General features: G+C 68.7%; 5 protein-coding genes across 8 annotated transcripts in view; 4 read left to right on the top strand and 1 right to left on the bottom strand.

Moving 5' to 3' along the window:
• Positions 1–5,606: 5,606 nt before the first annotated feature.
• Positions 5,607–10,675, bottom strand: LOC142819508 (interferon-inducible GTPase 5-like). Its single transcript, XM_075907224.1, has 2 exons — positions 10,400–10,675; positions 5,607–8,587 (listed from the first exon to the last, which is right to left on the bottom strand). The coding sequence occupies exons 1-2, from the start codon at positions 10,645–10,647 to the stop codon at positions 7,351–7,353; spliced, it is 1,485 nt and encodes a 494-aa protein (XP_075763339.1). The 5' UTR covers positions 10,648–10,675; the 3' UTR covers positions 5,607–7,350.
• Positions 10,676–13,675: 3,000 nt separating this feature from the next.
• On the top strand, positions 13,676–22,800 carry LOC112544112 (heat shock cognate 71 kDa protein-like). 3 transcript variants are annotated; one of them, XM_075907081.1, is made up of 9 exons: positions 13,676–13,810; positions 16,990–17,199; positions 17,451–17,656; positions 18,068–18,220; positions 19,550–20,105; positions 20,732–20,934; positions 21,245–21,443; positions 21,591–21,823; positions 22,397–22,800. In XM_075907081.1, exons 2-9 carry the CDS (start codon positions 16,995–16,997, stop codon positions 22,577–22,579), a joined length of 1,938 nt encoding a protein of 645 aa, XP_075763196.1. In that variant the 5' UTR covers positions 13,676–13,810; positions 16,990–16,994; the 3' UTR covers positions 22,580–22,800. The 3 variants fall into 3 exon arrangements, with proteins under 3 accessions (XP_075763196.1, XP_075763197.1, XP_075763198.1); XM_075907082.1 differs by lacking the exon at positions 13,676–13,810 and adding an exon at positions 15,398–15,667; XM_075907083.1 differs by lacking the exon at positions 13,676–13,810 and adding an exon at positions 16,078–16,098.
• Positions 22,801–25,860: 3,060 nt separating this feature from the next.
• Positions 25,861–40,366, top strand: LOC142819543 (urokinase plasminogen activator surface receptor-like). Its single transcript, XM_075907450.1, has 7 exons — positions 25,861–26,017; positions 30,249–30,365; positions 32,227–32,370; positions 33,431–33,574; positions 34,163–34,297; positions 37,019–37,171; positions 38,357–40,366. The coding sequence occupies exons 1-7, from the start codon at positions 25,969–25,971 to the stop codon at positions 39,172–39,174; spliced, it is 1,560 nt and encodes a 519-aa protein (XP_075763565.1). The 5' UTR covers positions 25,861–25,968; the 3' UTR covers positions 39,175–40,366.
• A 5,397-nt stretch (positions 40,367–45,763) lies between these two features.
• On the top strand, positions 45,764–51,522 carry PLAUR (plasminogen activator, urokinase receptor). Of its 2 annotated transcripts, none has more exons than XM_075907424.1 (7): positions 45,764–46,589; positions 47,982–48,092; positions 48,865–49,011; positions 49,092–49,241; positions 49,539–49,676; positions 50,039–50,185; positions 50,937–51,522. In XM_075907424.1, exons 1-7 carry the CDS (start codon positions 46,562–46,564, stop codon positions 51,185–51,187), a joined length of 972 nt encoding a protein of 323 aa, XP_075763539.1. In that variant the 5' UTR covers positions 45,764–46,561; the 3' UTR covers positions 51,188–51,522. The 2 variants fall into 2 exon arrangements, with proteins under 2 accessions (XP_075763539.1, XP_075763538.1); XM_075907423.1 differs by lacking the exon at positions 45,764–46,589 and adding an exon at positions 47,149–47,305.
• Positions 51,523–60,625: 9,103 nt separating this feature from the next.
• The window catches only part of LOC142819548 (uncharacterized), a 5,912-nt gene continuing 753 nt past the window's right edge, over positions 60,626–65,784 (top strand). Inside the window, exons 1-5 of the mRNA XM_075907480.1 lie at positions 60,626–61,042; positions 62,433–62,582; positions 62,946–63,122; positions 63,349–63,480; positions 65,350–65,784. The exon at positions 65,350–65,784 is cut by the window's right edge and continues 753 nt beyond it. Coding sequence (XP_075763595.1) covers positions 60,964–61,042; positions 62,433–62,582; positions 62,946–63,122; positions 63,349–63,480; positions 65,350–65,784 — 973 coding nt within the window. The 5' untranslated portion in view covers positions 60,626–60,963. The remainder of the gene's footprint in view (positions 61,043–62,432; positions 62,583–62,945; positions 63,123–63,348; positions 63,481–65,349) is intronic.

Raw genomic sequence — 65,784 nt, 5'->3', positions numbered from 1 at the left:
TTTTGCGCAAAAAAGCCCTGATGGTGAAAATGGCGATCGGGGCTTTCTTGCGCAAAACCACGTCTAGATTGGCACGGATGCTTTTCCGCAAAATTGCTTTTGTGGAAAAGCGTCCATGCCAATCTCGACGCTCTTTTCTGCAAATGCTTTTAACAGAAAAACTTTTCCATTAAAAGCATTTGCGGAAAATCATGCCAGTCTAGACGTAGCCATAGACAGACAGATGGGGGGTTCTCTGATGGATGGAGGCTAGCACAGGATAGACAGACAGATGGGGTGTTTGGGAAGGGATGAAGGTCGGGATTGGGTGGATGAGGTGGGGAAAGGGGTGGACAGATGGCTGTGTGTGGAGATGGATAGACAGACAGATGGGGTCCATGATGGATAGAAGATAGGATAGGATGGATGGACGGATGGATGGATGGGGAGTCTGGGAAGGGAGGGGAGGATGAGGATGTTGGGGGATGGGAAGATGAGGTAAGGGGTGGACAGACAGACGTGCATAGAGATGGATGGATAGACAGACAGATGGGGCTCTAGGGAGGGGCAGACAGCTGGACAGCTGGAAGACAGGGCACACGGGGCACATAACAAAATCCTCTTCCAGCCCTTCCCAAGCAGGGGCTGTGATATTTTCCAGTAGCTCTGTGGTGCCTGGACTCCACCCTGCCTCATCGCCTGCCCCTGGCACCATCAGCTCGGTGGGCCGGTTAATGATTGCCGGCTCCTGCGTGTACGGGGAGCCGTGCCCACTGAGACAGGCACCCCCAGCTCCCTCTACGTCCCCCCCCCCACTCTAACCCAATGCCTGGGTCCCGGAGCTGTCACCACCACCACGCGCTTCTCCCTTCAGGCGCTGGGGCGTGTGCACAGAGCGGACGGCGGTGAGCAGGTGCCGGGGTGCGTGTGCAGAGCAGTCCGGGTGCACGGCTCAGAACTAGCAAGAGCCGCATTTCTTTAAGCAAAGAGCCACATGCGGCTCGAGAGCAGCGGGTTGGCCTCCCCTGCTCTAAGCCAAAGGGCTGCCACTTCTCCAGCCTCGCCCTCTGGCAAGATTTACTACCCTTGATCCTTCTCATCGTGCTTTTTGCCCCTTCCCCCGGCCTGGCCACCCCTTCTTGTCAGCCCCTGATGTCTGCCGTGGAATCCGCAGGGGGGTTTCCATGGGGCGTCAGACCAACGTCCCCTTGCCAAGATGCCCTCAGCAGGCACGGGCCCTTGTGCCCTTCACGCCAAGGTGAGAAGCCCGTCAGCGATGTTTCCAGCCAAACCACAGGGAGGCTGCACAATCGACAAAGATCAGCACTAGACGCCCCACCGAGCCCGGTGACACCCGCAGCTCCAAACCGACCCAGGCTGGCTGGGGGGAGCCAGCATCTTTTATAGTGTCACTCCCCCGTGCAAAGAGAGCGGGGCTCAGCTGGGCTGGGGGGGCAGAGAGGTGGCGTGTGGCTCAGCTGGGCTGGAAGGAGCTAGGAATCCGGATGGGAGGGCAGGGCAGGGGGTGGGGCTGGCAGCAAGCGGGCCAGAAATGTCCTCCCTTGGTCTAGCAAAATCCCTCGTCTGGGACTAGTCGGGTCCTGAGAGTGCCGGACCAGGGAGGTCCAGCCTGTACCGGAATTTCCACTGGCTCCGGCAGACCGAGGTCCGTGGCCCCCCAGGGGTCTGGCCCCACTGATGCTCTTTGCTCGTGACACGCTCCGAGACTCCCAGGCCACAGTGTCCTCCCAGGGGAGCCAAAGGGCCGGGTGCTGCAATTGTCGAGGCAGCTTCTTTTACAGTTTAACTTTTATGGTCCCTGGGCTCCAGCCGGTATTGTTTTAAAGGCCATTGTTCCCGGCTGGGAAGGATCAATATTTGCCCAGGTTTCCAAATGAGTCCAAGGTCCGGGCCTGTTTTCCTTTCCTTTTCCACACAACTGCAGGGCGTGGGGGTGGACCCCCGGGCCTTTCTGCCACTAGGGGTCAGGACTCCCTGGGCTCAGGAGGGCATGGGGCGCCCTCGGGTACAGCATGGGGCTGGGAGCCGGGACTCCTGGGTTCTTATTCCCAGCCCTGGGGAAAGCAGTGGGCTTTGAGGGTTGGGGGGCAGGCTGGGAGCCAGGACTCCCAGGTTCTATTTCCAGCCCTGGAAGGGGAGTAGGGCCTAGGAGTTAGAGCAGAAATGCAGCCGTGGGAGCTGACCATGGCACACAACTCTCCCCTCGGCACAAAGAAAAGCCCCGTCGGCTAAGGAGCAGGCCTGGGCTTCGCATGTTTGTTCAGCCCCAATTCCTGGGGCTCCAGGAGGGAGTGGGCCTGTTCCAGAGCAGGTGGGCCCCACCATGGCTCTTCCGGCCTGTGCAGCTGCGAGTCTTGGAGGACTGGCAGGTGCGGCAGCTTTGCCCGACTCACAGGCTGGGAAAGGGGCGTCCGTGTGCCTAACCCCCCTGTACGTGGCATAGAGCAGCCTGTTCTGTCCTCCGGCTCTGTGGCCAGGTTTGTCTCCAAGCCCCCTGCGCCCCGGTGGGAAACGGAGCCCGGAAAGGGGACACGACCAGCCGGGCTGTGGCAGGGAACCCAGGAGTCCTGCGACCCTGGCGAGCACAGGGCCCCTAAACCCCATTCACCCCTAAACCCCATTCACCCCCTAGTTTGGGAGAAGCCGTTTCACCCTGTGGCGCGGCCGGCGAGGTGGGGCCAGGTCCCAGGCTGACACCCGCCGTGCCCAGAAGCCAATGCTCAGCAAGGGCCCCAGGGCCCGCGGGGGCCAGGTCAGGGGATGGGGATACAATTGCCCAAGCGGGAATTGTAGCCTCAGGCCAGTTTGCAAACCCCTGGGAACTGGGGGGTCCGTCTCCCACTGTCCCGTGGAGTCCCAGTGCCCTCTGGTGGCCAGCTGGCATGCAGCGGGCCCAGTGCGCCGAGCGTCCCATGCCCACCCACGGCCGGTCTGCTCCCGGGCCTGGCTCCGGAGAGCTAACCTCCCCAGGCCCGTGTGCGGCCACCCCGTCTGACCGCCAGGGCAGCGTGGGCCCGAGACCTGCCCCACAGGCCTTCCCAGTGCAGATCTGCCAACCGTGGGGGGCTAGCCCCCCGGCATCCCCTTCGACCCGCGTCCCCCCCTTCCAGCCTCCTCGCCCCCAGCTGTGCTGAGCCACCAGCTGGTCTGACCCCTCGGTCACCCATGCTGAGTGCCCACCCAGCCCCCAGGCCGAGCCCTGTCACTTTTGGGGGGAGAGTGCAAGGGCAGGGCCTTGGGGCACGGGAGGCAGCTGCCTCAGAGCCTGGCGATGTAAAGATCCCGGGGTTCCTGGCCGCCACCCCTTTAAATCACCTCCGGAGCCCCAGGCAGTGCTGAGAGCTGGGGTGGGGCTGGGGGCACCTGCCCCACCCATCTGCCCAAAGCCCCTTCCCACCAGGGCCGGGCGAAGTCTGGCAGCCGCCCTGCTCTGGGCAGGCGAGGGTAGCAGAGGCTGAGCCCCCGTCTCTTCCCCCTACTGTGGAGACCCGCCGCTCCTGATTCTACAGATGCATCCGGCCCGCACTGATCCAGCCTCCGCTCCCAGCCACTGGTCGGGGCCGCGTCTCCTGGGCGAGGCTGAAGTTCTGTTCCCCGCACAGACCCCGGGGGGCTCAGGCTCCCCCACGGCTCCCCCGAGGGCCAGAGCCCGGGCACCCCTCGCTCGCAGACGGGATTCGCCTGCTTCCGGCTCCCCTGGGAGCCCCCCGATGGGCTCAGGGGCCGTTCGCGCTGCATGTGGCCCCGCTGGGGCCCGCCAGCCCCAAGCTACTGCAAAGGGCTCCGAGAAGAGCGAGCGGAGCGACCTGCGCTCCCGCCTGGCAGGGAGTGGCCAGAGGAGCTGGACCGGCCAGAGCCGATCACAAGCCGAGCGGGAGCCAAGGGGGGAAGCGGCTGCCACAGAGGCTGCTGTGGCTCTGGCTGGCACCGGGAGGGGCACGGGTCAGACACGGGGGTCGCTCACTGGCTCTGGGCACCGACAGGCCCCAGCTGGAGAACTGGCCCTGTTCTGGGGGCTGCACTTTAGGGGCAACCGGGATGTAGCCACCCAGGGATCCGCCCAGGGATCCACCCACCTCCCTCCTACCTCTGCTCCCGCCCAGACCCAGGGGCTAGCCCCAGCCAGGCAGAGGAGTAGGGCCGGGGGTCACCCTGCTCTGCTCCCCTGGTGTTCCTGCCACCAAGCAGAGTTGGGGGTTGCAAGCCCCTGCTCTGACCCGCTCCCCGGCAGGCGCGCCGGGCAGGCAGGGCTTGGGGGCGAGTCCCTGATCCTGCTTTGTGGCTGGGGCACTGGAGACGGGGCAACCCTCAGCACCCCAACCCCCTCAGAGCAGGAGGGTGGGATGGAGCAGGGCAGACCCCCAGGTGCCAGGTGGGGAATGCAGAACCACAGCTATTTATGGACCCCTCTTTTTACACGGCCCCTGGCCAGCCTATCTCCCCTCCCTTCCCCATGGCCGGCTGGAGGGGACGAGGGGACCTCCTCATTGCTGCCTACCTGAAGTCAGGGCCCACTCGCGTGGCCCATCCTGGCCAGGGCCCTGGGAGAGGGGCGCAGGGCGGGGGGTCCCACGGACAGCGAGAAACGATAGAACCCAGCGTGAGAGGAGACGCTGAGATGGAGGCCAGGTCGGTGCAGGGAAGAGACCCAGGGGCCCTGAGAGCAGGCTGCAGGGAAGGGGTTGCTCCCCACGGGGGCTGCTGAAAGCAGGACAACAGCCAGGGGCTTGAGCTGCAGCGAGGGAGCGGGGGCTGGTTGCAGAAAACTGCCGTGGCAGTGCCCGGATCGATACAAAACCTGGAAATGCAGGGCAGGCAGGGCCCTCGCAGGCCCCTGGCAACGGAGCTGCTCTAACTCCGGGTGTCCTGTTGGATCAGCCACTCTGACGCCCTGCACAGCACAGACCCCAGCCCAGCCCAGCCCCACCTCCCGGATTAGCCCAAAGATCAGTCTGTCGTGGCCACGGGCACGGACCAGGAGGTGTCACCAAAGCTCGAGACAGAGGAGCCCAGCAGATGGTCCCCAGAACATGCTACTGGGATGGGGAATTTGCCCCCTGTCCATCCAGGGTCTCTGCCAAACTGCAGCCGGGGAGGGGGGGGATTCCTTCCCAAGGAAGGGGTGTGAGCATGGAGTCACTGGTCCAGCTCAGCTCAGAGCGCCACTCAATGCCCCTTCTCCCACTCTGGCCGATCTCTGATGCTGCAGAGGAAGGAAGAGGGGGAAAAACTCCAGAATACATAGCGGGGGGAGGATTTCCTTCCTGACCACAAAAAGCAGATGCCCTGAAGCATGAGGATAGGAACACAAGGCACGGCCCGTTCCAGCCTGCCGTCATCACAGGCCCACCCTGTCACACTACCCCACGCATAAATTTATCAAGCGCTGTCTTAAAACTAAATAAGTTCCTTGTCCAGAACCTTTCACATCATGTGGCGGTGAGTTCCACAGGCCAGTCACACTGACAAGCATTCCCTTGGCTTTGGTTTGCATTCTCTGCCTTATCGCTTGGAAAATCGGGCGGTTTTGCAGGCCTGCCATTCTGGATCCTGTGTGGCACAGCAAAGTCAGCAGTGTCTGAGAAAAATGGGGGCCTCGAGAAACATCTGGAAAAAGTAGAGGCTTTATTTAATAAACGTCCTTGCTTCACAAAAATAAGGGGCTATTTTGTAAGTCCTGTCCGGCTAACGTAACAAGAGAGCTCCAGGGGTTAACTGTGCTACGACTCTGAATTTGGGCTCTGACATCTGGATTAGGGATGCAAGTCATATCACATGTTGGAAGATGTCCCCAATTCTCAGCCCAGTGAGAGGGACGCGGCCTTTGTGTAGGTCTCCCTCTGGTGTCTCTGAGTCCATGGCCAAGACTGCTTCCTTAACAGAACCTGCCCAAAGTCAGAATTTCTGCTCCATGGGAAATACGGACGTTTTGAAATTTGGTGCTGTTCTGAAACAGGGTGCAAACCAAAAGTCAATTCTAAAATTTCCCCAGGAAGCAAAATTGTTGAGTAATGAAAATAAAACCCAATATCATCAATGGGTATAAAATAAAATCGGATAAAATCCAATACAAATCCAAATGTTTCTTTCTGATTTTGACTTTAACAACATTTTAAAAAGTTAATATAATAAAAAGTGCAATAAGATAAAATCCAGTTCTTTCCCTCTGATATTGCTATTTTTAAATTAAAAGAAAAAAGCAAAAAATATCCTGCACCATGCAAACGTTGCCTTCCAAAATTATCTGTTTAACGTGTAACAAATCCAGAGAAATAAAACGAAATAAATAATGAAATCTAAAGCTTGCTTTCCAACACTGACTTTTTTTTTAAATCAAAACCCACAAAAATGAAAAAAAATCCAATAGAATAAAATTCGGCCAAACCAAAACATTTCCTTCCAATTTTGACCATCTACAAATTGTTACAAATTTAAAAACTATTAACTGAGAGACAAATTTCCAAACCAAAGAGCCAAATGTTCGTATTCCCCCCTCCCCCGCGTGGTTTAGCCTGAAGCACAATCGTATCGCAGTTTCCTGCTGACTGTTCCGATTCTGACAAAAGACCTTTCTCCACGAGGACGCTCAGCTGGGACATTCCCGACCAGCTCTGCCTCCTGGACTCTCCTTCACCTGCCCTTCCACACTGGGCCATGGCTACCCCATGGCGCCCTCACGTCACCACTGTAGCTCTGCCGGCCTAGCCCTGGCACGCAGACACCACCACCAGCAATGGAAGAGGCTGGCCATCGCCATGGGAACGCCACTCCCCGCGTCAGCCCGCGGGCATCTCCACTGGGTGTCTGTCGGCCGAGGCCCAGGGCCCAGGGAAGTGGGTTCTTCCCGGCCCCCAGTGGTGCGTCTGCATTGGCCAAAATGTGACTTGTAGACCAGGTCCTGGTTTGCCCAATCCCAGGCGGCAGCTGGAGGGAGACACCCACCCACCCACCCACCCAGAGCTCTTCATGAGGAACACGTGGTGCCTGTCCTGTCAACGCAAGACAGCCGCCCCCCCATGCTTCCTATCCCCACGCCACCCTGGCCCCCCTCCTCCCTCAACACTCTGCTGGCGCCCAGCCATGGTCGAGAGCCAGCATGCACCTCATCCAGACTACCCACAATGCACCTGGCTCTCCAGGAGGACGAGGGGCCCGGGAGCTATCTGGCCCCACCGGTGTCCTTCCAGCCCCAGGCACCCCACAGAGCTGGCGTGGGGACGGGGGTGTTATCGCTCTGCTAACGGAGCCCCGTGGGTCCGGGCGAATGGACACAGATGGATGCAAAGTGGGGATCGAGGGGGCAGGGCACGAACGCCCCTGCAGCCCCCCTCCCACGGCAGGGTCCCTCTCTCAGTCATAGAAGAACCCAGGCTCAGGGGGGTCCCACGGCCCCCCCTCCTCCCACGTCCCATAGGCGGCCTCCAGTACCCGCTGGGCGTCGCTGGCAAAGCCCTCCAGGGCGCTGTGCAGCAGGGCGTAGGCGGCCACAAAGGAGATCCCGCCGGCCACCAGGTTCTCCAGCAGCGGCAGGCGGGCGCAGGCCAGCCGGGCGGCCGCCTGCCCACACAGCGCAGCCTGGCTCAGCACGTTCCGCACGGCCGCCGGGGACATCTCCCGGCCCAGCGCCGAGCGCACCTGGGCCTGCAGCTGCTGGGGGGAGGCGGCGCCCGCCCGGGCCAGCACCCCCAGCGACTCCTCGTCCAGGCCGAAGCTGCGGCGATAGGAGCCCAGCGTCTCCATCAGCATGGGCACGTTGAGCTGCAGCGGGAGCCCGGGCAACGCCGACACCAAGGCCGCCAGCAGGGCCTTCTTCCAGGCCTGGCGCTGCAGCGCCTCCTTCCTGCGCCGCACGGCCTCGCCCGAGAGGGCGGGCAGGGCCAGCAGCAGCGCGTGGCGCTTGTGCCCGTCCAGCTCCTCCGCCAGCGTGGCCTGCAGCCGCGGGAAGTCGTAGCGATGCAGCTGGAAGCCGGAGAGCAGGAAAACCCGGGGGGCAGCCGCCCCGTCCTTCTCCAGCTGGCGGGCGCAGTCCGCACGGATCTCGGCCAGCACCCGCTCCTCCTGGAAGCGGGCCGGCCGGCGGCGCTGGGACGCCTGCAGGTCCTGGTCCACCTTGGTGCGGATGAAGTAGAAGCGCCTGCCTGCAGCAGCCAGGGCCTGGGCCAGCTGGGCGTGGCTCTCGCGGAACCGCTCCGAAGCCACCAGCAGGAAGAAATCGTACTGCTCCAGCCCCACCTGCTCCAGGTACCGCTCGGCCCGGAAGCTGGGGGTGCCGGTGCCGGGGAGGTCCCAGAGCCGGACGCTGGGGAGGCCGGGGTGGGCGTAGGGGGTGGGCTGGCCGGTGGTTTCGACGACGCCGGTAGGGGCTGCGTGGGGGTCCGAGTCGCTCAGGCCCCGCAGGGCGTTGACCAAGGTGGATTTGCCGGCGCCAGATTCGCCCGTCACGGCGATGTCCAAGGGGGCAGAGTCCAGCGAGTCCAGCAGGGATTGGAGCTGGCTGGAAACCTCCAGAACTACGCGGGATTGGACCAGGGAGCTCATCTCAGCCAGGTCCTGCTCCCGCAGCTCCAAGCTCTGCATGGCGGAGGAGCTGGAAAACAGGGAGGGCTGAAGGGTTTTCCCCTTCGGCTCCCACCAGTGCCCACACCCTTCCTGGATCCAGGGAAACAATCCAGGAGTCCTGGCTCCCAGCCCCCCAGCTCTAACCGCTAGCCCCCACTCCCCTCCTGGATCCAGGGACAGACCCCAGGAGTCTCGGCTCCCAGCCCCCCGCTCTAACCGCTCGCCCCCACTTCCCTTCTGGATCCAGGGAAACAACCTACGAGTCCTGGCTACCAGCCCCCCCGCTCTAATCACTAGCCCCCACTCCCCTCCTGGATCCAGGGACGGACCCCCAGGAGTCCCTGCCCCCCCGCTCTAACCGCTCGCCCCCACTCCCCTCCTGGATCCAGGGAAACAACCTACTAGTCCCGGCTCCCTGCCCCCCCCCCCCAGCTCTAACCCCTAGCCCCCACTCCCCTTCTGGATCCAGGGAAACAACCTACGAGTCCCGGCTCCCAGCCCCCCAGCTCTAACCGCTCGCCCCCACTCCCCTCCTGGATCCAGGGAAACAACCTACTAGTCCCGGCTCCCTGCCCCCCCGCTCTAACCGCTCGCCCCCACTCCCCTCCTGGATCGAGGGAGAGACCCCAGGAGTCCCGGCTCCCAGCCCCCCTGCTCTAACCACTAGTCCCCACTCCCCTCCTGGACCCAGGGACAGACCCCATGAGTCCCAGCTCCCAACCCCCCCCCCTCTAACCACTAGTCCCCACTCCCCTCCTGGACCCAGGGACAGACCCCAGGAGTCCCGGCTCCCAACCCCCCCCCTCCCCCGCTGTAATCACTAGTCTCCACTCCCCTCCTGGATCCAGGGAGAGACCCCAGGAGTCCCGGCTCCCAGCCCCCCCGCTCTAACCGCTCGGCCCCACTTCCTTCCTGGATCCAGGGACAGACCCCAGGAGTCCCGGCTCCCAGCCGCCCGCTCTAACCGCTCGGCCCCACTTCCTTCCTGGATCCAGGGACAGACCCCAGGAGTCCTGGCTCCCAGCCCCCCGCTCTAACCACTAGTCCCCACTTCCTTCCTGGATCCAGGGAGAGACCCCAGGAGTCCCGGCTCCCAGTCCCCCTGCTCTAACCGCTCGGCCCCACTTCCTTCCTGGATCCAGGGACAGACCCCAGGAGTCCCGGCTCCCAGCCCCCCTCTCTAACCGCTCGGCCCCACTCCCCTCCTGGACCCAGGGACAGACCCCAGGAGTCCCGGCTCCCAGCCCCCCCGCTCTAACCGCTCGGCCCCACTTCCTTCCTGGATCCAGGGACAGACCCCAGGAGTCCCGGCTCCCAGCCCCCCCGCTCTAACCGCTCGGCCCCACTCCCCTCCTGGACCCAGGGACAGACCCCAGGAGTCCCGGCTCCCAGCCCCCCCGCTCTAACCGCTCGGCCCCACTTCCTTCCTGGATCCAGGGACAGACCCCAGGAGTCCCGGCTCCCAGCCCCCCCGCTCTAACCGCTCAGCCCCACTCCCCTCCTGGACCCAGGGACAGACCCCAGGAGTCCCGGCTCCCAGCCCCCCCGCTCTAACCGCTCGGCCCCACTTCCTTCCTGGATCCAGGGACAGACCCCAGGAGTCCCGGCTCCCAGCCCCCCCGCTCTAACCGCTCGGCCCCACTCCCCTCCTGGACCCAGGGACAGACCCCAGGAGTCCTGGCTCCCAGCCCCCCCGCTCTAACCGCTCGGCCCCACTTCCTTCCTGGATCCAGGGACAGACCCCAGGAGTCCCGGCTCCCAGCCCCCCCGCTCTAACCGCTCGGCCCCACTCCCCTCCTGGACCCAGGGACGGACCCCAGGGGACCCGCTCCCCACTCACAGCATCTTGCCAGGAGCCCCGGAGCTCGGGGCCGCGTCGCTCCCGGGCGGCAGAAACCGAAAGGCCCCGCAGCCGGGGAGGAGCCCAGGCGGGGCTAAGAGCAGCCAGGGGGGCACCGCGCCCGGCCCCCGCCCCCCGGCTCTGCGGGGCTGGCTGGGGCTGGGGGCAGAGCCTGGGGCAGGGCTGCGACTGCAGCTCAGGAGTGAGGGGCACTGGCAGGGCTGGGGGCTACTCGCTCCCCATGTCATGAGTACCACGGGGGGGGGGGGGCGAGGAGGAGGATGCCAGGCAAACGGATGTGATGGACCCAGCATGTCGGGGCTGGGGGGGGGCAGCTCCCATCCCATTGGCTGAGCTCTTCCAAAGGTGCCTCTGATTGGCCGGGGGAGGGGTGTGAGCCAACCTGGGGGTGGAGCTGCCTGGGAGACCCCGGCTGAGCCCCTCCCCATCTGGTCACCATCCGGGGGCTCCCTGGCTGGGGAGGGAAGTCCCTGGGGGTTCCCTGGCTGCGTGTGTATCTGACGGGGGAGGTGGGTCCCCCGGGGTTCCCTGGCTGGGGGAGTCGGTCCCTAGCTGGGTTGGAGGGGATCCTGGCTGGGGAGGGGGTCCCTGGCGGCTGGGGAGGGTTAAGGCAGCACCCCACAGAGCCAGGATACTACAGACCAGTCTGACCTTCCATGCTGGGGAGCTGCTCGCAGCAGAGTGGGACAGTCAGCGTGGGGGTCCCTGGGGACGGAGGCTGCCCCCCAGCAGGGAGTTACTAGGAGCCGAACCTGCCGACCCAGCCGGATCCCCTCCTTGCAGGGCCGGGTTGGGGGCACACGGGGGCTAACGCTGCAGCAGCCGAGTGTCTGACCCCGCCCCACGCGGCCACAGTGAACATTGTGTCTGAGCTTTTCCAGTCCAAGTCAGGGCCCGGGCACGAAACAAACGCAGGCGGAAGGAGCCCTGACCTGAGCCTATCGCTACCAAAAATACCCCGGGGGGCGGGGCCGACTGGGACCTACCGACCACCAGCCGCTGCTCCAGCCCGGGGCTCCTGGTGGGGCTGACTGCTGCTCCCCCATAGGTGGCGGGTTTCCTGGGGCCTGTGCGCCACCATTCAGGAACCTGGGCCCAGCCCCTCCAATGCTTGGCCTGGGGGATCCTGGCACCGGCAGGAAGGAGTGACCCAGCCCCAGTGCAGCCTGCTCTGCCCTCCCCTAGTCCTCCCCCCTGGCCTGCCCCGTCCCACCCACGCTCCCTTTCCCCCAGGTGACACTGGGGGCCAGCTCACTGCTGCCGGCACCAGGCCCCCACGAACTGCTCAGACCACCCTGAATCCCACATCCTCCTGATGCACAGAGCCCCCCAAAGCAATCTGGGCACCACCCAAAACCCCGAACCTGGTGCCCACACCACAGCGGCAGACTGAAGCCGCACACACCGATTCTGTGGCCTCTGGCGAGGGAAAAGCCACAACGTGGGTACGGACCCGGTTACCCAGCCGCAACCAGCCAGGATGTGCCCGGGGGAAAGGGGGCTTTGCAGGGACATCCCGTGTGGGCTCCGCTCGGCTCCGCTGCTGCATGAGTGGGGTGGCTGCAGGGCCAGGGAGCCGCTGAGCCGGCATAGCAGGGCCAGGGAGCCGGGTGGGTCCCAGCCTGGACAGCAGGGGGCGACGCAGGAGCCAGTGTGGCTGCCAGCTGCACAGATGCAAGCACCAATTGGCGCAGGCCACGGGCAGGCGGGCCCCGCTGTGCCGCGCTGGCTGGGCCGTTTGGGTCCCCGCCGCAGCGCAAGGAGGCCGAGAACCCGGAGAGGCCCCAGCGGCACGTGCCAAGGCCCGGCAAATGGGAAGGGGGGAGCTCCCTTTGGAAAGGCGGCAACTGTGGGGGGACAGGGCTGCGGTTCAGGCGCCTGCCAGGTGCCCGCAAACGGAGGGAGGGAGAGAGGCTGCTTTCTCCCGCCTGAGAGGGCAGGACAAGGGGCGCGGGGCTCACACGCCGCTGGGGTGAAATCTCAGGACAGCTCCCTGCCAGGAGAAACGCAGGCCACCCGGCCCTTAGCTGTCTCCGATGGGTCAGAGCCCGCAAATCCCTCCGGGCAGGGCTTGGCCTGGACCGGCCTTGCGTCTCCTCTCACCATGGGGCTCTGTGGTGCTGTGATTCCATGGGGGGCCAGGGGTGCTGGTATGCGGGGGGGCACACTGGCTGGGGAGGGGTATTTGGCCAGGAGCCCTGGGGGTGGGGCATGGGGGGCACACTGGTTGGGAGGGGTATTTGGCCAGGGGATCTGGGGGGCTGGGGTGCAGTGGGACACACTGGCTGGGGAGGGGTATTTGGCCAGGGGCTCTGGGGGTGGGGCATGGGGGGCACACTGGTTGGGAGGGGTATTTGGCCAGGAGCCCTGGGGGTGGGGCATGGGGGGCACACTGGTTGGGAGGGGTATTTGGCCAGGGGATCTGGGGGGCTGGGGTGCAGTGGGACACACTGGCTGGGAAGGGGCATTTAGCCAGGGGCTCTGGGGGTGGGGCATGGGGGGCACACTGGTTGGGAGGGGTATTTGGCCAGGGGATCTGGGGGGCTGGGGTGCAGTGGGACACACTGGTTGGGAGGGGTATTTGGCCAGGGGATCTGGGGGGCTGGGGTGCAGTGGGACACACTGGCTGGGAAGAGGTATTTGGCCAGGGGCTCTGGGGGTGGGGCATGGGGGGCACACTGGTTGGGAGGGGTATTTGGCCAGGGGATCTGGGGGGCTGGGGTGCAGTGGGACACACTGGTTGGGAGGGGTATTTGGCCAGGGGATCTGGGGGGCTGGGGTGCAGTGGGACACACTGGCTGGGAAGAGGTATTTGGCCAGGGGCTCTGGGGGTGGGGCATGGGGGGCACACTGGTTGGGAGGGGTATTTGGCCAGGGGATCTGGGGGGCTGGGGTGCAGTGGGACACACTGGCTGGGAAGAGGTATTTGGCCAGGGGCTCTGAGGGAGTTGGGGGTATGGGGGGCACATGAGCTGGGAAGGGGGCTCCTTTCTCCTGGGGGGCACCCGAGCCCTCCCTCCCCACGAGCCACCCCCACACCAAAGCGGGGGGAGCTGTCTCCCTCTCCCCCGTGGGACACCTGCCTAGTCCCGAAATAGCCCTGGCGGGCTGCGGGGCGGGGGGCTCAGGCCAGGACCCCGCGCAACGCGCCCAGCCCGATGCCAATTCCGGCAGCTGCCCCCCCCCCCCCCCCCGGGCGGTGACGGCGCGGCCCGGCCCGGCCCCGATTGGCCCAGGCAGGCGGCCAAGTCCAGAAGCTTCTGCAAGGGGCGGCGGCGGGGGGGGGGCGGACCCGTATATAGCGGGGGGGGGGGCGCCGGGGGCCGGGGCGCAGCGCAGTCACCGCGGGGCGCACGGAGTCTGCAGCGCGCACGGAGCCGCCGCGCAAAGGTAGCGGGAGCCCGGGCATGTCTCCTCCTTCCTCCCGGGCGGGGGGGGGGGGGACGCTGCAGCCTGGCTCGCTCCGGCTCTGCTGCGAAATAGTTGGGGGGAGCCCCTGCCGTGCCTCAGTTTCCCTGTCCCAACAGGGCTAATGACTTGCCTGCCGGGGGCAAGGAAGGGGGCCCCAGTGGGAGCCTGGCCATATATGGGACTGTAGCGTCACCCCCATAAATAGCCGCTGGCTGGCAGCCCCTGGCACAGCTCCCGGTCCCCTGGCAGTCCCTGTCTGGTGGGGGGGCTCTGCTCCCCCTTAAGGCCAGCCAGCCCCTGGCTCTCCCCTGCCCACCCTTCTTGGGGTGCGGCCTGCACATGCCTCTGGAGTTGTAACCCTTGGGGTGCTGCAGTCTGAGGGGTCCTAGTAAATAGGAGTTACCCCTGCCCCCCCCCAGCCTTGTAGATAAACTAACTTCCTCCCCTCTTGGGGAGAGGTTGAGGATGGGGGGGGCTCTGGTTTCAGGGGCAGGAGGCAGCCTGCACGAGAGCTGCCCCTATTGTGCAAAGACCTGGGGTGCAGGGGGCATTTGGGGTGTAGTTGGGGAATCTGCCTCATCTGAGCATTTCAGAGGCTGCAGAGCAAGACCTGCAGATCCGGGGGGGGGCTGCCATGGGGGTGCCCTGTCGACAGAGCCCCTGGGCCAAACTGCTTCAAACTTCCCCCCCACCAGCCTCCCCCGCTCCCCAGATCCAATCCGCCTCTCCTTGCCGGGTAGCAAAGAGTCCCTGGGCTGGCGCAGCAGCTAACGCAGCCTGGGCGCTGGCAGGGCGGTCCCGCTGGGGGGCAGGTTTGGGGCCCAGCTCAGCACCCCGCTGGGAGCAGGCCGGTCCGGGCGGTGTCTCTGGCTGTAACGGTCCAGCGAAGCAAAACTCAGCACCACAAACATCCGCCCTGGCTTATCTGCGCGCCAGTCGCGCCAGCCCTGTCTGGGGCGGAGGCTGTAAATAGGATCCAGCCATGTGGGCCCCCCCACATGCTGCTCAGCTTGCTGCATTGCAAGCACCCCCTCCCCAGAGCTGGGGGGAGAACCCAGGAGTCCTGGCTGCCAGCGCTCCCCTGCTCTAACCTCTGCACCCCACTCTCCTGAGCTGGGCTGTGTTAGGGCTTCTGTGCCTGGTTTGCATGGGGAAGAGGGGTCTAGTGGTTAGAACAGGGCAGACGTGGAGCCAGGACTGCGGGGGTCACACTGGATCTGTTTGGACATTGGGGGCTACGTTCTGCACTGCCCGTGCCTGGCACTCCCCAGAGCCAGCGCCTGAGGACGGCCAAGGGCATGGCTGGGGCGGGGCTGTGAGCCGGGACCCCAGAGCTGTTAGCGCTCTGCCCTGGGCGCAGGAGGGTCCTAACTCCGGCGGCGAGTGGCAAGCAAGCGGCTCCTCTAGTGACCGGCCGGCCCTGCGTGTGGGGCCGGGGCCTGGCCGGGGCCTGGCGGGGGCACAGTTTTAATTCAATTGTGTAAAGTTCTGTGGCAGTTGATCTGCGGGAGGGGGTCAGCTAGAGCCAGGGCTCCGGGGTCCCTGGGAGGGAAGCGGGGACTAGTGGCTAGAGCAGAGGGGGCAGGCAGGCCTGGCTGAGCTTTGGGGAGGGGCTGTACCTGGGACCTGCAAGGCCCCCCAGGGAAGTGGGGGTGTACCCCCCTAGCCTGAGCTTGGAGGGCTCTGAGCCCTGTTGTGTAAACGCCCTGTCCCCCTGCCAGCTGGCAGCGCTGCCCCATGGCTGGGCTGGGGGGGCAGGCCCTGCGATTGGCTGGGCACTGAGGCGGCCGCCCCTCGGGCAAGGGGCCAGCGAGGGCCGTGTTTCTAGAAGGCCCGGTGAGGGCGCGGGCTGGGGAAGGGTCCACAGCTGCTGGCCGGGGCTGTCGCTCCAGACAGACGGACACCCGGAGCTCAGCCCCTCTCCAGGCGTGGAGGAAGGGGGGGCTGCCTATGTGAGGTCCCCCACTGCAGGGAATTGGGGGCAGGGCCTCTGGATACTCGGGGCTTGGGCTGGGACCCTGTTACCCGCCTGCTCTGTCACTCCTGTTCTCTGGCCCCGGGGGGCGAGACGTTAACTGTTTCACTGCCGCTGCGGAGACTCGGCTCCTGTCCCCGGGCATTTCTCGGGCAGCGGGGCTGGCGTTGGGCAGTCACTCCGGCAGCACGAGAGCCTGGCCCAGGGGGGTTGTGTGCGGGCCAGAAAACTGACGTCGGAGGGTTCCGTATCTCCCCCAGCCAAGGCTCTGGGGAGGGAGTGGGGTCTAGAGGTTAGAGCAGTGGGGGCTGGGAGCCAGGACTCCTTGGTTCTTCTCTGGCTCCGGGGAGGGAGTGGGGTCTAGAGGTTAGAGCAGCGGGGGCTGGGAGCCAGGACTCCTTGGTTTTATCTCTGGCTCCGGGGAGGGAGTGGGGTCTAGTGGTTAGAGCAGTGGGGGATGGGAGCCAGGACTCCTTGGTTCGTGTCTGGCTCTGGGGAGGGAGTGGGGTCTAGTGGTTAGAGCAGCAGGGGCTGGGAGCCAGGACTCCTTGGTTCTTCTCTGGCTCCGGGGAGGGAGTGGGGTCTAGTGGTTAGAGCAGCAGGGGCTGGGAGCCAGGACTCCTTGGTTCTATCTCTGGCTCTGGGGAGGGAGTGGGGTCTAGTGGTTAGAGCAGTGGGGGATGGGAGCCAGGACTCCTTGGTTCGTCTCTGGCTCTGGGGAGGGAGTGGGGTCTAGTGGTTAGAACAGCAGGGGCTGGGAGCCAGGACTCCTTGGTTCTATCTCTGGTTCTGGGGAGGGAGTGGGGTCCAGTGGTTAGAGCAGCGGGGGCTGGGAGCCAGGACTCCTTGGTTCTTCTCTGGCTCTGGGGAGGGAGTGGGGTCTAGTGGTTAGAGCAGCGGGGGCTGGGAGCCAGGACTCCTTGGTTCTTCTCTGGCTCTGGGGAGGGAGTGGGGTCCAGTGGTTAGAGCAGCGGGGGCTGGGAGCCAGGACTCCTTGGTTCTTCTCTGGCTCTGGGGAGGGAGTGGGGTCCAGTGGTTAGAGCAGCAGGGGCTGGGAGCCAGGACTCCTTGGTTTTATCTCTGGCTCTGGGGAGGGAGTGGGGTCTAGTGGTTAGAGCAGTGGGGGATGGGAGCCAGGACTCCTGGGTCCTGTTTGACGCCCTCCCCGCCCCTCCCTTTGCAGCCAAGATGTCGAAGGGCCAAGCCGTGGGCATCGACCTGGGCACCACCTACTCCTGCGTGGGCGTGTTCCAGCATGGCAAGGTGGAGATCATCGCCAACGACCAGGGCAACCGCACCACGCCCAGCTACGTGGCCTTCACCGACACCGAGCGCCTCATCGGCGACGCCGCCAAGAACCAGGTGGCCATGAACCCCACCAACACCGTCTTTGGTGAGCGCGGGGCCTGGCCTGCAGGGGGCGCTGCTCCGGGCCTTCCCCCTCCGTCCCTGTGTGGAACGAGTTGACGGGGTCTCATCCGGCAGGGTGGGTCCCTCTGCAGAAACCGCTCTGTTGGGGGCCCGTCAGGGAGGAGCGTGGAGCCCCGGGAAGGGGGCAGAGGGGAGGACCCTGGGGGGCAGAGGTAGCCTGTCCCCACCTGTCTCCCACTGACCCCCCTCCCCGTGTGCCCGTTCACCCCCCAGATGCCAAGCGTCTGATTGGCCGGCGCTTCGACGACCCGGTGGTGCAGTCGGACATGAAGCACTGGCCCTTCCAGGTGATCAACGACGGGGGCCGGCCCAAGGTGCAGGTGGAGTACAAGGGCGAGACCAAGACCTTCTACGCCGAGGAGATCTCCTCCATGGTGCTCACCAAGATGAAGGAGATCGCCGAGGCCTACCTGGGCAAGGTGAGCGCTGGGGGGCCCAGGTGAGCCGGTGGATCTGGGGGGCGGGGCCAGGCGAGCGAGGGGGGCGGGGCCACATGAACTGGGGAGGGGCAGGGCCAGGAGGTGGAAGGGTTGAGCAAGTCAAAGTGGGGGGGCGGAGGGGGCTGGGAGCCAGGATTCCTGGGTTCTATCCCCAGTTCCAGGAGGGAAGTGGGGTCTAGTGGTTAGAGCAGTGTCCAGTGCCCACATGCAGGGGCCTGCTGACCAGTTACCTCGCAGGCCAGGCTGTCCCTGAAGCCGGGGCTCCATTAGCCACCAGCAGTAGTGGATCGTTACCCTCCGGAGCAGCAGGGCTACAAAGGGAGCTTCTCCCCCGCACACCCTTGGGGGAGGGGCGCCCCAGCCTGCTCTGACCTTCCCCTCCCCCCACAGACGGTCACCAACGCCGTCATCACGGTGCCGGCCTATTTCAATGACTCCCAGCGCCAGGCCACCAAGGACGCCGGCACCATCGCCGGCCTCAACGTGCTGCGCATCATCAACGAGCCCACGGCTGCCGCCATCGCCTACGGGCTGGACAAGAAGGTGGGCGGGGAGCAGGGGCCTCCAGGGGGCGCCCAGCGCGGGTTCCCCTGGGAGGGGGGGATGGGATAAGGGGACCTTGCCCCTCCAGGGGGCGCCCAGCGTGGGTTCCCCTGGGAGGGGGGATGGGATACGGGGACCTTGCCCCTCCAGGGGGCGCCCAGCGCGGGTTCCCCTGGGAGGGGGGGATGGGATAAGGCGACCTTGCCCCTCCAGGGGGCGCCCAGCGCGGGTTCCCCTGGGAGGGGGGGATGGGATACGGGGACCTTGCCCCTCCAGGGGGCGCCCAGCGCGGGTTCCCCTGGGAGGGAGGGATGGGATACGGTGACCTTGCCCCTCCAGGGGGCGCCCAGCGCGGGTTCCCCTGGGAGGGGGGATGGGATACGGGGACCTTGCCCCTCCAGGGGGCGCCCAGCGTGGGTTCCCCTGGGAGGGGGGATGGGATACGGGGACCTTGCCCCTCCAGGGGGCGCCCAGCGTGGGTTCCCCTGGGAGGGGGGATGGGATACGGGGACCTTGCCCCTCCAGGGGGCGCCCAGCGCGGGTTCCCCTGGGAGGGGGGGATGGGATAAGGCGACCTTGCCCCTCCAGGGGGCGCCCAGTGCGGGTTCCCCTGGGAGGGGGGGATGGGATACGGGGACCTTGCCCCTCCAGGGGGCGCCCAGCGCGGGTTCCCCTGGGAGGGAGGGATGGGATACGGTGACCTTGCCCCTCCAGGGGGCGCCCAGCGCGGGTTCCCCTGGGAGGGGGGAGATGGGATACGGTGACCTTGCCCCTCCAGGGGGCGCCCAGCGCGGGTTCCCCTGGGAGGGGGGGATGGGATACGGTGACCTTGCCCCTCCAGGGGGCGCCCAGCGCGGGTTCCCCTGGGAGGGGGGAGATGGGATACGGTGACCTTGCCCCTCCAGGGGGCGCCCAGCGCGGGTTCCCCTGGGAGGGGGGAGATGGGATAAGGGGACCTTGCCCCTCCAGGGGGCGCCCAGCGCGGGTTCCCCTGGGAGGGGGGGGGATGGGATAAGGGGACCTTGCCCCTCCAGGGGGCGCCCATCCAGGACTGGCTCCCCTGGGATGTGGTGGTTGGGATATGGGGACCTTGCCCCACAGGGAATGCTGATCCAGGACCAGCTGGCCACAGGGGAAAGATGGGGGGGGAGCAGGAAGGAACCTGGGGGGCGGAGCCTGGCTGTGGGGCGTGGGGAGGAGAATCTGGCAGGCTAGCTCGGGGGAGGAGGGGGAGAGCCAAGGCCTTGCCCTAGCTCTGGTAGGGGAGGGCCAGCCGGGGGTCCCTGCCCCTCTGCCACGCTCCATCTCCCGCCCCTTCCTCCCCCACAGGTGGGCGGGGAGCGCAACGTGCTGATCTTCGACCTGGGCGGCGGCACCTTCGACGTCTCCATCCTGACCATCGAGGACGGGATCTTCGAGGTGAAGTCCACGGCGGGCGACACCCACCTGGGGGGCGAGGACTTCGACAACCGCATGGTCAACCACCTGGTGGCGGAGTTCAAGCGCAAGCACAAGAAGGACGTGACGGGCAGCAAGCGGGCGGTGCGGCGCCTGCGCACGGCCTGCGAGCGGGCCAAGCGCACCCTCAGCTCCTCCACCCAGGCCTCCATCGAGATCGACTCGCTCTACGAGGGCGTGGACTTCTACACGGCCATCACGCGGGCCCGCTTCGAGGAGCTCAACGCCGACCTGTTCCGCGGCACGCTGGAGCCGGTGGAGAAGGCGCTGCGCGACGCCAAGCTGGACAAGGCCCAGGTGCACGACGTGGTGCTGGTCGGCGGCTCCACCCGCATCCCCAAGATCCAGAAGCTGCTGCAGGATTTCTTCAACGGGCGGGAGCTGAACAAGAGCATCAACCCGGACGAGGCCGTGGCCTACGGCGCCGGTGAGGGGGAGCAGTGGAGGGAAGGGTCAGACGGCGGCTACGGGCTCGGGGCCGGGGAGAGGAAGGGCCCAATGATATGAGGTGTGGCGGGGGCATCGACGGGGTGGGGGTGCATGAGGGATTAGTTGGGGGAGGGGTCTCGGAGGAGCAGTGACCGGGCAGGGTCAGAGGGGCAGGTGTGCAGTGGGGTGATGGGGCCGGCTCTGGGGAGGCAGTGGGGTGATGGGGCCGGCTCTGGTGATGGGGCCGGGAGAGGGGCTGGCTCCCAGCTCTAGAGGAGGGATCCCCTTCCGCAGAGGGTGAGGCGACCCCCAATTTCAGGCCCCTTCTCCCCGCCCTGGGGCACAGGCCATGGGGCGGGCGGCTTCGGTGCAGGATTCAGAGTGTCCGGGGTCTGTGCGCAGTGAGGCGGGGCAGTTCTGTGAGTGGACCCCCCCCATCATAAATTATGCAAATAAGGTGGCTTGTGCATAAATTATGCAAGCAACGTGGGCGCATATATTAGCCAAACAAGGCCCTGGCTCGCTTGCCTGTACCCAGCCACGCAGGGCTGGCATGAGGGACACCGGGGGTGCGGCTGGCCCGGGTTGGGGGTTCCCGGTGCCTAGCTGACCCCCTCCCCCCAGCCGTCCAGGCAGCCATCCTGTCGGGCGACAAGTCGGAGAACGTGCAGGACCTGCTGCTGCTGGACGTGACCCCGCTGTCGCTGGGCATCGAGACGGCCGGCGGCGTCATGACGGCCCTGATCAAACGCAACACCACCATCCCCACCAAGCAGACCCAGACCTTCACCACCTACTCCGACAACCAGCCCGGCGTGCTCATCCAGGTGGGGGCAGGCTGGGGGGCGCAGGCCGGGGGCCCTGGGGAAAGGTGCAGACTGGGGCACACGGCCGAGCGGTGCCCAGCTGCGTTCAGAGGGGTGGGGATGGGGCACTGCAGCAAGGGGGTACCGAGCTGTGGGGCCGGGGTGCTCAGAGATGAGCCCATGGTGATACCAAGGAGGGACCCCCCAGTGAGGGGGGGCTGGGCATGGCCAGGAGACGGGGAACCCCAGGGACACACGCCTCCCCTCCCCCTCCCCACCCACCGGCTGGTGCCCCTGGTTCCCTGCCAACCCCAGCCTGGCGCCCCCGCAGGTCTTCGAGGGCGAGCGCGCCATGACCAAAGACAACAACCTGCTGGGCAAGTTTGAGCTGACGGGCATCCCGCCCGCCCCCCGCGGGGTGCCCCAGATCGAGGTGACCTTCGACATCGACGCCAACGGCATCCTCAACGTCTCGGCCGTGGACAAGAGCACGGGCAAGGAGAACAAAATCACCATCACCAACGACAAGGGTAAGAAACCCGCCCCCGGCCGGCTCTGACCACTAGACCCCAGAGCCAGTCCTGGCTCCCAGCTCCACCCACTAGCCCCCGCTCCCCGAGCCGGCGGGAGAAGCCAGGCGTGCGGGGCCGCGTGCTGAGCCGCTCTCTGCCCGCCAGGCCGGCTGAGCAAGGAGGAGATCGAGCGCATGGTGCAGGAGGCGGAGCAGTACAAGGCGGAGGACGAGGTGCAGCGGGAGAAGATCGCGGCCAAGAACTCGCTGGAGTCGCTGGCCTTCAACATGAAGAGCACGGCCGAGGACGAGAAGCTGAGGGACAAGCTGGCGCCCGAGGACAAGCAGAAGATCCTGGACAAGTGCAATGAGGTCATCAACTGGCTGGACCGGAACCAGGTGAGGGGGGGCTGGAATGGGGGGCGGGGAGGAGTGGGGGGCCAGGCGTGGCTGGAGGTACATGGTGTGGGAGGGGGGAACCAGAACTTGGGCAGAGAACCCAGCAGTCCTGGGTGCCAGCTCCCCCTGCTCTAACCACTAGACCCCACTGCCCTGGCAGAGTTGGGGGTAGAATTGGGGGTCCCCCACAGTTATCCTGGGGGCGGGGCCCTCCCTCCTGCAGCAGCTGGGAAGGCCTGTGCCTGCACCTGGGCGCCTCTCCCAGCAGGGGGCGGCAGAGAGCTGGGCCTGGCTCCAGCCACTGCAGGGACCTTACAGGGATGGGGGGGGGGGGGCAAACAGGGCCTGGGAGCCCTCAGCAGCTCCCCTGGCTCCTTGCAGTCTCCTCCCTGGGGGGCAGAGGAGAGGAGCTGGGGCCCCCCACCCTTGGAGCGATGCCCAGCCCCACCCACTTTGAGGGGCCCCAGGGAGCAATGGTTGAGGGGTGCCCCCCTCTGTGGAGCCTGGGTGGCTGCCCGCCAGAGGGGGGCAGAGCTGGCATACAAGGTGTTAATAGTCCCCCCCCCCCCCCAGACGGCGGAGAAGGAGGAATACGAGCACCAGCAGAAGGAGCTGCAGAACCTCTGCAACCCCATCATCACCAAGCTGTACCAGGGCGCCGGCGGCGGGATGCCCGGGGGGATGCCCGGGGGGTTCCCTGGGGCCGGCGGGGCAGGGGGCGGCTCCTCCGGACCCACCATCGAGGAGGTGGATTGAGACCCGCCACGGAGCCCCCCCTCCCCTCCCAGGTCCCCACACAGCGCACATCCACGGGGAAGGGGCTGGCTTCCCCACGGCTTTCCCATGAGCCTCTGCTCCGGCGGGGACCCCCCCCCCCAGCCAGCCCTTGCTTGGAGGGGGGCTCTGACCCCTCCCCTGCCACTGCCCTGAGAATCCGGCTCTCGGCTCAGAATAAATTATTGTGAACGTTTAATGGGCGGGGCGGCCCTGCCTCGTTATTGGGGGGACCCCGGGGGGGCTGGGAGCTGAGAGCGGGGGACAGCAGGGGGGACGTGTAAATGAGGGTTCAAGTAACCGGCAGAGTAACTTGCCCCGGGACAAGTCGCGGGCTGGGAGGGTTCTCCAGTGCTAGCCACATGGAAATCCCCAGCTCTCTCCCCCTCTGCTCCCCGCCCGTCTGCCTTCTCAGCCCGTAACCCGGCCCGGAGAGCTCCCACCCTTGTGCCCGGGGCAGGAGCGAGTTCTCTGGGCCAGGCTGAGAGCGCTCCCAGCCCTGGGGCAGCAGTAGTAGAGCAGTTACCTCTGCAGGCCGCCTGCCGGGTGGAGCGGTTACCTCCGAGGAGCCACGGGGGGGCTGTGAAGCTCGCCTTGCACCTTCTGCCTCCCATGGGGGCCAGGCTGGATCAGCCAGGGGGCCCCTCCCCCCTCCACCCTACCACGTCCTGCTGGGCCTGGCGCTCGGCTGTCCCCCTGCCACGGCACAGAGCTGGGGCACCCCCCCAAGCGGGTCACTCAGCCACTGCGTACAGCTCCGCCCCGGGCAAGCTCGGCTACCGAGCCCCACAGCTCCACGGAGCAGATACTCTGCCCAGGGCCGGCCCCTCGGCTACCGAGCCCCACAGCTCCACGGAGCAGATACTCTGCCCAGGGCCGGCCCCTCGGTTACTGGGCCCACGCTCCCGCTCTCTCGGCTTCTTACCCAAGGAAGTGCCTTTGCTGCCGTGGGAGCGGGTCTACGTCTCACCCTACGTGCTGGTCCGGGGGCCACGCTGCCGTTTGCCCCAGGCCACAGGAGGGGTGGGCCGCGGCCGGCCGGCCTTGTTCCTTCCTCCCTCGAGGCTCCTGCTGGGTCCTTGCACTCAGGCTCCTGCTAAACGCAGGGAGACCCTTCCCAAGCCTGGGGTCTGAGGGCTCCCCCCCCCCCCACAAGAGAGCTGCTCTGAAGGCAGGAATCCTTCCCAGCCCTCTGGGGAGGGGGGAGGGGGTTCTTTCAGTTTTCTGAGGTCCCTGTGTGCCTCAGTTTCCCCTTTCACTGCGGGTGGGGCCCCAGGGTGCAGAGAAGTGACAGCTGCTGTGGGGAACGGTGCAGCACTGGGGGGGGGGGGGGTCCCCAGGCTGGCTGGGCTGCAGTGAACTGGTCCTAAAGCCCCTCCCCCAGCAACGCAGCATCCCAGAGGGAGGATGGAGCAGCCCTGCTGCCTGGGTGGAAGGAGGTTCCCCCTCCCCCTCCCCGCAGGGCAGCTGAGCTCCCCACCCCACACGTGGAGTGAGAAGGGCCAGTGGGGCTAACGGGGGCAGCTGCTCTCCCTGGCCTGCAGGGGCTGCTGGCGCTTGGACCCCCAATGGCTCTGAGAAGCGGGGGGCAGCCGTGGGGGTCTGACCCGTCCCCCCCCCGAGCTGCTCCTCTCCAGCGGGGCCATCCCCCTCCCGGCCTTGTTGGGGGGGTTGAGTGAGTCTGGCTGGGGTACTGGGGGGCAATTAGTGGGCAAGAGGGGGATGGGAGCTGGGGGGGCAGGGGAGCCCCCCATCCCACGGCACTGGCTCTGAGCGCGGAGGGAGGAAAAGCAGGGGCCGGGGCCACTGGTGTAAATTGGGGGGGGCGGAGTCCAGGCCTGGCCCAACCCGGCTCCTGCCTCCCTGCCAAGGGTCCCAGCCAGCTGCACGTGCCGGAGCCAGGCCCCAGGCGGGTGCTAGTGCAAACGGCAGAGCTGGCGGAGGGGGGGAAGTGGGGGGTGCTGGCACGGGGGGGGTGTGAACGCCACAGGCCGGTGCTGGTCCCCTCACACAGCACAACTGGACAGATTTATTAGGAGCTCCATTTGCCAAGACTCTTCCAGGGCCCCGCCCCCCACCCTGCTCTAACCATTAGCCCCCACTGCCCTCCCAGTGTCAGGGATGGGCACAGGATCAAGGCGGGCAGGGGGTGCGGCAAGACCCCCACGTTTTAGTCAGGGCGCTGCTGCTGGCCCCCAACCTGCGCGCCCAGGTCTCGGCTGCAGGCCCTAGGACTCCTCTCCTGGCCCTGAACCCACTCCCCCGGCGCTGCTCACACCACATGCAGTGTCCCCACCCCACCGGGGGGGCACCCCGGGTGAACTGAGCCCAGCCAGGGATGTGGCCGCGGCACCCCTGGGCTCTCGCACGAGTGTTCCCTCTCTTTTGTCCCACTCGTGCATGGAACAAATTTTGTTCTGCGCACCAAGCCATGCACATGTGCACCACCCATCGATACACACGCTGCGAATCAGCCGGGGGGCACCTGAATCTCTTCTGGGCAGCTGCCCAAGCACCCGGCTTACAGGGAGCACGGGGCCTGGCTGCCCATGGAGCCTCGTGCCCTGGCCCAGTTTCAGTGCCCTGGTGAGGGTGCCCCGGGCTGGAGTGAGCCTGATACTTTCTCCAGCCGGCTGGCAGCGGCTCGCCGGGCACAGCCTCATGTTGGCCTGCTGCCCTGGGAGGGTGAGAGAACCCAGGCTCCTTGGGTTTCAACCCCACCCTGGTCTAACCACTAGGCCACCCTCCCCTCCCAGGGCCACAGAAGAACCCAGGAGTCCTGATTCCCTCCCCCTACTTCTAGCCTCTGTCTGGGGGGCTGCAGAGAGTCCTAGAGGGGCCTGGAGACAGAGCCGACACTGCACATCTGAGCTGGTTCCCCACCATCCTCCATGAGGCTGGCGCCAGGCCTCCTGGGTTCTAGCCCGGCCCTGGGAGGGGAGTGGTGGCTAGCGGTTAGATCTTTGCACGTCTCTTTCCTTCCACCGCCTCCAGAGCCCTGGGGGGCAGTCCCGACCCCTAGAAAGGGTGGGGAGCAAAGTGCCCCTCCCTCTCTCCTTCCAGCTAACGCTCACCGTCCCGGTTGCCCCCAGCCAGATTCCCCAGCCGCGAGCCCACCTGCCTGCTGCCCTGGGATGCACCCGGCATCCGTCCCCTCCCACAGGGCGGTGCTAATTACCCCCAGCGAGCCACGCCGCGTCCCGGGCACGGAGCTGGCAGGGCGCCACGGTGGAGCAGCGCCGTGGGCGGCGCCCGGGAGGGGAGGGGCCAGGCCCCGCGTGGGTACTTAGGGGTGACGAGAGCAGCTCTCGGGCTTGGCAGGGAAGGGCAGACGGACGCAGGACGGGCGAGGGGGCCCCGACGTTCTCACCATGGCCAGGGGGCTAGCCCTGATTCCACTGCTAGCGCTGCTGGCACCAGGTAAGGGCGCCCCGGGAGGGGGGGGGCTCAGGACGTCAGGCTCAATTCCCAGCTGCTTGCAGTGCCCGGCGTGGTCCCATCCCTGTCCAGGGCCCGTGCAGCGCCCGGCGTGGTCCCATCCCTGTCCAGGGCCCGTGCAGCGCCCGGCGTGGTCCCATCCCTGTCCAGGGCTCGTGCAGTGCCCGGCGTGGTCCCGATCCCTGTCCAGGGCCCGTGCAGTGCCGGCGTGGTCCCGATCCCTGTCCAGGCCCGTGCAGTGCCCGGCGTGGTCCCATCCCTGTGCAGGGCCCGTGCAGTGCCCGGCGTGGTCCCATCCCTGTCCAGGGCCCGTGCAGTGCCCGGCGTGGTCCCATCCCTGTCCAGGGCCCGTGCAGCGCCCGGCGTGGTCCCATCCCTGTGCAGGGCCCGTGCAGCGCCCGGCGTGGTCCCATCCCTGTGCGGGGCCCGTGCAGCGCCCGGCGTGGTCCCATCCCTGTGCAGGGCCCGTGCAGCGCCCGGCGTGGTCCCATCCCTGTGCAGGGCCCGTGCAGTGCCCGGCGTGGTCCCGATCCCTGTCCAGGGCCCGTGCAGTGCCCGGCGTGGTCCGATCCCTGTCCAGGGCCCGTGCAGTGCCCGGCGTGGTCCCATCCCTGTGCAGGGCCCGTGCAGTGCCCGGCGTGGTCCCATCCCTGTCCAGGGCCCGTGCAGCGCCCGGCGTGGTCCCATCCCTGTGCAGGGCCCGTGCAGCGCCCGGCGTGGTCCCATCCTGTCCAGGGCCCGTGCAGCGCCCGGCGTGGTCCCATCCCTGTCCAGGGTCCGTGCAGTGCCCGGCGTGGTCCCATCCCTGTCCAGGGTCCGTGCAGTGCCCGGCGTGGTCCCATCCCTGTCCAGGGCCCGTGCAGTGCCCGGCGTGGTCCCATCCCTGTCCAGGGTCCGTGCAGTGCCCGGCGTGGTCCCATCCCTGTGCAGGGCCCGTGCAGTGCCCGGCGTGGTCCCATCCCTGTCCAGGGCCATGCAGCGCCCGGCGTGGTCCCATCCCTGTGCAGGGCCCGTGCAGCGCCCGGCGTGGTCCCATCCCTGTCCAGGGTCCGTGCAGTGCCCGGCGTGGTCCCATCCCTGTCCAGGGCCCGTGCAGCGCCCGGCGTGGTCCCATCCCTGTCCAGGGTCCGTGCAGTGCCCGGCGTGGTCCCATCCCTGTCCAGGGCCCGTGCAGTGCCCGGCGTGGTCCCATCCCTGTCCAGGGCCCGTGCAGCGCCCGGCGTGGTCCCATCCCTGTCCAGGGTCCGTGCAGTGCCCGGCGTGGTCCCATCCCTGTGCAGGGCCCGTGCAGTGCCCGGCGTGGTCCCATCCCTGTCCAGGGCCCGTGCAGCGCCCGGCGTGGTCCCATCCCTGTCCAGGGCCCGTGCAGCGCCCGGCGTGGTCCCATCCCTGTGCAGGGCCCGTGCAGTGCCCGGCGTGGTCCCATCCCTGTCCAGGGTCCGTGCAGCGCCCGGCGTGGTCCCATCCCTGTGCAGGGCCCGTGCAGTGCCCGGCGTGGTCCCGATCCCTGTCCAGGGCCCGTGCAGCGCCCGGCGTGGTCCCATCCCTGTGCAGTGCCCGGCGTGGTCCCATCCCTGTCCAGGGCCTGTGCAGTGCCCGACGTGGTCCCATCCCTGTCCAGGGCCCGTGCAGTGCCCGGCGTGGTCCCATCCCTGTGCAGGGCCCGTGCAGTGCCCGGCGTGGTCCCATCCCTGTCCGGGGCCCGTGCAGTGCCCGGCGTGGTCCCATCCCTGTCCAGGGCCCATGCAGTGCCCGGCGTGGTCCCATCCCTGTGCAGGGCCCGTGCAGTGCCCGGCGTGGTCCCATCCCTGTCCGGGGCCCGTGCAGTGCCCGGCGTGGTCCCATCCCTGTCCAGGGCCCGTGCAGCGCCCGGCATGGTCCCATCCCTGTGCGGGGCCCGGCGTGGTCCCATCCCTGTGCAGTGCCCGGCGTGGTCCCATCCCTGTCCAGGGCCCGTGCAGCGCCCGGCGTGGTCCCATCCCTGTGCAGGGCCCGTGCAGCGCCTGGCGTGGTCCCATCCCTGTGCGGGGCCCGTGCAGCGCCTGGCAGAACAGGGGCCCCAGTTTGTGTCCAGGCTCCGGGCGCGCCGGGAGCCCAGTGGGGCGCAGGGCAGCAGCGCCTGGTGCAACGCGGCGCCTGGTCTCACAGGCCTGTGGGGGGTGACGTTCCTCTGGCCGGGCAGGCGAGGCGGAGGGGTGGGAAACCGGGTCTGTGGGCCTGTAGGGCACAGCTCTCCCCCCACCAGGGGGACAAGGGAGCCTGGCTGGGGGGGCGGGGTGGCAAAGCACGTGGGAGACACTCATTGGGACCAGGTGAGTGGGGAAACTGAGGCACCAGGGCAGCATCCCTGAAAGGGGGAGGCAATGACTACGACTAGGAGGAGCCCTGGCTTTCAGGAACCCACCCTGCACTGCTCTAACCACTAGTCCTCACTCCCCTCCCGGAGCAGGAGATAGAACTTAGCCCATTCCCTGCTGCCTGAGCCGGCTCCCAGGTTTCAGGGAGGCCCCACCCCAGGAACAGGCCGTTCCGGATCCCAGATAAACGCCCAGCGACGCCTCCCGCCCCCTCAAGGGTGAAGCTGGCACAAGCCGCCCGGCAGGAGGAGGGGAACCAGCAAACAGACCCAGCCGGTTCCCAGCGCCCGGCCCTGACTCCCGGCTTCTGCGCCTGGCTGGGGGGGCAGTGAGGACCAGTGGTTAGAGCAGGGGAGACTGGGGCAGGACTCTCAGGTTCTGTACTTGGCTGGGGGGGCGGGAGCGGTGGGGTCTAGTGGTTAGAGCAGGAGGGACTGGGGGCAGGACTCCAGGGTTCTGTGCCGGGTTATGGGGGGCAGTGGGGTCTAGTGGTTAGAGCAGGAGGGGCTGGGGCAGGACTCCAGGGTTCTGTGCCGGGTTATGGGGGGGCAGAGGGGTCTAGTGGTCAGAGCAGGAGGGGCTGGAGGCAGGACTCCAGGGTTCTGTGCCTGGCTAGGGGGGGCAGAGGGGTCTAGTGGTCAGAGCAGGAGGGGCTGGGGGCAGGACTCCAGGGTTCTGTGCCGGGTTACGGGGGGCAGAGGGGTCTAGTGGTCAGAGCAGGAGGGGCTGGGGCAGGACTCCAGGGTTCTGTGCCGGGTTACGGGGGGCAGAGGGGTCTAGTGGTCAGAGCAGGAGGGGCTGGGGGCAGGACTCCAGGGTTCTGTGCCGGGTTATGGGGGGCAGTGGGGTCTAGTGGTTAGAGCAGGAGGGGCTGGGGCAGGACTCCAGGGTTCTGTGCCGGGTTACGGGGGGCAGAGGGGTCTAGTGGTCAGAGCAGGAGGGGCTGGGGGAAGGACTCCAGGGTTCTGTGCCGGGTTACGGGGGGCAGAGGGGTCTAGTGGTCAGAGCAGGAGGGGCTGGGGGAAGGACTCCAGGGTTCTGTGCCGGGTTACGGGGGGCAGAGGGGTCTAGTGGTCAGAGCAGGAGGGACTGGGGGCAGGACTCCAGGGTTCTGTGCCGGTTTATGGGGGGCAGTGGGGTCTAGTGGTCAGAGCAGGAGGGGCTGGGGCAGGACTCCAGGGTTCTGTGCCGGGTTATGGGGGGGCAGAGGGGTCTAGTGGTCAGAGCAGGAGGGGCTGGGGGCAGGACTCCAGGGTTCTGTGCCGGGTTATGGGGGGCAGTGGGGTCTAGTGGTCAGAGCAGGAGGGGCTGGGGGCAGGACTCCAGGGTTCTGTGCCGGGTTACGGGGGGCAGTGGGGTCTAGTGGTCAGAGCAGGAGGGGCTGGGGCAGGACTCCAGGGTTCTGTGCCGGGTTATGGGGGGGCAGAGGGGTCTAGTGGTCAGAGCAGGAGGGGCTGGGGCAGGACTCCAGGGTTCTGTGCCGGGTTATGGGGGGGCAGAGGGGTCTAGTGGTCAGAGCAGGAGGGGCTGGGGCAGGACTCCAGGGTTCTGTGCCGGGTTATGGGGGGGCAGAGGGGTCTAGTGGTCAGAGCAGGAGGGGCTGGGGCAGGACTCTCAGGTTCTGTGCCGGGTTATGGGGGGGCAGTGGGGTCTAGTGGTCAGAGCAGGAGGGGCTGGGGCAGGACTCCAGGGTTCTGTGCCGGGTTACGGGGGGCAGAGGGGTCTAGTGGTCAGAGCAGGAGGGGCTGGGGCAGGACTCTCAGGTTCTGTGCCGGGTTACGGGGGGCAGTGGGGTCTAGTGGTCAGAGGGGGCCGGTCCCCGGCTCTGATGCCCCCGCTCTGTCTCCCTGGGCCAGGCTGCGGGCTGAGGTGCAAGTCCTGCCGGGGGGAGCTCGGCTGCCCGGAGGAGGTGGAAGTGACCTGCGGCCCGGGCGAGACCAGCTGCCGGACCGCGGTGCGCAGCGCGGCCGTGAGTGAGTGCGGGGGGGGCACAGTTATAGCCGAGAGGCCTGGCACCTGACTGGGTTACAACCTGGAAAAGGGGGCGGAGTAACAAGGGGCTGTGAGGGGCCGGGCGGGTTGGGGGGTACGGGATGGGTTGGGGGCGGGGGGCTGTGAGGGGCCGGGCGGGTTGGGGGGTACGGGGTGGGTTGGGGGCGGGGGGCTGTGAGGGGCCGGGCGGGTTGGGGGGTACGGGGTGGGTTGGGGGCGGGGGGCTGTGAGGGGCCGGGCGGGTTGGGGGGTACGGGGTGGGTTGGGGGCGGGGGGCTGTGAGGGGCCGGGCGGGTTGGGGGGTACGGGGTGGGTTGGGGCGGGTGGCTGTGAGGGGCCGGGCGGGTTGGGGGGTACGGGATGGGTTGGGGGCGGGGGGCTCTGAGGGGCCGGGCGGGTTGGGGGGTACGGGGTGGGTTGGGGGCGGGGGGCTGTGAGGGGCCGGGCGGGTTGGGGGGTACGGGGTGGGTTGGGGCGGGTGGCTGTGAGGGGCCGGGCGGGTTGGGGGGTACGGGGTGGGTTGGGGGCGGGGGGCTGTGAGGGGCCGGGCGGGTTGGGGGGTACGGGGTGGGTTGGGGGCGGGGGGCTCTGAGGGGCAGGGCGGGTTGGGGGGTACGGGGTGGGTTGGGGGCGGGGGGCTGTGAGGGGCCGGGCGGGTTGGGGGCTACGGGGTGGGTTGGGGGCGGGGGGCTGTGAGGGGCCGGGCGGGTTGGGGGGTACGGGGTGGGTTGGGGGCGGGGGGCTGTGAGGGGCCGGGCGGGTTGGGGGGTACGGGGTGGGTTGGGGCGGGTGGCTGTGAGGGGCCGGGCGGGTTGGGGGGTACGGGATGGGTTGGGGGCGGGGGGCTCTGAGGGGCCGGGCGGGTTGGGGGGTACGGGGTGGGTTGGGGGCGGGGGGCTGTGAGGGGCCGGGCGGGTTGGGGGGTACGGGGTGGGTTGGGGCGGGTGGCTGTGAGGGGCCGGGCGGGTTGGGGGGTACGGGGTGGGTTGGGGGCGGGGGGCTCTGAGGGGCCGGGCGGGTTGGGCGGTACAGGGTGGGTTGGGGGCGGGGGGCTGTGAGGGGCCGGGCGGGTTGGGGGGTACGGGGTGGGTTGGGGCGGGGGGCTGTGAGGGGCCGGGCGGGTTGGGGGGTACGGGGTGGGTTGGGGGCGGGGGGCTGTGAGGGGCCAGGCGGGTTGGGGGGTACGGGGTGGGTTGGGGGCGGGGGGCTGTGAGGGGCCGGGCGGGTTGGGGGGTACGGGGTGGGTTGGGGCGGGTGGCTGTGAGGGGCCGGGCGGGTTGGGGGGTACGGGGTGGGTTGGGGGCGGGGGGCTGTGAGGGGCCGGGCGGGTTGGGGGGTACGGGGTGGGTTGGGGGCGGGGGGCTGTGAGGGGCCGGGCGGGTTGGGGGGTACGGGGTGGGTTGGGGGCGGGGGGCTGTGAGGGGCCGGGCGGGTTGGGGGGTACGGGGTGGGTTGGGGGCGGGGGGCTCTGAGGGGCCGGGCAGGTTGGTGGGTACGGGGTGGGTTGGGGGCGGGGGGCTGTGAGGGGCCGGGCGGGTTGGGGGGTACGGGGTGGGTTGGGGGCTGTGAGGGGCCGGGCGGGTTGGGGGGTACGGGGTGGGTTGGGGGCGGGGGGCTGTGAGGGGCCGGGCGGGTTGGGGGGTACGGGGTGGGTTGGGGGCTGTGAGGGGCCGGGCGGGTTGGGGGGTACGGGGTGGGTTGGGGGCTGTGAGGGGCCGGGCGGGTTGGGGGGTACGGGGTGGGTTGGGGGCGGGGGGCTGTGAGGGGCCGGGCGGGTTGGGGGTGGGTTCAGGGGCTTCCGGGGGGGGCTGGGCTGGTTCTCACGGTGACCCCCCCCCGCAGCCTTCCTGCGCTTCCAGACCGTGTCCAAGGGCTGCGCCCGCCACGCCCGGCCCGACGAGGCTCTGGCGCTGAGCTCCCACCTGCTGGCGCTGAGCTACCGGGCCCGCCACTGCCAGGGCGATGCCTGCAACGCCGCCAGCCTGGGTGAGCCCCGGGACCCCCCGCACCTCCAGGACCTCCTGCACCCCCGGACCTCCCGCACCTCCACGACCCCCTGCACCCCCGGACCCCCTGCACCCCCGGGACCCCCTGCACCCCCGGACCCCATGCACCCCTGGGACCCCCTGCACCCCTGGGACCCCCTGCACCGCCAGACCCCATGCACCCCTGGGACCCCCTGCACCCCCGGACCCCCTGCACCCCCGGACCCCCTGCACCGCCAGACCCCATGCACCCCTGGGACCCCCTGCACCGCCAGACCCCCTGCACTCCCGAGACCCCCTGCACACACACTCTGGGACCCCCTGCACCGCCAGACCCCCTGCACTCCCGAGACCCCCTGCACACACACTCTGGGACCCCTGCACCCCCAGACTCCCTGAACCCCCGGACCCCCTGCACACACACTCTGGGACCCCTGCACCCCCGGACTCCCTGAACCCCCGGACTCCCTGCACCCCTGGGACCCCCTGAACCCCGGACTCCCTGCACCCCTGGGACCCCCTGCACACACACTCTGGGACCCCTGCACCCCCGGACTCCCTGCACCCCTGGGACCCCCTGCACACACACTCTGGGACCCCTGCACCCCCGGACTCCCTGCACCCCTGGGACCCCCTGCACACACACTCTGGGACCCCTGCACCCCCGGACTCCCTGAACCCCCGGACCCCCTGCACACACACTCTGGGACCCCCTGCACCCCCGGACTCCCTGCACCCCTGGGACCCCCTGCACAAACACCCTGGGGCCCCCTGAACCCTCCCAGGACTCCCTGCATCCCGGGATCGTGGCCCAGCACCCACAGGACCCCATTGTACCCCCAGAGCCCCCTCCCCACCCCCATAACTCTCGGGCCTCCCTGCACCCGCCCCCCCCAGCCAGCAGCAGTGCCCTTGGCACCCTCCGTCTCTCCAGGACCCCTCCTGTGACCCCTCCCTGCACCCCCTAGAACCCCAGTGCCTCTGCCCCGGCCCTGCTCCTCCGCCCGCCAGCGTTTCTGCCCCACCCAGCAGGCCCCCTGACCCCCCTTCTCTCCCCACAGCCCCTGAGCCGGCCACCCCCAACCAGCTGCGCTGCCACGCCTGCACCTCCCAGGGCGCCTGGTGCCCCCTGTCTGCCCGCACCCAGCTGGGCTGCACCGGCTCCCAGGACCAGTGCCTGGACCTGGACGTCACCGGCACCCTGGGTAAGGGGGCAAAGCGGGGAGGGAACCGGAGGTGCTGGGAGTGGGAGGGGAGGGGAGGGGAGGAGGCACTGGGGGTGGGGGGCGAGCGGAGGGGAGGGGAGGAGGCGCTGGGGATGGGGATGGAGGTGGGGGAGGGGAGGGGAGGTCCGGAAGCGCTGGGGGTGGGGGAGGGGAAGACAGGATTTACTGGGGGTGGGAGGGGAGGGGAGGGGAGGAGGCACTGGGGATGGGGATGGAGGTGGGGGAGGGGAGGGGAAGGGAGGAGGCACTGGGGATGGGGATGGAGGTGGGGGAGGGGAGGGGAAGGGAGGAGGCACTGGGGATGGGGATGGAGGTGAGGGAGGGGAGGGGAGGGGAGGAGGCACTGGGGATGGGGATGGAGGTGGGGGAGGGGAGGGGAAGGGAGGAGGCACTGGGGATGGGGATGGAGGTGAGGGAGGGGAGGGGAGGGGAGGAGGCACTGGGGATGGGGATGGAGGTGGGGGAAGGGAGGGGAGGTCCGGAAGCGCTGGGGGTGGGGGAGGGGAAGACAGGATTTACTGGGGGTGGGGGTTGCACACCCCTGATACCCTCCCCCCCCACACACAGGGGAGTTTGCCAACACGAAGCTGAAGGGTTGCGCCAGCCTCTCGCGCTGCCAGGACGGGCTGGGTTTCCACTCCAGCTCCCGCGCCATCCAAGCCCGCTGCTGCAGCACGCCCCTGTGCAACCACCAGGACACCGGTACCCACCTGGCGGGGGCATGAGACAGACCCATGGGGCTGAGCCGGGGGTGGGGGGAGGAGGCAGGATACCGGGGTAGATGGGCCCATGGAGCTGATGGGGGGGAGGCAGGATACCGGGGTAGATGGGCCCATGGAGCTGATGGGGGAGGAGGCAGGATACCAGGGTAGATGGGCCCATGGAGCTGATGGGGGAGGAGGCAGGATACCGGGGTAGATGGGCCCATAGAGCTGATGAGGGAGGAGGCAGGATACCAGGGTAGATGGGCCCATGGAGCTGATGGGGGGGAGGCAGGATACCAGGGTAGATGGGCCCATGGAGCTGATGGAGGAGGAGGCAGGATACCAGGGTAGATGGGCCCATGGAGCTGATGGGGGAGGAGGCAGGATACCAGGGTAGATGGGCCCATGGAGCTGATGGGGGAGGAGGCAGGATACCAGGGTAGATGGGCCCATGGAGCTGATGGGGGAGGAGGCAGGATACCAGGGTAGATGGGCCCATGGAGCTGATGGGGGAGGAGGCAGGATACCAGGGTAGATGGGCCCATGGAGCTGATGGGGGAGGAGGCAGGATACCGGGGTAGATGGGCCCATAGAGCTGATGAGGGAGGAGGCAGGATACCAGGGTAGATGGGCCCATGGAGCTGATGGAGGAGGAGGCAGGATACCAGGGTAGATGGACCCATGGAGCTGATGGAGGAGGAGGCAGGATACCAGGGTAGATGGGCCCATAGAGCTGATGGGGGAGGAGGCAGGATATCAGGGTAGATGGGCCCATAGAGCTGATGGGGGGGAGGCAGGATACCAGGGTAGATGGGCCCATGGAGCTGATGGGGGGGAGGCAGGATACCAGGGTAGATGGGCCCATGGAGCTGATGGGGGAGGAGGCAGGATACCGGGGTAGATGGGCCCATGGAGCTGATGGGGGGGGGGAGGCAGGATACCAGGGTAGATGGGCCCATGGAGCTGATGGGGGAGGAGGCAGGATACCAGGGTAGATGGGCCCATGGAGCTGATGGGGGGGAGGCAGGATACCAGGGTAGATGGGCCCATGGAGCTGATGGAGGAGGAGGCAGGATACCAGGGTAGATGGGCCCATAGAGCTGATGGGGGAGGAGGCAGGATACCAGGGTAGATGGGCCCATGGAGCTGATGGGGGGGAGGCAGGATACCAGGGTAGATGGGCCCATGGAGCTGATGGAGGAGGAGGCAGGATACCAGGGTAGATGGGCCCATGGAGCTGATGGGGGGGAGGCAGGATATCAGGGTAGATGGGCCCATAGAGCTGATGGGGGGGAGGCAGGATACCAGGGTAGATGGGCCCATGGAGCTGATGGGGGGGGAGGCAGGATACCAGGGTAGATGGGCCCATGGAGCTGATGGGGGAGGACGCAGGATACCAGGGTAGATGGGCCCATGGAGCTGATGGGGGGGAGGCAGGATACCAGGGTAGATGGGCCCATGGAGCTGATGGGGGAGGAGGCAGGATACCAGGGTAGATGGGCCCATGGAGCTGATGGGGGGGAGGCAGGATACCAGGGTAGATGGGCCCATGGAGCTGATGGGGGGGAGGCAGGATACCAGGGTAGATGGGCCCATGGAGCTGATGGGGGGAGGGAGGCAGGATACCAGGGTAGATGGACCCATGGAGCTGATGGGGGGGGAGGCAGGATATCAGGGTAGATGGGCCCATAGAGCTGATGGGGGGGAGGCAGGATATCAGGGTAGATGGGCCCATAGAGCTGATGGGGGGGAGGCAGGATACCAGGGTAGATGGGCCCATGGAGCTGATGGGGGGGAGGCAGGATACCAGGGTAGATGGGCCCATGGAGCTGATGGGGGAGGAGGCAGGATACCAGGGTAGATGGGCCCATGGAGCTGATGGGGGAGGAGGCAGGATACCAGGGTAGATGGGCCCATGGAGCTGATGGGGGAGGAGGCAGGATACCAGGGTAGATGGGCCCATGGAGCTGATGGGGGAGGAGGCAGGATACCAGGGTAGATGGGCCCATGGAGCTGATGGGGGAGGAGGCAGGATACCAGGGTAGATGGGCCCATGGAGCTGATGGGGGAGGAGGCAGGATACCAGGGTAGATGGGCCCATGGAGCTGATGGGGGAGGAGGCAGGATACCAGGGTAGATGGGCCCATGGAGCTGATGGAGGAGGAGGCAGGATACCAGGGTAGATGGGCCCATGGAGCTGATGGGGGGGGGAGGCAGGATATCAGGGTAGATGGGCCCATAGAGCTGATGGGGGGGAGGCAGGATACCAGGGTAGATGGGCCCATGGAGCTGATGGGGGGGGGAGGCAGGATACTAGGGTAGATGGGCCCATGGAGCTGATGGGGGGGAGGCAGGATACCAGGGTAGATGGGCCCATAGAGCTGATGGGGGGGAGGTAGGATACCAGGGTAGATGGGTCCATGGAGCTGATGGGGGAGGAGGCAGGATACCGGGGTAGATGGGCCCAGGGAGCTGATGGGGGAGGAGGCAGGATACCAGGGTAGATGGGCCCATGGAGCTGATGGGGGAGGAGGCAGGATACCGGGGTAGATGGGCCCAGGGAGCTGATGGGGGAGGAGGCAGGATACCAGGGTAGATGGGCCCATGGAGCTGATGGGGGGGAGGCAGGATACCGGGGTAGATGGGCCCATGGTCTGATCAGATGGGAGGGGCTGGGGGTATCAGGTTGACAGGCTCATGGATCCAACCCCCTCCCAAGATTTCCACACGGAGGCCAAGCTGCACAACGGGCTGCAATGCTACAGCTGCGCGGACGAGGACGAAATTGGCTGCACCGTCAGCTCAATGACCACGATGTCCTGTGTGGGGCAGCACAACATGTGCCTGGAGGGGATCGGCCGCAGCCACTCTGGTGAGTGGGGCGCGGGGTCTCTCCCTCAGGGGGCGCCGGCTGGGGGCGGGGACTGGCTGGGGGGCGGGGAAGGGGCACGGGGCCTGTGCCCTGCAGGGGGCGCCGGCTGGGGGCGGGGACTGGCTGGGGGGCGGGGAATGGGGCACGGGGCCTGTCCCCTGCAGGGGGCGCCGGCTGGGGGCGGGGACTGGCTGGGGGCAGGGACTGGCTGGGGGGCGGGGAAGGGGCACTGGGCCTGTGCCCTGCAGGGGGCGCCGGCTGGGGGCAGGGACTGGCTGGGGGGCGGGGAAGGGGCACGGGGCCTGTGCCCTGCAGGGGGCGCCGGCTGGGGGCGGGGACTGGCTGGGGGGCGGGGAAGGGGCACGGGGCCTGTCCCCTGCAGGGGGCGCCGGCTGGGGGCAGGGACTGGCTGGGAGGCGGGGAAGGGGCACGGGGCCTGTGCCCTGCAGGGGGCGCCGGCTGGGGGCGGGGACTGGCTGGGGGGCGGGGAAGGGGCACGGGGCCTGTGCCCTGCAGGGGGCGCCGGCTGGGGGCAGGGACTGGCTGGGGGGCGGGGAAGGGGCACGGGGCCTGTCTCCTGCAGGGGGCGCCGGCTGGGGGGCAGGGACTGGCTGGGGGGCGGGGAAGGGGCACGGGGCCTGTGCCCTGCATGGGGCGCCGGCTGGGGGCGGGGACTGGCTGGGGGGCGGGGAATGGGCACGGGGCCTGTCTCCTGCAGGGGGCGCCGGCTGGGGGGCAGGGACTGGCTGGGGGGCGGGGAAGGGGCACGGGGCCTGTGCCCTGCAGGGGGCGCCGGCTGGGGGCGGGGACTGGCTGGGGGGCGGGGAAGGGGCACGGGGCCTGTCTCCTGCAGGGGGCGCCGGCTGGGGGGCAGGGACTGGCTGGGGGACAGGGAATGGGGCACGGGGCCTGTCCCCTGCAGGGGGCGCCGTCTGGGGGCGGGGACTGGCTGGGGGGCGGGGAAGGGGCACGGGGCCTGTCTCCTGCAGGGGGCGCTGGCTGGGGGCGGGGACTGGCTGGGGGGCGGGGAAGGGGCATGGGGCCTGTCTCCTGCAGGGGGCGCCGACTGGGGGGCAGGGACTGGCTGGGGGGCGGGGAAAGGGCATGGGGCCTGTCTCCTGCAGGGGGCGCCGGCTGGGGGCGGGGACTGGCTGGAGTCCTGACCCTCTGCCCTCTGGCCTGCAGGGGGCGCCGGTTCGGTCCTGGTGACCTTTAAGGGCTGTGCCACGCCGGCCATGTGCCAGAGCTCGCTGCTGGCCCTGGTGCAGGAGCTGGACGACGCCGAGGTTTTCTGCTGCACCGGGAGCCTCTGCAACACCCGCATCATGAACGGGCACGTGGCCGAGGGGTGGCCTGGCGCCAGCCCCCCCGCCCCCGCCCGCACCACCACGCCCAGCGGCATCCCCAAGCCCGTCGCCGGGAAGGACGTGGCCCTTGTTGCCGGGGGGGCAGGGGGCCACGGCGACCGGGAGGCGGCGACCACCAGGAGTTCCGAAGGGCGGTGGTACCACGCCGCACCCCCTTCAGGCAGACAGGACGTCACCCCGCACCCTGGGCGCTTGGCCACAGGCGGCCACGAGGCCATCACCCCCGTGGGCCAGAACAGGAGCTTCTCCCAGGGCTGGGCTGGTTCCTCCGGCGGGCAGAACAAAACCCTCGGCACCAAGCCCCTGGCCGTGGCTCCGGCTGGCGGTCAGGCGTCCCGTGGCACTGCCCGGCCGGAGGGCAGGTGGGAGCGCATCGAGGGCGACCGGGACTGGCCCTCCATCTCCTTCCCCATCACCGTGGAAACCCCCAGCGACGCCCTGCGAGGTGCCCGCGACAACGCCAGCACCCCGGGGCCGGAGCCGAAGGGGCCTGTGACGAACGCCGGCGGCTCCGTCTACACCCGCCCCCGGGCTCCCCAGACACCGCGCCTGCCCGCCCCCAGCGGCGCCTTCCGCCTCCGCGGCAGCCTCAGTCTCCCCTGCCTCCTGCTGCTGCTGGCAGCGCTGCTGCCCTGAGCCCAGCGCGGAAACCAGCCCCCCCCCCCCGCCAGTATCGGAGCTGGACGCCGGACGCCGGGTTCCTTGGGTTTGTCTGAGGGTCACCCGTGCAGGTGACACTGCTCTGCCTGGCTGGCGGAAACGGAAATTGCTCCCCCTGCGTGTCATAGACCCCATACTGGTGGTGGCAGAGGGAGATTTCCCAGGGGCTGGGAGCTCTGGAGCGGCGGCTGCTCTCCAGGGCCCTATCCACGCTGTAGGGCGATCCGTGTGGATTGTAGCGCGCTGTACTGGACCAGCAACAGACCCGTTAACCCTTGAGATACCAAAGGGATGTTTTTGCCTGTCAAAGGCCTGGGTTGGTAGGGGGTGCTACACAACACACACTGCGTACACAGACACAGCACTGCCAGATGGCGCACACACACACACACACACACACACACACACACACACACACGGGGCAAGCATTCCCCGCCCCCACACACTTACACTAAACAAAAACACACCTGCACACTGTCCAAATACACACACCTCGCAGACACACAAACACAAGGACTCACAAGGCAGTCCTGGCAACACATAGGAACACACACCATGCACACACCACACACACACCTCGCAGACACACAAACACAAGGACACACAAGGCAGTCCTGGCAACACACAGGAACACACGCCATGCACACACCACACACACACCTCGCAGGCTCACAAACACAAGGACACACACAGGAACACACACCATGCACACACCACACACACACCTCGCAGGCTCACAAACACAAGGACACACACAGGAACACACACCCCTCGCTGATACACAAACGGGCAGAGTGCCAAGACACACACGTGCACACTGTTGTTATTGCCAGGTTAAGTATTTATTCTAGCAGAATTTCACCCTGGCAGACAAATCTCTCCCATTTGCCCCTTGCCCCCTTAGTACCGCTGGGGGGGAGAAACTGAGGCGGTGGGTCCCAAGGTCCATCCACCCCCTCAGCTGGCTGCACCTCGTCCCCAGCGTGGCCCCCGGTTCAGTGACACGCCCGCAGCTGCACCCTCTGGTGGGGACTTAATGTATCACTGCGTCCGTCAGTGCCTGGCTCGGCTGCTGTCTGCTCCCCCCACAGCGCCCAGCTCGGCTGCTGTCTGCTCCCCCCACGGCGCCCGGCTCGGCTGCTGTCTGCTCCCCCCACGGCGCCCGGCTCGGCTGCTGTCTGCTCCCCCCGTGGCGCCCGGCTCGGCTGCTGTCTGCTCCCCCCACGGCGCCCGGCTCGGCTGCTGTCTGCTCCCCCCGTGGCGCCCGGCTCGGCTGCTGTCTGATCCCCCCACGGTGCCCGGCTCGGCTGCTGTCTGCTCCCCTCACGGCGCCCGGCTCGGCTGCTGTCTGCTCCCCCCACAGCGTCCGGCTCGGCTGCTGTCTGCTCCCCCCACGGCGCCCGGCTCGGCTGCTGTCTGCTCCCCCCACGGTGCCCGGCTCGGCTGCTGTCTGCTCCCCCCACGGTGCCCGGCTCGGCTGCTGTCTGCTCCCCCCACAGCGTCCGGCTCGGCTGCTGTCTGCTCCCCCCACGGCGCCCGGCTCGGCTGCTGTCTGCTCCCCCCACGGCGCCCGGCTCGGCTGCTGTCTGCTCCCCCCATGGTGCCCGGCTCGGCTGCTGTCTGCTCCCCCCACAGCGTCCGGCTCGGCTGCTGTCTGCTCCCCCCGTGGCGCCCGGCTCGGCTGCTGTCTGCTCCCCCCATGGCGCCCGGCTCGGCTGCTGTCTGCTCCCCCCACGGCGCCCACCTCGGCTGCTGTCTGCTCCCCCCACAGCGTCCGCTCGGCTGCTGTCTGCTCCCTCCGTGGCGCCCGGCTCGGCTGCTGTCTGCTCCCCCCACGGCGCCCACCTCGGCTGCTGTCTGCTCCCCCCATGGCACCCGGTTTGGCTGCTGTCTGCTCCCCCCACAGCGCCCGGCTCGGCTGCTGTCTGCTCCCCCCACGGCACCCGGCTCGGCTGCTGTCTGCTCCCCCCCACGGCACCCGGCTCGGCTGCTGTCTGCTCCCCCGCACGGCACCCGGCTCAGCTGCTGTCTGCTCCCCCCATGGCGCCCGGCTCGGCTGCTGTCTGCTCCGTCCCCAGCACCCACCTCCGGCTACTGTCTGCTCCCCCCACGCGCCCGGCTCGGCTGCTGTCTGCTCCCCCCATGGCGCCCGGCTCGGCTGCTGTCTGCTCCCCCCACAGCGTCCGGCTCGGCTGCTGTCTGCTCCCCCCGTGGCGCCCGGCTCGGCTGCTGTCTGCTCCCCCCATGGCGCCCGGCTCGGCTGCTGTCTGCTCCCCCCACGGCGCCCACCTCGGCTGCTGTCTGCTCCCCCCATGGCACCCGGTTTGGCTGCTGTCTGCTCCCCCCGTGGCGCCCGGCTCGGCTGCTGTCTGCTCCCCCCACGGCACCCGGCTCGGCTGCTGTCTGCTTCCCCGCACGGCACCCGGCTCGGCTGCTGTCTGCTCCCCCCATGGCGCCCGGCTCGGCTGCTGTCTGCTCCGTCCCCAGCACCCGCCTCGGCTACTGTCTGCTCCCCCCACGGCGCCTAGCTCGGCTGCTGTCTGCTCCCCCCACGGCGCCCGGCTCGGCTGCTGTCTGCTCCCCCCACGGCGCCCGGCTCAGCTGCTGTCTGCTCCCCCCACAGCGCCCGGCTCGGCTGCTGTCTGCTCCCCCCCACGGCGCCCGGCTCGGCTGCTGTCTGCTCCCCCCACGGTGCCACCCGCTGGCAGGGCCCCAATAAAGAGTTTTCCTTCCTACGTGGCCACTGCCTTTGCCTGCCCCCCGGGCCTGGGGAGAGGACGGGTCAGCCCCTACCCCCCTGCGTGGAGAAACCCCTCACCCCAGGATCCCAGCCAGGGGTCCCCGTCCTGACCCCCAGCTCTGCTGACGCTGGCCAGCATTGGACCAGCCACCAGCAGTGGCAGCTCTTGGGGCCATGGCAGCTGCTGCTAGATTAGGGTCCCTGTTGAATTCTAGGGGGGCCATGGCTTAGGGGTTCCCATGAGCTCCCCTCCCCCACTGCTCCCACACTCTCCTCACATCCTTGGCAGGAGCACCCTGGAAAGGCTGCTCAGCCAACCAGGCACCCTGGCCTCCAGCTGCCCCTCCTCTTCCCCTAGAGCCGCTGCCCCCCCAGAACCCATTGCAACCCCCCCCCCCCAGAGCTGGGCAAGAATCCAGACATCCTGCCCCCCCATCCCCTCCCTGCCTGGAGCCAGGCGCGTGGCTGTGAGTGGCTGGGCTGGCCTGGGGCCAGGAGGATTCCTGGGATTCCTGGCCCTGTCTCATCAGTGACCCCTGCACACGCCCCACAAGCCGGCACGCTGAGGGGGGCTGGGCACCGTGGGGGGAGCTGGGGACACGCAGCAGGGGGCTGTCCAGGGAATGGCAAAGGGCGGCAGCTGCCAGAGACTGGAGCGGGGCGCAGCAGGCACCTCACAGGGCAGGGATACTGGGGGGCTCACGGGGCAGGGATACGGGGGGCTGTGGGGCAGGATATGGGGGGGCTCACGGGGCAGGGATATGGGGGGCTGTGGGGCAGGGATATGGGGGGGCTCACGGGGCAGGGATATGGGGGGCTGTGGGGCAGGGATATGGGGGCTCACGGGGCAGGGATATGGGGGGCTGTGGGGCAGGGATATGGGGGGGCTGTGGGCAGGCATATTGGGGGTTCACAGGGCAGGGATATGGGGGGTTGCAGGGCAGGGATATGGGGGCTCACGGGGCAGGGATATTGGGGGCTTCAGGGCAGGGATATGGGTGGTTGCGGGGCAGGGATATGGGGGGCTGTGGGGCAGGGATATTGGGGGGCTCACAGGGCAGGGATATTGGGGGTTGCAGGGCAGGGATATGGGCACAGCAGGGCAGGGATATGGGGGCTCACGGGGCAAGGATATGGGGGGTTGCGGGGCAGGGATATTGGGGGGCTCACAGAGCAGGGATATTGGGGGTTGCAGGGTAGGGATATGGGGGGCTCACAGGGCAGGGATATGGGGGTTGCGGGGCAGGGATATGGGGGGGCACAGCAGGGGCAGGGATATGGGGGCTCACAGGGCAGGGATATGGGGGGCTCACAGGGCAGGGATGGGGGTGCAGCAGGGAAGATGCTGGGGGGCAGCAGAACAAGCCCCAGGGGGGCAAATAAGGAGCCAGGGCCCCCCTCGGGCGAGGCTGGGTTCCCAGGGTGGGGCACCATGCAGTGCCTGGGGGGCAAAGGTCACATCCGGAGCTCCTGCTGACTCAGGCTGACCTGGGTTTCGGGGAGGGGAGGGGCCTCTTGTAGGTGAGACATCATCCCTGTGGGGGAGAGCCCAGAAGGCCTGTCCTGCTCTAACCACTAGCCCCCACTCTCCTCCCAGACTTGCTGCGCTATGAGGTCACTGGCTTACCTCACCCCACGGCGGGCGCTTCCTTCTTTCCTGGCAGAGCCGGTGAGGTGCATCCGCCCCCCACCCCCCCCCCCCCCCCCCCCCGTCCTGTTCCTTCAAAACCTCCTCTGAGGGGCCCAGCTTGTGAGCCAGACCACGGGCTGGAAGCTGCCTGCCTCAGTTTCCCCTGCTATACAATGGGGAGAAGGTGTCTGCTTAGGCGGTGGGGTGGGGGGCTGCTTTCCGTGCATGTCCCCACACTTCCTGTGCCACCCCTCACCCTGGCATCTGGCCCCCGAGCCGTCTGGCCTGTGGTGGGCACTGAAACAGCAACCTCCTGTCACCTCCGAGGCCCAAGCAACATGGGGAAACCCACGCGGGGGAAAGACTCCAGAGCGCTCGGCTGCCTGGGGCAGGGTGGGGGCAGCGCCCGGCACACCAGGCCGGTCCCCAGCGAGCCAGGCCCGGCTCCCAGGCAGGGCGATGGGGCGGCCAGGCCTGGGGCAAGGCCCCGTCCTTGGCTGGACGTTAACAACCCCCAGCCACACTGGGCAAGCAACACAAACACACACACACCCCCGCAGTGTCGCAGGGGGGACGGGCTGTGGTTGGGGGTGGGGAGGGGTAGCTGGGCAGGGGGATGGGCTGTGGTTGGGGGTGTGGAGGGGTAGCTGGGGCAGGGGGACGGGCTGTGGTTGGGGGTGGGGAGGGGTAGCTGGGGCAGGGGGACGGGCTGTGGTTGGGGGTGGGGAGGGGTAGCCGGGCAGGGGGACGGGCTGTGGTTGGGGGTGGGGAGGGGTAGCCGGGGTAGGGGGACGGGCTGTGGTTGGGGGTGTGGAGGGGTAGCTGGGGCAGGGGGACGGGCTGTGGTTGGGGGTGGGGAGGGGTAGCCGGGTAGGGGGACGGGCTGTGGTTGGGGGTGTGGAGGGGTAGCTGGGGCAGGGGGACGGGCTGTGGTTGGGGGTGGGGAGGGGTAGCCGGGTAGGGGGACGGGCTGTGGTTGGGGGGGTGAGAAGTGAGGCGGCTGGCAGGGATGGGGGGGGGCAGGAGAGGGGCTGGAGTTGTCCAGCTCAGGAAGGGGAAGTGGTTTGGGGTTTCGTGTCCAGTTTCCGTTCCCAGTTCTACTGAACGGGCCGGTGCTTTCTGCTGCGTAAAACAACTGGGGGGGGGGGGTCTGCATGTGACAGCGGGGAGTCTACGTGTGAGAACAGGCCGGGCGTGTCTCCTGCCACAAGGGGGGGTCTGCGTGAGATCGGGGGAGTGTCTGCGTGTTAGGGGGGTCTGCGTGTGACAAGGGGGAATCTACGTGTGAGAAGGTGGGTGTCTGCATGTTGGGGGGGGTCTGTGTGTGAGAACGGGCAAGGGGGGTGTCTGAGTGTGAGGGGGTCTGTGTGAGAATGGGGGGGTCTGCATGTGAGGGGGGTTCTGTGTGTAAGAACAGAGGGAGTGTCTGTGGGGGGGGGTCTGCATGTGAGTCCAGGAGGGGGGTGTCAGCGTGTGAGGGGGTGTTGTGTTTCTGTGTGTGAGACCAGGAGGGGGGGGGTCAGTGTGTGAGGGTGTGTGTGTGTGTCTGTGTGTGAGACTGGGAAGGGGGTGTCAGCGTGTGAGGGGAGGTGTCAGAGTGTGAGGGGGTGTGTGTGTTTCTGCGTGTGAGACCAGGAGGGGGGTGTCAGTGTGTGTGTGGGGGGGGTGTGTCTGTGTGTGAGACCGGGAGGGGGGTGTCAGCGTGTGAGGGGGGTGTCTGCGTGTGAGAGGGGGGGTGTTTCTGCATGTGAGACCAGGAGGGGGGTGTCAGCGTGTGAGGGGGGGGGATGTGTGTCTGTGTGTGAGAGCAGGAGGAGGGGTGTCTGCGTGTGAGAGGGCATGTCTGCGTGTGAGACCGGAAGGGGGGGGTGTCAGTGTGTGAGGGGGGGTGTCAGCGTGTGAGGGGGGGGGATGTGTGTCTGTGTGTGAGAGCAGGAGGAGGGGTGTCTGCGTGTGAGAGGGCATGTCTGCGTGTGAGACCGGAAGGGGGGGTGTCAGTGTGTGAGGGGGGGGTCAGCGTGTGAGGGGGTTGTCTGCATATGAGGGGGTGTGTGTGTGTCTGCGTGTGAGACCGGGAGGGGGGTGTCAGCGTTTGGGGGGGTGTCAGCGTTTGGGGGGGTGTCAGCGTGTGAGGGGGTGTGTGTGTCTGCGTGTGAGACCAGGGGGTGTCAGCAGTGGGGGGGTTCTGTGTGAGCCTCGTCCCAGAACGGGGGGCAGGAGGGCGCCTGGGCCTGCCCGGAACGTTTTCCATCCACGTCCTGCTCACCCCAGCGCCATCCCGCGAGCCAGCCGGCGGCCTGAGCACAAGGCCTCGTGTCACACGTGCGCGGTGACACACAGTGCCACACACAAATTCCGTGGCCACAGGGACCCTTGTGACCATCCAGCCTGACCTGGGGCAACGCAGGCCAGAGAAACTCCCCCCTCAGGTCCCGGAGCTGGGGCAGAAATCGGGTGTGCTGGCTTCCAGCCCCCCCCCAACCACTAGACTCCACTCCCCTCCCAGAGCTGTGGTAGAACCCAGGCATCCTGGCTCCCAGCCCCACCTGCCCACGTGCATTGTGGGGACCTCAGCCTGAGACTCTGCACCCCATAAAGGGCCCTGGGGCGCCCCAGTAGGGCCAGAACCGAGTCCTGGGGATCCCCCCTTCCATTGCACCCTGTCCCAGGGGAGGGAGCCGCAGCCACAAGCCAGCAGCAGTAGTAGGGCTTTTATCCTCCACCGGCCCTGGCCAGACATGACGCCAGGTCACACCCCACGGGGCCCTCCACCCCCCAACCCTAGACCCTAAGGGCCCGGCAAGGCAGCCAGCCAGCCAGCCTGCCCCACGCCCCACAGGACCCCCTAGAACAGTGTTTCCCCAGCGGTGTCGGGGGTCGGCAACAGCTGAAAGCGGAATGTGTGTGTGAAGTGTTACAGCGTTTCACTGGGTTTGTACTTTATCCACCCAAAATGTCATCGCCCGCCCGGCTGCGCTTACGTTGTTGAACAGATGTGTCGCAATGGTAGAAAAACATGGGGTGAGTCTGAGAAGTGGGGCCTGGGGGGCGTAGAATGTTCTGCTGCCTTAGAACTCCCTGCTCTTTAACCCCCGCCCCCCGGACCCCTATATACCCCCACTCTGACCCACCTCCCCTCAGGGGGCCCCAGTAACCCCCAGCCCTGCCCCATGGGGCCCCCATATCCACCGTCTCCCCCCATAACCTCCAGCCCTGCCCCATGGGGCCCCCATATCCCCCCGTCTCCCCCCATAACCCCCAGCCCTGCCTCATGGGGCCCCCATCTCCCCCCTGCCTCCCCCCATAACCCCCAGCCCTGCCCCATGGGGCCCCCATCTCCCCCCATAACCCCCAGCCCTGCCCCATGGGGCCCCCATGTCCCCTGTCTCCCCCCATAATCCCCAGCCCTGACCCATGGGGTCCCCTATATCCCCCCCCCCTCTAATCCACCTCTCCTCAGAACCCTCCCCCAGCCCCGCCCCATGGGCCCCCCCCCATATACTCCCCTGCTTTAACACACCCACCCTCAGAGCCCCCGGGATCCCCGCCCCAGCCCGGTAGCGGGAAGGGGGGGAAGGGGTGTGTCCAGGCGCGGGGGAGGGCGGGGAAGGTTCTTAAGGCGGCCCCGGCGCTGGCGCCAGGGCAGATCAGCCCGGCCCTCCGCGCCGCGAGTTCGAGCCCCGAGGCCATGGAGTCCGTGTGGCGATGCGTCCTGCTGGGGGCGCTGCTGGGCCAAGGTACCGCCTGAAGCCGGGACGGCTGGGCTGTCTATGGGCGAGGGGACTAGTGGTTAGGGCTGGCGCCTGGGCTGTCTATGGGCGGGGGGGCTAGGAGCCCGCACGCCTGCTTTCCGTGTCTGGACGGGGGACTAGTGGTTAAAGCGGGGGGGTTGGGAGAGCGGTTTCTGTCCCGGGGGGGCTCTCTGCAGCCGGACGGACGCGGGGGGGGGGGTTGGTTCCGTCTCAGTCCTGAGTCAGATCCTGCCGGGGGGTGGCTAAGAGAAACCGGGGGGGGGGGAGGAATTTTCCTGCCAGGTGGGGGATGTGGAGGGCGCGGGGGGGGGGCTGTGAGCTGAGGGGCGCCCCTGAAAGAGCAGGCGGGCCCCCGGGGGAGCGGATCAGCCCCAGAGCGCGGGGGGGGGGGGGGGGATTTATCGCCTCATTTCCCCTTAGCTGTGATTCACCGTGAGCCAGGCCGGGCTGCGGTTAGAGGGGAAGGAGAAGGAGAAGCGGGGGGGGGGGGGGGGGGCGCTGAGGCGTGTGTGGCCCGCCCCACGGCTACAGACTCGGGCTGCGGGCCCCTGCGAACCAGCCGCTGTCGGGCCCTGGGTTCTCTCCCCGGCTCCGGGAGGGCAGCGGGGCCGAGTGGTTAGAGCAGCGGGGTCTGTTCTGCTACGCCCGGTCTCTCCCCCAGTGGCCGCCCTGCGGTGCTTCTCCTGCGACGGGGACCGGAGCTGCCAGGACACGGAGGCTTGTGGGGAGCAGCAGGGATGGTGTCGCACGACGGTCCTCACCACCCTCGCCCGTGAGCACCCCCGGGACCGGGCGGCGCCCCCCGCTCCCGACCCGCCGGCCCAGCGCCCCCCCAGTGCCCCCCACTCCCAACCCACATCCCCTGCCGGCCCAGCGCCCCCCCCCCAGCCCCGCCAGTGCCCCCCGCTCCCGACCCGCAGCCCCTGCTCGCCCAGCACCCCCCCAACCCCACCAGCGCCCCCCCTCCCGACCTGCAGCCCCTGCCAGCCTGGTGCCCCCCACTCCCAACCCTCATCCCCTGCCGGCCCAGTGCCCCCCCCCAGCCCCGCCAGTGCCTCCCACTCCCAACCCTCATCCCCTGCCGGCCCAGTGCCCCCCCCAGCCCCGCCAGTGCCCCCCACTCCCAACCCTCATCCCCTGCCGGCCCAGTGCCCCCCCTCTGCCCCGCCAGTGCCCCCCACCCGCAGCCCCTGCTGGCCCAGTGCCCCCCAGCCCTGCCAGTGCCCCTCACTCCTGACCCACAGCCCCTGTTGGCTCTCTCCCCCCAGCCCTTCCCCCCCCAGCCCTACCAGTGCCCCCATTCCCAACCCGCAGCCCCTGCCAGCCCAACCCCCCCCCAGCCCTGCGGGTGCCCCCACTCCCGACCCACAGCCCCTGTTGGCTCTCCACCCCAGCCCTCCCCCCCCAGCCCTATCAGTGCCCCCATTCCCAACCCGCATCCCCTGCCGGCCCAGTGCCCCCCCAGCCCCGCCGATGCCCCCACTCCCGACCCACAGCCCTTGCCCCAGCCCCGCCGATGGCTGACTCGCTCCTCTCCCCGCCAGGCTCCGGGGTCTCCGAGCGGATCCAGAAGGGCTGCGACGTGGCGGGGAAACCCAACAACTCCATCTCCTTCGTCTCCCACGGGCACGTGGTGCTGCTGGCGGAGGAGCACTGCGCTACCGACCTCTGCAACCAGGGGGCGCCCAACGGTCAGTCCCCAGAGCCGCCGGGGTCCCCCGGGTCCCCCCCTCCCCCAGGGCTCCCCACTGACCCCGCTCTCTCCCCACAGCCCTCCCCTCCTTCTCCTCCCCCGCCCAGCTGGAGTGCTTCTCCTGCGTCTCCTCCGACCACTCCTGCCACGGCCCCTCCGTGCCGCGCATCCGGTGCCTGGACCCCCAGGAGCAATGTGTGGACATCACGGCCATCTCCATGCCTGAAGGTGAGCGGAGCCCCGCCCGGACCCCAGCGCCCCACAGCCCCTGCCTCTTGGAGCCACCCCCCAAGGCCCTAGAGGGGACTGACCCCATTCCCTGCCCCCCTGGGCCAGCCAGTCCTCACCCAGACTGGATCAGCCCCGTTCCCTGCCCCCAATTCCCTGGGCTGGATCAGCCCTGTTCCCCCTCCCCGCCAAGCCAGCCCCCCAGACTGGATCAGCCCCGTTCCCCGCCCCCCGGCCCCAGCCGGCCAGTCCCCCCTGCAGGGGGGGCCGTGTCAGGCCTGTTCTCTCCATCCCCAGAGTTTCCCCAGGACGAGCGGCGGGTCAAAGGCTGCGGGCGGATCACGCGGTGCCGGGAGCCCCTGGGCTTCCACAACCGGGACAGCTTCTACCTGCTGCAGTGCTGCAACTCCAGCCTGTGCAACAACGGCACCCAGGGTACCCCCACCGCGGCGTGCAGGGGAGGGGCTGTGGGGCGGGGCACTGGCAGGGCTGGGGGGCAGGAGTGAGGGGCACCAGCAGGGCTGGGGCACACTGAAAGGGCTGGGGGGGCTGAGTGAGGGGCACAGTTAGCACTGGGGGGCAGGGGCTGTGGGGCGGGAGTGAGGGGCACCGGCAGGGCTGGGGGCAGGGGCTGTGGGGCGGGAGTGAGGGGCACTGGCAGGGCTGGGGGGCAGGGGCTGTGGGGCGGGAGTGAGGGGCACCGGCAGGTCTGGGGGGCAGGGGCTGTGGGGCGGGAGTGAGGGGCACCTGCCATTTTGGGGCTGCCTGGGGATCCATCCTGCCCTTGCTCCCCCCAGAATACCTGGACTCCCCCCTGCCCCTGAACGGGGCCACCTGCTACGCCTGCGAAGGGAACTCCAGCCACGGCTGCGCCCCCGAGAACGTCACCCCGGTGCAGTGCCAGGGGCCCATGACCCACTGCATGGAGGCTGTGGGGAGCCACGGTGAGCCAGGCTGCAGAACCAGCAGGGGGCGCCGGGCGGCAGGAGCCAGGCTGGGGCTGAGCTGGGGGTGCTGTGCTAGTGGGGGGAGGGGCACGTGGATGGGGGCAGGGCAGTGGGGGGAGGGGCGAGTGGCTGGGGTCAGGGCAGCGGGGGGAGGGGTGTGTGGATGGGGGCAGGGCCGCGGGGGGAGGGGTGCGTGGCCGGGGCCGCGGGGGGAGGGGCGCGTGGCCGGGGCCAGGGCAGCGGGGGGAGGGGCGCGTGGCCGGGGCCAGGGCAGCGGGGGGAGGGGCGCGTGGATGGGGCCAGGGCAGCGGGGGGAGGGGCGCGTGGCCGGGGCCAGGGCAGCGGGGGGAGGGGGCGCGTGGCCGGGGGCAAGGCCGTGGGGGGAGGGGGCGCGTGGCCGGGGGCAGGGCAGCGGGGGGAGGGGCGCGTGGCCGGGGGCAGGGCCGTGGGGGGAGGGGCGCGTGGCCGGGGCCGGGGCAGCGGGGGGAGGGGCGCGGGGCCGGGGCAGCGGGGGGAGGGGCGCGGGGCCGGGGGCAGGGCCGTGGGGGGAGGGGCGCGTGGCCGGGGCCGGGGCAGCGGGGGAGGGGCGCGTGGCCGGGGCCGGGGCCGTGGGGGGAGGGGCGCGTGGCCGGGGCCGGGGCAGCGGGGGGAGGGGCGCGTGGCCGGGGGCAGGGCAGCGGGGGAGGGGCGGGCGGCGGCTCGGGGGCCGGCTCCAGGCCCCGTCTCACTCCCGTGCCCTCCCCCGCAGCGCTGGCGGGGCCGGGCGCCGTGCTGAAGGGCTGCGCCAGCCCGGCCTGGTGCGCCGCCCCCTACAGCGCCGTCTACAAGGGCCTGGCCGGCGCCCGGACCCGCTGCTGCCGCGGCAACTTCTGCAACAGCGAGATCCAGGGGGGCCCCCTGCCCCGCAGCCAGGCCAGCCCCCGGCCCGCGGCCCAGCCCGCCCTGCTGTGCGGTGCCGCGCTCCTGGCCCTGCGCGCCCGCCTGCCCCGCACCGGCTGAGCCCCGGCTCCTGGCTTCTCTCCCAGCTCCAGGAGGGGCGCGGGGGCTAGTGGTTAGAGCAGGGGGCTGTTCCCCCCACACCGTGTGAGCCGCCCCACTGCCCTGCCCCCTCAATCCTGGAAGCCCTCCGGGGATGTGAAGGTCTATAATTTATTTTCCCCAGTGCTAAGGCCTGTCCAACTCAACCCACCCGCTGGGGTCCCCCGGGGGTCCCCCCAGCCCCTCGCCCAGCTGCCGGCAGCTGACAGGCCCCGGAGCCTGGTTTTTTATTATGATTATTTTATTATAAGTTATGGTTGGTTGGTCATTTGTTAATAAACTTTATTTTATTGTAATTCCCGCCCTGCCCAGCAGGGGGCGCTGTCTTGGGTGGGTGCTTTGCGGGGGCAGGGAGGGGGAGGTTGGGTTCAGGAGCAGAGGGGGCCATTTGGGGGGTGCCAGAATCCCCCGGGCTCCTGCCAGCTTCCAAAGGGACAACCCGGTGGCACTGGGGGAGGGGAGGTTGTGAGCCAGCCCCCCCCCCCACACACACACACCCCACCCCGGGCCGCACTGCAGCTGCCCTGCCGTGTGTGTGTGTGGTGCTGCGGATGGGAGGGTGGCGTGTGTGTGATGTTTGATTGGGGGCTTCTTCGATTCTCGCAGGGTGCGAGTTCCCCTTCTAGGGGAAGTGTCTGATTGCGGCTTGGGCGCTGTTGTGGCAGGAGGCCGGTTGTGGCTTCAGCTGCGTTATATTGTGTGTGTGTGTCAGAGGATGTGGGGGGTGCAGCTGCCAGAGGCGGAGGCCTGGGGGGGAAGGTGGACGTGTGTGTGGGGGGGGGCGCTGTAGATATTGCGGGGGGGGGGAATTTGGGACAGTGTCTGTTTCTCAGCAGAGTCTGTATGTCCATCCCCGCCCCCCATCCCGGTTCTGTGCGTCCCAGCCACACCCCCACCCCACCCACTAGCCCTCACTCCCCTTCCAGAGCTGCTAGCTCCCAGCTCTAACCATTACACCTCAGAGAGGCTCTGGGCCCCCATGCCCCTGATTTCCCTTCCCAGCCCCCTGTCCTGCCCCCCAAGTCCCTGTGAGCTGTTTCTGCTGGTGGGGCACAATCACACATGGGTGGAAAAAAGCCGCACGCGGACGGAGAAGATGTGAGGGGACATTGCCTGTGACCCCCACTGCGCCCAGCCCCCCCCCCGCCCCTCCCCCCCCGCCCGGCCCTCCTGCCTCACCTTGACTGTGTATCGACAGCCTCCGCGCTCCGCCCCAGAAGTGGCTGCAGCTCACGCCGGGGAAGGGGTCCCCGTGTACTCAGCTGTGCCGGAGGAGGGATTGGGCCCGCTCTTGTGTTCAGGATTACATGCGCTGCTGGCTTTGTTGTGCTGCATGCGAGTCCGACTGTCCCGTGTGGGGGGTGGTGCCTCAGTTTCCCCGGGCACTGCCTGCATGAGGAGGGGAGGCCGGGCAGGACTCACTGAGGAAGGAGGTTCAGTCTCTCACCCCTGAGGCCCAGGGGACAGGAGATCGCAGCTGGGACCTGGACGCAGAAGACGGGGCGGCCTGGGGGCTGGGAACGGGCTGGGAGAGGGAGTTAGTTTTCTGCTGGCTTGGGGGAGAAGGGAGCCTGGCTGGCCTGGGGGGCTGGGCAGGGGCCCAGAGCTGGGGCTCCGGGACCCCCTTTCCCCAAGACGGGCGGCTCCTGGTTCCCCTAACAACAAGTCTGAGCTGCGCTGTGTCCCTGGGACCCAATAGACCTTCACTTCTACCTGCCGCCTGAGAGTCCCATCTGGCTGTGGGGGGGCCTAGGGACCCCCCCCAACTCGGTGACAGTGGTGGCAGCGGTGGGATGGGCTGCACCCCGTGGATGGAGCACCCGGCAGTGAGTGACTGGGCGCAGGGGAAGGAAGGGGGCTTGCAAGAGCCAGGCGTGCGGGAGGCCGGGAGAAGCGGTTCCAGGAGGCGGAGGGGCTGGCGGTCTCACGCGGGTGTGGGCCTCGAGAAGGAGTGCCCCCCCCAGGAGGGGTCCCAGGAGGCGGGGGGGGGGGTCTGTGATCTAACCCGGGGGGTTCTGACACCCAGGGGGCCGGCACGCTGAGGGGCTCTCCCTGGGGATCGTGGGGCGCTGCAGCAGGGGCCTGGGAGTCTGCACCCCGGGCCCCGCGGGGAGACGGCCCAGCCCCACCCGAGGCGTCACAGGGGATCGGCACGGCGAACAGCCCATGAACCGGGCCCTGCCGGCGACCGGGGCCGCCAGCCGAGGGGAAGGTTCCAACCGGCGGGAGAAAACGCCCTGGCGTCGGGCACAGCTGGGCCTGGCACAGAACTGGAAACACACGACGGCAGGCGCGTGCCCGGGTCACTGGCTCCCCCCTGGGCCTGGCACGGAACTGGAAACACACGACGGCGGGCGCGTGCCCGGGTCACTGGCTCCCCCCTGGGCCTGGCACAGAACTGGAAACACACGACGGCGGGCGCGTGCCCGGGTCGCTGGCTCCCCCTGGGCCCGGCACAGAACTGGAAACACACGCCGGCGGGCGCGTGCCCGGGTCGCTGGCTCCCCCTGGGCCTGGCACAGAACTGGAAACACACGACGGCGGGCGCGTCCCGGGTCGCTGGCTCCCCCTGGGCCTGGCACAGAACTGGAAACACACGACGGCGGGCGCGTGCCCGGGTCGCTGGCTCCCCCCTGGGCCTGGCACAGAACTGGAAACACACGACGGCGGGCGCGTGCCCGGGTCGCTGGCTCCCCCCTGGGCCTGGCACAGAACTGGAAACACACGACGGCGGGCGCGTGCCCGGGTCGCTGGCTCCCCCCTGGGCCTGGCACAGAACTGGAAACACACGACGGCGGGCGCGTGCCCGGGTCGCTGGCTCCCCCCTGGGCCTGGCACAGAACTGGAAACACACGACGGCGGGCGCGTGCCCGGGTCGCTGGCTCCCCCCTGGGCCTGGCACAGAACTGGAAACACACGACGGCGGGCGCGTGCCCGGGTCGCTGGCTCCCCTCTGGGCCTGGCACAGAACTGGAAACACACGACGGCGGGCGCGTGCCCGGGTCGCTGGCTCCCCTCTGGGCCTGGCACAGAACTGGAAACACACGACGGCGGGCGCGTGCCCGGGGGAGCCCGTGACCAGCGACGCGCACGGCAGCCCGGGCTCCGGCTGCGAGAGCAAGTCCAGCCCGTCGCCCTCCCCTGGCTGCCCTGGGGCCGTGGGCTGCGGGGACGGCGTTGGGTGAGGAGGGGAGTTCTGGGGGTCCAAAGGGGGGTTGCACACAGGGGGGCTCAGTGCCCAGATGTTGCTGGTTCAATGTGACGGGAGAGGGGGGGTTGTTGCAGGGACCAGCCCAGAACTGGAGCCGGCGTCTGGCGCCCTGGTGCCCCCGGCCTGCTCAGAGCCCATGGCCGCCCCGGCCAGACACAGACAAGGGGCTGCAAAGGGGAGACCCCGGCGCCCGGCCCAGCTGGTCGCAGCGAGGGGGGAACATTGGACAGAGAGGGGAGGGGAGGGAAGGGAAGGGAAGGGGAGGGGAGGGGCCCGGGCGACCCTGTTATCTGGGGAGAGACACTGGCCGGGGAGGGGCTGTTGGGGGGTACTGGGGGCTCTGCTGGGAGACGGGGCTGTTTTGGGGGGCTGGGGGCAGAGCAGGCAGGACTCAGCTGGCTGCAGGGGAGACTCAGACGGGCGGGGCTGGGGGGCCGGGGCCAGGCCGACTGGCCGGAGGGATCCTTTGCTGCGTTCACAGCTCCATAACCCTCCTGCTGGGCGCTGGCCGGGAGTCGCTCTGGGCTGGGGAACAGGGGGGCGCTGTTCCCTCTGGGAGGGGAGGCCTGGGGGTCCAGAGGGAGGGGACCCCCCCAGGGGCCCACGGTGGAGGCAGGCGGCTGGAGGCCCTGAGAGGCACCGTCCCAGAGGCGGGGGGCCCCCCAGGTGAGAGGGGCCCCCCAAGAGAGGGCCCCTGAGAAAGGGCCGTCTCTGCCACCGGGCCGGAGGGGCTCCCCGAGAAGGGGCCGGCGCGCTGGAGGGGGATCCGCCCAGGAGCCGAGTGTGGGCAGGCGCTGGGAGCCGTGCCATGTGGTCTCTGGGGCAGCCTGATTCAGCCTCCCGGCCTATCCCGGGGCGAGCCAGGCAGGACCCCGGCGCTGCTCCGAAGGGGCTCTGGGGACAGCGCCCGGCGGCGAGGCGGCAGCTGACTGGGGGCTGGGGAGCCGCCCCGCAAGGAGGACTCAGCTTTCGGGAAAAGCTTCCAGCCGAGAGCCGCGCTGGCGGCCAGACGCTGCCGGAGGGAGGGGCGGGCGCCCGACGTCGAGAGGAAACGGGAGAGTCCTGCCGGCGGCCGAGCCGGGCCGAGGACGCGCAGAGCCGGGCAGACGCCGCCACGCGAAGGGGGAACGGCCGGACTCGGACTCCTCTCGGGCACGCGACCCATAGACCGGCCCTGGGGTCGGGGGTCGCTGGGTGGGGCCAGTAGCACCCTGCAGATCGGAGGAATCCGGCTGGTGTCTGACTCCGGCCCCAGGGCGTGGGGCTGTAACTCGGCTGCCTTCCCCGGAGCTCCCAGGGAGATTGGGGGGGGCAGGGTCTGTGTCCAGCCCGTCCCCCTGGGCCCAAGGGGAGAGTTTCTCTGAGTGTTGCCCGAGGAGGGGCCTTGTGGAGCTGGGCAGGGTCGGGAGGGAGAGGGGAGGGTCCAGCAAGGCCCAGCTAGTGGCCCAGCTGTGAGCGAACGATTCCCCCGGAGCTGGACCCTGTCCCAGCGGGGAGCAGCCAGCCAGCTCCAGGGGCTGCCCCAGGACGGCGAGGGCCCGGGATGGAGGCTGCTCCGGCCGGACTGGGACGCGGAGGGGTCCCCGCTAGGGGCAGGGCTGGGTCCCGGCTGACGCCCGGCACGGAGAGAGGGGCTGAACTTCCCCTGATCCCCGGCGGAGTGACCCTGCTCAGGTCAGTCTCGCGGGGGCAGAGACGGGATGTTGGGGGGACTGTCCACTCTTGTCGTCCTGTGTTGTAGGGGAGCCTGGCCCACCCCGTCCTGCCCTGAGTCATAACGTCCGGCATTGCCGGCCTGCCTTGGCCGGGCTAGCGATGGCCGCCTGGCCCACAGTGCAGATTTCGAACAAAGCAAACCAGGCCTGACTCAAGTCTGGTGCACGTCCACACGCAGGCCATGCCTGGAAGGGGGGGCTTTGAGAGTCAGGAGCGCTTTACACAATCGTGCGTAAGGAGTATGGTCTAGTGACACCCTGCCAAGAACATCGGGAGTGACCTGGTACCGGTACACAACATTTGATAAGGAAAAATCACCAATACAGCCATAGAACTGTCAATCTTGTACAGTACAGCCCGACTAGCCGGTACAGTACAGCCTGAAGAGCCAGTACGGTACAGCCCAAATAGCCAGTACAGAACAGCCCAAACAGCCAGTAGAGGACAGCCCGAATAGCTGGTACAGTACAGCCCAAATAGCTGGTACAGTACAGCCCAAATAGCCAGTAGGGTACAGCCCAAATAGCCGGTACAGTACAGCCCAAATAGCCAGTACGTTACAGCCCAAATAGCTGGTACAGTACTGCCCAAATAGCCGGTACGTTACAGCCCAAATAGCTGATACAGTACAGCCCAAATAGCCGGTATGGTACAGCCCAAATAGCCGGTACGGTACAGCCCGAATAGCCAGTACGGTACAGCCCGAATAGCCGGTACAGTACAGCCCAAATAGCCGGATGCATCCCAAATCTGTGCATAATCGGTATCTTATGCAATACGTAATCAATTGGTAGCTAGCACTGGAACGGCCCAGTGGACTGTACATATCGATGCAGAGGAGATTATCGGGGGCGGGGATGGGGCAGGGAGTCCCCACGACCTCAGTCGCTACCACTAGATGCTGGACCTGCTCCTGCCGCCCGGTGCGTTGCGAGGGGAAAGAACGAGGCCGCGCCCTCCCGTCTGACACCCGTACGGTGGAGCGGCCTGTGGGTTATAGCAACAAGTACGTGTGTGGCCATATCCTGGAAAGGGACGAGCTTGCGTAGCGCCCTCGGCGGCGGTGTTCTGTCAGCGTCGGTGCTGCCCGGCCCGTGTGTTGCGCTAGATCGGTGTCACCGTGCGTGGCTTCCCCTCGCTACTCGGGGCATAAGAAAGTTAGGAAGGACAGGGTTTACCTTTGGTGTCTGCTGGCTCTTTTCGTGTTTCGAAAAGCCAGAACCACACGACGTGTGTCGCTCTGCGGTTACGTTCGCTGTTGGCTTTGTTGTGCTGTGTGCGATTCCGACTGGCCTGTGCTGGTCTGTGTGTGCGTGCCTCAGTTTCCCCGGGCACTGCGACACTGTCTACATGAGAAGAGGAGGCCGGGCAGGACTCACTGGGGAAGTAGGTTCAGTGTCTCACAGCCTGAGGCCCAGGCGACAGCAGGTAGCACAGGCGCCAGGAAGCAGGACAAAGCGGGAGGTGGGGCGGCCCTAGGGGCTGGGAGCAACGGCTGGGAGAGGGAGTTTTCAGCTAGTGGGGGGAGAAGGGAGCTCGCAGGCTCTGGGCCCCCCTGTCCCCGAGATGGGCTCTGCTGGTGGCTCCTGCTTCCTGTCACAACAAGTCTGAGCTGCCTGTGTCCCTGGGACCCAATAGACCTTCTCTGCTACCTGCCGCCTGAGAGTCCCGCCTGGCCGCGGGAGGGGGTGCTAGGTCTGGGGACCCCCACACACACTTTGTGACACCAGCCCTCGCGCCGCACCCCAGAAGCAGCTGCACCTCAGGGGGGGAAGGGGTCCCCGTGTCACCAGCCCTCGCGCCACACCCCAGAAGCAGCTGCACCTCGGGAGGGAAGGGGTCCCCGTGTCACCAGCCCTCATGCCGCACCCCAGAAGCAGCTGCACCTCGGGGGGGAAGGGGTCCCCGTGTCACCAGCCCTCATGCCACAGCCCAGAAGCAGCTGCACCTCGGGGAGGAAGGGGTCCCCGTGTCACCAGCCCTCATGCCACAGCCCAGAAGCAGCTGCACCTTGGGGGGGAAGGGGTCCCCGTGTCACCAGCCCTCATGCCACAGCCCAGAAGCAGCTGCACCTCGGGGAGAAGGGGTCCCCGTGTCACCAGCCCTCGCGCCGTGCCCTGGAGGGACCCCCGTGGCTCCCTGTGGGGTGGGCTTGAACCTGACCGTGGCCCCGGGGGCGGGGACCCTGGCGCTTTGCCAAAACCCAGCCTGTTGAGACACTCGGGACGGGCGATTCCGGCTCCCGCTTGCATCAGCCGTGTTGAGAAAGGCGCCGTGAAGCAACGCAGGCGCCCAGCCCCCCTGCCCCACAGCAGACACCCCGCGGCGCCGGGGGGCTGGGCAGGTGCCGGAGGGCGGGGGGTGCTCAGTGGGTGCGGGGGGGGGCTGGGCAGGTGCCGGAGGGCGGGGGGTGCTCAGCGGGTGCGGGGGGGGCTGGGCAGGTGCCGGAGGGCGGGGGGTGCTCAGTGGGTGCTGGGGGGGGGGCTGGGCAGGTGCCGGAGGGCGGGGGGTGCTCAGCGGGTGCGGGGGGGCTGGGCTGGTGCCGGAGGGCGGGGGGTGCTCAGCGGGTGCTGGGGGGGGGGCTGGGCAGGTGCCGGAGGGCGGGGGGTGCTCAGCGGGTGCGGGGGGGGCTGGGCAGGTGCCGGAGGGCGGGGGGTGCTCAGCGGGTGCGGGGGGGGGCTGGGCAGGTGCCGGAGGGCGGGGGGTGCTCAGCGGGTGCGGGGGGGGGCTGGGCAGGTGCCGGAGGGCGGGGGGTGCTCAGCGGGTGCGGGGGGGGCTGGGCAGGTGCCGGAGGGCGGGGGGTGCTCAGTGGGTGCGGGGGGGGCTGGGCAGGTGCCGGAGGGCGGGGGGTGCTCAGCGGGTGCGGGGGGGGCTGGGCAGGTGCCGGAGGTCGGGGGGTGCTCAGCGGGTGCGGGGGGGGGCTGGGCAGGTGCCGGAGGGCGGGGGGTGCTCAGCGGGTGCGGGGGGGGCTGGGCAGGTGCCGGAGGGCGGGGGGTGCTCAGTGGGTGCGGGGGGGGCTGGGCAGGTGCCGGAGGGCGGGGGGTGCTCAGCGGGTGCGGGGGGGGCTGGGCAGGTGCCGGAGGGCGGGGGGTGCTCAGTGGGTGCGGGGGGGGCTGGGCAGGTGCCGGAGGGCGGGGGGTGCTCAGTGGGTGCGGGGGGGCTGGGCAGGTGCCGGAGGGCGGGGGGTGCTCAGCGGGTGCGGGGGGGGCTGGGCAGGTGCCGGAGGGCGGGGGGTGCTCAGCGGGTGCGGGGGGGGCTGGGCAGGTGCCGGAGGGCGGGGGGTGCTCAGCGGGTGCGGGGGGGGCTGGGCAGGTGCCGGAGGGCGGGGGGTGCTCAGTGGGTGCGGGGGGGGGCTGGGCAGGTGCCGGAGGGCGGGGGGTGCTCAGCGGGTGCTGGGGGGCTGGGCAGGTGCCGGAGGGCGGGGGGTGCTCAGCGGGTGCGGGGGGGGGGGCTGGGCAGGTGCCGGAGGGCGGGGGGTGCTCAGCGGGTGCGGGGGGGGGGGCTGGGCAGGTGCCGGAGGGCGGGGGGTGCTCAGCGGGTGCGGGGGGGCTGGGCAGGTGCCGGAGGGCGGGGGGTGCTCAGCGGGTGCGGGGGGGGGGGGCTGGGCAGGTGCCGGAGGGCGGGGGGTGCTCAGCGGGTGCGGGGGGGGGGGCTGGGCAGGTGCCGGAGGGCGGGGGGTGCTCAGCGGGTGCGGGGGGGGGGGGCTGGGCAGGTGCCGGAGGGCGGGGGTGCTCAGCGGGTGCGGGGGGGGCTGGGCAGGTGCCGGAGGGCGGGGGGTGCTCAGCGGGTGCGGGGGGGGGGGCTGGGCAGGTGCCGGAGGGCAGGGGGTGCTCAGCGGGTGCGGGGGGGGCTGGGGAGGTGCCGGAGGGCGGGGGGTGCTCAGTGGGTGCGGGGGGGGCCCTAGCCACTCACGGGGCAGCTCAGGCGCTGGCCTTGCCTCCTCGCACTGGGCAGCAGGGGGCCAAACCGGGGCGACTGGGGGGCCGGGGGCCACATGGACCCCCTGTCTGGGATCAGGGACCCCTGGGCCGGGCGCCGCCCAGACCCAGCCAAAGACAGGCCCTGCCGGGCTGGGATTGGGGCCTGTTGTGCCGGGGCTTCCTCACGGAGGCTGGGCAGGGGTGTGTGTGTGTGTGTGTGTGTGTGTGTGTGTGTGTGTGTGTGTGATTTTCTAGCCCAGTCCCTAGTCCTCACATCAAATGCCCCCCCAACCCCCGCACAGCAGGACTCAGCCCCTTCAGCAGGGGGTAGCGCACGCACACACGCACACACACAGAACAGGACTCAGCCCCTCCAGTAGGGGGCAGCGCGTGCGCACACACACACACACACACACACACACACACAGAGCAGGGCTCAGCGCCTCCAGTAGGGGGCAGCGTACACACACACACACACACACACACACACACACACACACAGAGCAGGGCTCAGCGCCTCCAGTAGGGGGCAGCGTACACACACACACACACACACACACACACACACACACACACACAGAGCAGGGCCCAGCAGGGGGCAGCCCCCCAGCAGATCACGAGCCAAAGCCCCGACCTTCCCAGGGCACGAGAGGTCGAGGGGCACGGGGGGGGGGGGCTCTGTGGCTGCCCCACATCCAGGGCCTGGGACCCAGCCGGGGGCCGCCATGGGGCTGGTTGCCCAATGGGCTCATTGCCCCAGAGCTGCGGAAGCGGCTCCGTTTGGCAATTCACGCTGCGGGGGGGGGCTATAAATTAGAGGCTCCCCCAACTCCCCCGCCCTCCTGGACACACGGCGCCGTTCCCAGAGACTGGCCGGGCGCGCCAGGGCCATGGGGGGGCCTGGGGCTGGACCCGGGGCGCTGGCGGCTGCAATGCTGGGACTGCTGGCGACGGCGCTGCTCATTCCAGGTACCGACAGCCCCGACTCCCGGCTCTCTGGAGGGGAGCGCGGTCCAGTGGTTAGAGCGGGCAGGGCTGGGGGCCCGGACTCCGGGGTCTGTGGGAGGGGAGCAGGGTCCAGTGGTTAGAGCGGGCAGGGCTGGGGGCCCAGACTCCGGGGTCTGTGGGAGGGGAGCAGGGTCCAGTGGTTAGAGCGGGCAGGGCTGGGGGCCCAGACTCCGGGGTCTGTGGGAGGGGAGCAGGGTCCAGTGGTTAGAGCGGGCAGGGCTGGGGGCCCGGACTCCGGGGTCTGTGGGAGGGGAGCGGGGTCCAGTGGTTAGAGCGGGGAGGGCTGGGGGCCCGGACTCCGGGGTCTGTGGGCGGGGAGCGGGGTCCAGTGGTTAGAGCGGGCAGGGCTGGGGGCCCAGACTCCGGGGTCTGTGGGAGGGGAGCAGGGTCCAGTGGTTAGAGCGGGCAGGGCTGGGGGCCCGGACTCCGGGGTCTGTGGGAGGGGAGCGGGGTCCAGTGGTTAGAGCGGGCAGGGCTGGGGGCCCGGACTCCGGGGTCTGTGGGCGGGGAGCGGGGTCCAGTGGTTAGAGCGGGCAGGGCTGGGGGCCCGGACTCCGGGGTCTGTGGGCGGGGAGCGGGGCCCAGTGGTTAGAGCGGGGCTGAGTTGGGGTCGGGGAGCCAGGACGCCTGGATTCGCTCCCCAGCTCTGGACCCAGCAGGGGAGGGCTGGGGGCCAGGGCTGCCCCTGCCTCACCCCCAGCGGGCACAGCTTGTGGTATTGTTGTTTCATGGGCTTGGGCAGCCCACACTGAATTCCAGACACACAATGCAGCTCGCCTTGCTCACCCAGCCCATCACACACACACACACGCACACACACACACACACACACACACGCACACACACGCACACACACACACACACACACACACACACACCCCATCAACCCCCACGGGCACCCGCAGACCCAGCCTGGCACGGCCCACAGAGAAACACCACACACGCACACACACACGCACACACACACGCACACACACACACACACACACACTCTGGCTCCTTCCTTCCAGCAGGGGGCAGCAGAGACTACACACACAGAGTGCAGGGCTCAGCCCCTGCAAAAGGAGGGGGCAGAGACACACACACACACACACACACAGAGCAGGGAGCACAGGGACACACACACACACACACACACACACACAGAGCAGGGAGCACAGGGACACACACACACACACACACACACACACACACAGAGCAGGGAGCACAGGGACACACACACACACACACACACACACACACACAGCAGGGGGCACAGGGACACACACACACACACACACACACACACACACACACACACACAGGCGGAGACATACACCCCTCAGCTCCCACCCCATGTGTGTCCCTGCAGGGGCCGGCTCCTTGCGCTGCCACAGCCACATCTCCGTGCTGCATCGCAGTCTGGGGGGCAAACAGCTCGACATCATCACCCACAACGGCACCGAGTCCTGCGCCCCGGCCCTCAGCACCTGCCTGGAGGCTGTGGTCACCCTCAGGGCAGGTACTGCCCACGGAACAGAGGGCCAGACACCGGGGGAGATGGGCCCATGGGGTGAAGGGGGGGTCCCGGGGGAGATGGGGGCAGGGGGGCGGAGGGGGAGATCCAGGGGGAGATGGGGGTGGAGGAGGAAGTCCCGGGGCAGATGGGGACGGAGGAGGAGGTCCCAGGGCAGATGGGGACGGAGGGGGATGTCCCGGGGCAGATGGGGACGGAGGGCGATGTCCCGGGACAGATGGGGACGGAGGGGGAGGTCCCGGGGCAGATGGGGGCGGGGGGCTGATTGCAGGGGGTCCCCAGAGAGGCCGGGCTCAGACCCACCCTGCCACTGTCCGTCCCTGCCCCGGCGCGGCTCTTTCTCTGCAGGGGACACGTCCGTGACTCTGACCCAGAGGGGGTGCGGCGATGGACACCCCACGGCCGACACCGACACCCCTGCTGCACCGACCGGGTTCCTGCGAACCCAGGCCCACATCCGCTCCTGCCGGTCTGACCTGTGCAACGCCCCCGGGACGGGGACGGAGCCCCCCAGCCAGGGCACAGGTAGCGGGACTGGGGCAGAGGGTGTCCTGTCTATGGGGCACCGGCTTCCACCAGGCTCTGGGGCAGGACTGGCCATGGGGGGCAGGGAATGGGGGCAAGGGCCTGTTCCCTCTATGGGGCGCCGGCTCCCACCCGGCCCTGGGGCAGGACTGGCCGTGGGGGGCAGGGAATGGGGGCAGGGCCTGTCCGCTCCAGGGGGCCGGCTCTGAACCCCGTCTCGTTGCAGCTCCGGGCCCCCGCGGCCCCACCCAGTGCTACGTGGGCCTGAGCCTCGACCCCCAGCCCCACGTGCTGCAGCGGCTGACGTGCGAGGGGGACAAGGCACGCTGCTACCACGGCAACAGCACGTTCACCGCAGGTGGGTGGGCACGTGGGGCTTTGCGCCCCCTGCTGCCCTTGGGCTGCACTGCACCCCCCAGCGAGCGGGACGGCCCCACGGGCTGGGCACCGCCCGGGTCACCCTTGCTCTGGAGAGCCGGGCTCTGCCTTCCCCCACCCGCCGTGGGTCCCCGCCCCGCTGGGAAGGCCGCGCCGAAGTGCCACCACGTCGTGAACCCCCTAAAACAACCTTGTAACTGCCCCCCCCAGCTGAGAAACGGGGGCTGGTCTCCCCCGGGAAATCCGCAGCCAGGCAGAAGCGCACACCAGGCCGGATTTCACGGAGGAGACCAGATTTCACGGGCCGTGCCACGTTTTTCACGGCCGTGCATCGGGTAGGGCCCCACTCCCACACAATGGCCGCCCCAGGGCACTCTGGGAAGGCCCCTTGCCCTGGACCTTTTAATGGCTTCCTCCCTGCTTCCTGGGAAGGTTGCCATGACGACCACCCCGTGGCCATGACCCCCCCCCCCCCCTTGTTACCCGAAGTGCCCCTGGCCTTGGGGTTTGCTCATTAATTAGGGTCACTCTCAGGGCGGTTGCTAATTTCACCAACGTGAAATTTCACCAATGTGCTGCTTGTGCGACTTGTGCTCTGCCCTGGAGCTTTGCTGCTCCCACCTGCCCGTTTTCTCCCCGGGGCCGGCCCGCAGGACCTAGGCCCCCAGGCCGGGTTCTGCCCCCAGGATCAGGCAACCCCCCCCCCCCCCACACACACACACACACCGGAGCACAAGGGTTAACCAGCGCTCGCACGCAGACGCCGATACGTGCCTGGCCTCAGCCGGCTGCTGGGCCCCTCCTGCCCTGGGACTCAGGGGGCAGGTTTATCAGCCCCTTACGCTGCCCCCCGCCCCCTTTCCCACCACAGCCGTCCTGCCAGCGACCCACGGACTGACCTGCCCCACGGCGCTTGGGGTGGGCCGGGATCCTAGGACCCTCGCTGCAGAGGGGATGGGGGAGCAAAACCGCCCCCAAAGGGAGAGCGACGCGGCCAGCTTGGCCACGCCAGCGATTTATTCCCAGGCAGACACCAGCCACGGGGAGCCCGACCCCCGGCACCGCATCACGACTGGCACGCCGGGCCTGCTCCCATCCGGCGAGGCAGGAGGCTGGGGGGTCTCACGCCTCTACAGCTGGAACGGGTCGGGGGTCCCGGGGGGTGGGAGCTGGCTGGCTGTCCCTCTGGCTGGCTGGCCCATCTTCCATGCCACTGAGCAGGGGTGGCTCCTTAACCCTCACTGGCTGCCCCATTGCACCCTGGGAAGGTCGGCGTCAGTCGCTCCGTGGCTGCCCCATTGCACCCTGGGACGGTCGGCGTCAGTCGCTCCGTGGCTGCCCCATTGCACCCTGGGACGGTCCGCGTCAGTCGCTCCGTGGCTGTCCCCCTTGCACCCTGGGACGGTCGGCGTCAGTCGCTCCGTGGCTGCCCCATTGCACCCTGGGACGGTCGGCGTCAGTCGCTCCGTGGCTGCCCCATTGCACCCTGGGACGGTCCGCGTCAGTCGCTCCGTGGCTGTCCCCCTTGCACCCTGGGACGGTGGGCGTCAGTCGCTCCGTGGCTGCCCCATTGCACCCTGGGACGGTCGGCGTCAGTCGCTCCGTGGCTGCCCCATTGCACCCTGGGACGGTGGGCGTCAGTCGCTCCGTGGCTGTCCCCCTTGCACCCTGGGACGGTAGGCGTCAGTCGCTCGGCAGCTGCCCCCTTGCACCCTGGGACGGTCGGCGTCAGTCGCTCCGTGGCTGCCCCCTTGCACCCTGGGATGGTCGGCGTCAGTCGCTCCGTGGCTGCCCCATTGCACCCTGGGACGGTCGCTGTCTCTCACACACGTCCCCCTTGTGCCCACAGGGAAGCTGGTGGTGCCCGTCTTCGAGTGGAGCTGCCAGGCCCCGCCTTGTGCGCTGCCCTTGAGCCGCCGCTTCGGCCCCGTGCAGCTCAGCCAGGCCGGCACCTGCTGCTCCGGCAGCCTCTGCAACAGGCCGGGAGCCCCGGCACAGGCCGCCCATGGCCCCGAAGAGCCCACCCACCAGGTGCCCACTGGAGTGCCCGGCCGCCACCCCCGGCACCGGATCACAGCCAGGAAAGACCACAAGCACCCTGGGCCCATCTCTAGCACCGCGGCTCCGCACCCGGAGACGGCCGACTACGACATAGAGCCACCCGGCCCCGAGACCCCCGACTTCGACACGGAGCCGCCTGAGACCACCGACTTCGACACGGAGCCGCCCGAGACCACCGACTTCGACTACAAGGAGCCCGGCCACAAGGGGGCGACGCCCCGCA

This window comes from Pelodiscus sinensis, chromosome 24, assembly GCF_049634645.1.
Source record: "Pelodiscus sinensis isolate JC-2024 chromosome 24, ASM4963464v1, whole genome shotgun sequence".
NCBI lineage: Eukaryota > Metazoa > Chordata > Testudines > Trionychidae > Pelodiscus > Pelodiscus sinensis.
The sequence above is the reverse complement of the archived record's forward strand: the minus strand, read 5'-3'. Positions and strand labels throughout refer to the sequence as shown.

Coding starts and splice junctions, on each gene's coding strand:
- LOC142819508 (XM_075907224.1), bottom strand. CDS start 10,647: ATGACATGGGGAGCGAGTAGCCCCCAGCCCTGCCAGTGCCCCTCACTC. Junction 8,588..10,399: donor GGGGCTCCTGGCAAGATGCT/GTGAGTGGGGAG, acceptor CCTGTTTTCCAG/CTCCTCCGCCATGCAGAGCT.
- LOC112544112 (XM_075907081.1), top strand. CDS start 16,995: ATGTCGAAGGGCCAAGCCGTGGGCATCGACCTGGGCACCACCTACTCC. Junction 18,221..19,549: donor CCTACGGGCTGGACAAGAAG/GTGGGCGGGGAG, acceptor CCTCCCCCACAG/GTGGGCGGGGAGCGCAACGT. Junction 20,106..20,731: donor GGCCGTGGCCTACGGCGCCG/GTGAGGGGGAGC, acceptor CCCTCCCCCCAG/CCGTCCAGGCAGCCATCCTG.
- LOC142819543 (XM_075907450.1), top strand. CDS start 25,969: ATGGCCAGGGGGCTAGCCCTGATTCCACTGCTAGCGCTGCTGGCACCA. Junction 30,366..32,226: donor GGTGCGCAGCGCGGCCGTGA/GTGAGTGCGGGG, acceptor CCCCCCCCGCAG/CCTTCCTGCGCTTCCAGACC. Junction 32,371..33,430: donor CTGCAACGCCGCCAGCCTGG/GTGAGCCCCGGG, acceptor CTCTCCCCACAG/CCCCTGAGCCGGCCACCCCC.
- PLAUR (XM_075907423.1), top strand. CDS start 47,257: ATGGAGTCCGTGTGGCGATGCGTCCTGCTGGGGGCGCTGCTGGGCCAA. Junction 49,012..49,091: donor CAACCAGGGGGCGCCCAACG/GTCAGTCCCCAG, acceptor CTCTCCCCACAG/CCCTCCCCTCCTTCTCCTCC. Junction 49,677..50,038: donor GTGCAACAACGGCACCCAGG/GTACCCCCACCG, acceptor TGCTCCCCCCAG/AATACCTGGACTCCCCCCTG.